This window comes from Suncus etruscus, chromosome 8 (genome assembly GCF_024139225.1).
Source record: "Suncus etruscus isolate mSunEtr1 chromosome 8, mSunEtr1.pri.cur, whole genome shotgun sequence".
NCBI classification, from domain to species: Eukaryota; Metazoa; Chordata; class Mammalia; order Eulipotyphla; family Soricidae; genus Suncus; species Suncus etruscus.
This window is the reverse complement of record NC_064855.1, coordinates 35,530,321-35,591,268: the sequence shown is the minus strand read 5'-3', so window position 1 is coordinate 35,591,268 and position 60,948 is coordinate 35,530,321. Positions and strand designations below refer to the sequence as shown.

Here is a 60,948-nt window from a genome sequence, read left to right as displayed (position 1 = left end):
AAACGCAATGCAAAGAGGCTTCTGCTCTCCTATGATTTTTTAGCACTGTCCATATTAACCAGAATCTGGAAACAACCCAAGTGTCCCAGAACAGATGAGTGGATAAAGAAACTATGGTGGATACATCTTGAGAATGAATACCATGCAGCTGTTAGGAAAAATGAATTAATAAATCTGTGTATAAATAGAGAGATGTGTAGCATCATACTAAGTGAAATGAGTCAGACGGAGACAGCAATATTAGAGTAATTATACTCCTATGGGATATAAAAAACTAATAGCATGAGAATAATAACAGATAATAGAAATGATAATAGATAATAGAAATAACAGAATAATAACAGATAATAGAAATGTTTAGAGACAGAGAAACAAACACTATGACAATAATATAGGAAAGGTTTATGGTCAACAAATGTTAATTGAAATAAAATAAAGAGATATGCATGACTATCTTCAGGAACAGTGCTGCAAACCATGATACTGAACAGGAAAACTGGGGTCAGATGAGAGGGAAAGCAATATGTATATAGAAAGAAAGAGAAAAATATTGTATCTTTCATAAAGGCAGAGTATGGTGGCTGGAAGGGGAGGACTAATGTGAGAAATTTTTGGTGGTAAATGAACACTTGTGACTAGAAAGTGGGAATCTTGTATGACTGACACACAACTATATTTTTAATCTTTATCTCATGAGGGTTTAATAAGAAAACATAAAAATAAAAAAATATTGAATCCAAAATATCAGCAACAAATTTCTGATAATAAAGCCCAAGGACTGAAGGTGCTGTGCTTGTCTGATGATTCTCTGAGAGTAGCATGGCTTGTCTTTCTAATATCCAGTGGATATTTCTCTACTGCAGAGTTAAGGGCAGGGTGTGGGCTCATGACCTCAAAATATTAGCGCTCACATTCTTGAGAGTTAAGCCAAAGAATATCATTTGCTTCTTCTATATATTGGACTAGGATTTAACTATGAGTATTCTTCCTTATGAATATACAAATACACTTCTGCTATTGAAATAAATACAGAAAAGTTTGTGTGTAAGGATATCACAAGTCTACAGCTCTACGCACTAACGTGTCTGTGTGAGCACAGCACTCAGCATGGAATGGATATGGAAAATCCTCTTCCTGTTCACAGTGGCCACAGGTAAGGGTCCCAGTCTCTGGACTGAGAAGGGAACCAGGCCCAGTCAGGGAAGTCCTTTCAATCCAATCTCTGCCCACAGGTGTGGACTCCCAGGAGCAGCTGGTGCAGTCTGGGCCTGAGTTGAGGAAACCTGGGACATCAGTGAAGATCTCCTGCAAGGCATCCGGATATACTTTCACCGACTACTTGATGAACTGGGTTCAGCAGCGCCCTGGAAAAGGGCTTGAGTGGATGGGAAGAATTTACACTAGTGACGGTGATACAAGATACGCACCGAAGTTCCAGGGCAGAGTCACCCTCACTGCAGACAAGTCCGCCAGCACAGCCTACATGGAAATGAGCAATCTGACGCCTGAGGACACAGGCACATATTTCTGTGCGAGAGGCACAGTGTGAGAACCCACATCCTGACTGTATCAGAAACCTGAGGAAGACAGCTGTGTTGAGTGAAGAGATTACAGGAATGCTTAGGCCTCTTAACTTCTTTCTGCAGAGTCAGTTTCTGAGATTTAGGAGGCTCCAGGCTCAGCATTCATTTGAAAGTCTCAATATATCTCTTTATCATTAAGCAATAATGAATAGAAACACAGTATTCTCCTAGACTCCTGTATTTTTACTATTTTTCTTCAGGACTGTCTGCTGGAGGTTTCCAGTTGCTAACAGAAGAATGACATGTAATTATGTCATGTGTGATTGCATGTTCTTGCACTGTAAGTCTTTCCTTAGCAAGCACCAACTTTTCATTGTTTACTCATTAGACAGTGTAGGAAAAGGGGTCCAGAACAATGTCCAGTACATGAGCAAGCCAGCTTTCTGTGGTAGGTGGATAAATTTTCCTACAATACTTGCTGTTTTAAAACTTAACTGAGCCATGCCATTAACACAGAGCATGCCATTTCAGATACTGTGATGATTTCCAACCTTACTTACACTATTGTCTTTTCTTTCTTTTTTTTTTTTTTTTTGGTTTTTGGGTCACACCCGGCAGTGTTCAGGGGTTACTTCTGGCTCTATGCTCAGAAATCGCTCCTGGCAGGCACGGGGACCATATGGGATGCCAGGATTCGAACCACCGTCCTTCTGCATCTAAGGCAAACACCTTACTGCTGTGCTATCTCTCCAGCCCCTTAAACAACTATTTTAAATAATGAATAATAATATAAAAGGATAAAGCTGTACTCTCAATATTTGCCAAAAACAAAGACAACTGAGGGCCTAGATAGAATGTCACATTTGCTATTACTAGCCACTTATGTTTAGTGCTCAACTGTTTTATTATACTGTGAGGTAACAGTGTGAGGATTAAGTTGGAGAATACAGGGAAGTTTTTGTTTCTATGGATATGAGCTGTAGGCAGTGATACTCTGAAATTACTCATGTTTCTGCTCAGAGTTCATACCTGACAAGCTCAGGAGACTGTATTGGAGCAGAGAATTGAATCTGAAAACAACTAACAAGGCTGATGCCCAAACTACTCTATCATCTCTCTGGGTCAATCATTGATAAATTTTAATATGCTAGAATGAAGACGCTGAAAGCTCTCAAAATTCTTTTTGAGATGAATTATTTTATTTGTATTTAAATTCTAGTAGCTCAAGAGCCACATAATGTTCATGTAACCTTGATAATTTGTTGTTGTGTTTGTTAGATTCTGTATTAATTAATTAGACCCATCATGTGGTTCATGATATTCCAACCTGAGACCATCTATGAGACTGTGAAGAAATGATTTCAGACAGTGGCCTTGTTTTCTGTCATTTGCTCTTATCTTTTTGAGGGAGTTGGATAAATTTCCTTCCAATACTTGCTGCTTTAAAAGTAAACTGAGCCATTGTTCCCACTTGTTCCTGCTCTCTGTGGTCACTCTGAGGCACCCCTCTTTTCTTCAGAGTTGACCCTGAGTCTTCAGGTGCTTCAGGTCTTCAGTCACACTGGCCAGATGTGGGGACCTAGAGATGCAGGATATCAGGCTTGAGGATGCTATGTTTCTTCCTCTGTGTTCACAGGAGCCACTGCAGAGCACCACAGGCTTAACAGATAGATCAGAGAGTTAAAGAAGCTCGTAATTTTCATGTGAGGGTTACTGTCTTATCCACTGAACTGTCTCTAACCCCTTTGATGTTCTGGTATGGAGGGTTTTCCCCTTTAACCTCTTTCTGAACATAACTAAAATAAACATGCATTTAGGATATCCTGACAGACTTGTGACATACGAAAAAAAACAGACAGACATCACATTTACCCTTACTTCAGGCAGCTATAATTTTGGCTTCTAGCTGAGAATTTTCTTTGTTCAAGGCTCAACTCAATACCATGCATGTTTCACAACACCATGCAGTGGTCATAGCTAATTAATAGGTGTGTGCTCAGCTGTAACTGCTAGAGGTCACTAACTATATCAGGACAATATTAGCTGTTTCATATGCCTGAACTTTATTGATTATGTCTCAGCCTACTTCCTGTGTTAAAAGGATATATTAGAATTTAAGTTTAGAACTAAATTTAGTTTAGAATTAATAATTGCTTATCTGCTTCTGTAACCATGCTTCTCACATAAATTTGGTTTTGAATTAACTGTTTTTTTTTTTAGCTCTGTAATAAACCTTGCTTTTCTGTAGACATAACCACAGCCATGACAGGCTTCAGATATATGACAGAAGGAACTAGGTCCAGAATGACAGAGCAGTTCCAGAAACTGGCTAGTAAGAAAACAGACTAGAAAACACCAAGATGACATGTAGATCCTGATCAGGATATGAAACAAAGAGGTATCATCAGCTGCTTCCTGAATCCAGTGGGTCTGGACAAGGTTGATTTCCTATAGATTGATGTTAGAAAATGTTGCTCAATTTTGAGAATTTTTCTGATGTGATATGTCCTAAAAACCTAAAGATTTAAAAGTCAACTAGACATAATTGACACAGCTTTTACTAATATGGTACATTTCTGCACCATCTCCTCTGTTCTTTTTCAGACAGATCTTGAATTCAGACCTAATACGTGTCCTTATATAATACCTGTCTTGACATTAGTCAGATTAGTATTTGCAAAGTCCCTCTGTGAAATGAAAAATATATTTCATACTGATTCACATTAGTTAATCTATTTGTATAAAATGTACTCAGACTCTTCATGTAACATGCTAATCTTATTATTTTACAAGACCTCAAACATCTTTTCTATGTATCAAATCATTTCTAGTAAGTGTGATAGAACTCACAATGTATGTCAAGTAATACAATTTTAATTATTTGTTGATGGCGGTGACATTATATCTCTTTTTTTTTTTTTATCATTTGGCTTTGTCTCCCTTGCAAAACTACAGACCAAAATTCGGCGTCAGTCAATATGCAGTCAGAGAAATTTCAGTATCAACAGCTGCTAAAGTTCCCTGCTGACTAAGTATATTTGCAACTCAAAGTCCAGCCAGCTACTGGTCTTTCTGTTTTCTTCTTTTAGGTAGTAAACAAACAACTCCTATATTTCTTGCATTTAACTATTCCGGCAGGCTACACAATTGTAGCAAATACCAGTTTCTCTTTCTTTGTTATAAGAAATTCCTTTCTAAACTAGAAACACCCCCTATCACTTCCTTACCTTTTAGCTGGGGATTCTTTTCACCTGTATGGGCTAGTTCCTTTATATGTATATACTAGGGCCTGCTATCATTGTCTCCTTTCTCTTAAGATTCCCTGCCCTTTGTTTTCTCGGAAATACTTTGCATACCAGAGTTGTGCTTAAAATGTCATCAGCTGAAAAGTAAATTTTGTCTCACATCTCTTGCAGACACAGGTCCCCATACAATGTATTTTGTGTGATCTCATTATTTCATATTTCATATTCAGCCACTCGTGCTCCCGCTTTTCTCCTGTGAAGGATTTTTATCCCCACTAGAAGATGCTGAGACGAAAGAAGCCTGCAGCACAGTCTGTCTGAGCACATGAAGTTTAAAATGAGTCCCCATGACAAATATTTATGGAGGGAGGTACCCCTGTATTATAAAATTTATGGGTTTTATTCTTAGTAGATAACAGGTTGCTCCTATACATAAAGTTTTTTTGTTTGATATTAATTTTTTATTCTTTTTTTTAATATTTTATTTAAAAACCTTGATTACATGCATGTCTGTGTTTGGGTTTCAGTCATGTAAAAGAACACTATTCATCACCAGTGCAACATTCCCAGCACCAGTGTCCCAAATATCCCTCCTCCCCTCTTCACCCCTGTCTGTACTCTAGACAGGCTTTCTACATTTCACCTCATACATTCTCATGTTAGGATAGTTTACAATGTAGTCATTTATCTAACTAAACTCGTCCCTCTTTTTGGTGAGCTTCATGAGGTGAGCTGTAACTTCTAGCCCTCCTCTCTTTGGTCTCTGGAAATTATTATTGCAAGAATGTCTTTTATTTTTCTTAAAACCCATAGATGAGTGAGACCATTCTGCGTCTTTCTCTATTTCTCTGACTTATTTCACTCAGCATAATAGATTCCATGTATATCCATGTATAGGAAAATTTCATGACTTCATCTCTCCTGACAGTTACATAATATTCCATTGTGTATATATACCACAGTTTCTCTAGCCATTCATCTGTTCAAGGGTATCTTGCTTGTTTCCAGAGTCTTGCTATGCTAAATAGTGCTGCAATGAATAGAGGTGTAAGGAAGGGATTTTTGTATTATATTTTTGTGTTCATAGGGTATATTCCTAGGAGTGGTATAGCTGGATTGTATGAGAGCTCAATTCCCAGTTTTTGGAGGAATCTCCATATCGATATCTAGAAAGGTTGGACTAGATAGCATTCCCACCAGAAGTGGATAAGAGTTCCTTTCTCTCCACATCCCCGCCAACACTGTTTATTCTCATTCTTTGTGATGTGTGCCATTCTCTGGGGTGTGAGGTGGTACCTCATAGTTTTTGATTTGCACCTCCCTGATGATTAGTGATGTGGAGCATTTTTTCATGTGCCTTTTGGCCATTTGTATTTCTTCTTTGTCAAAGTGTCTGTTCGTTTCTTCTCCCCATTTTGATGGGATTAGATGTTTTTTCCTTTTTTATATTTTTGTTATGTTTTTCTTTTTTTCTCTCTCTACTCTTAAATTGATATTTATAACATCTAGATGTACTCCTCTAGGTTTTGTTTGGTCCCCCCACTTTTTTCTTTCCTACAAACAGAACCACATAACTTGAATAATCTTATTCTGCCTCATAAATTCAGGGGGAAATAATGGATGGTATCATAACTAAACAGGCATAGAGCATTGAAAAAAATAAAAAAATGATCAGACTTAAACACCAAATCCAAAGCCAATGACAACAGAATCGAAACCCAATCTACAACAAGCTAGACACAGGAAGGGACCACTTATTCTAGCAGAATGGGGGGGGGGCAAATTAGGTGGATATGAGAAGCATGCTTGGAACAGGGATGGAGGGAGGAAAACACTGGTGGTGGGAATGCCCCTGATTCAATGTCACTATGTAAATTAAATAATACTGTGAATGATTTGTAATTCACTTTGGTCAAAATAAAAATTATTAAATAAAAAAATTAAACCTCCCTTCACAAAACTCAAAAATAAAGTGATATAAAGAAAAAATGCTTGAGTGACTAGGAATAGACTTGTAATGGTAATTAATACAGTCTAAGGACCAAAGTTCCAGCACAGAGTCACTCTCACTGCATACAAGTCCAGCAGCACAGCCCACATGGCAGTGAGTAAACTGAGCTCTGAGGACAAGGCCATGTATTACTGTGCAAGAGACACAATGTGACAAAAACATCCTGAGTGTTTCAGAAACCTGAGGCAGAGGCAGCTCTGCTGGGTGAGGAGATCACAGGGATACTAATGCTGCTTACTTTCTTCTCCAGAGTCAGGGTCTGAGACACAGCAGGGTTTCTCTGACTCAAGAATTTAAATTAAAATTTTGATATTTAGTTTTTATTTTTAGGTCACATCAGGGGACATTAGATTTACTCAGAAATAACTCCTTTCTGACTTGGGCATTTATATGGGATTCTGGATATGGATACTATCTTGGCAATGTTCAAGGCAAGTACTTTACCCACACACTGGACACCGCTCATCTTCCTTTGGATGAAAAAGTACAGTATATCTTTTAATCCTTCAGCAATATCTAAGAGAACAATAGCCTTTCCCTAGATCACATGTTTTCATTCATACTTTCTTATACTGTGAACTGGAACTTCCCATAACCACTCATAAATATGTGCTAGTTTTATTGCAGTTTTTTCCCCCTGTATTTTTCTTTACAAAACTCCAACTTTTGCACAGTTTTCAAAATTTACCTTGTATTATCTAAAAGTAAATAAAGTAAGATCAGTTTTAAATTTTATTTCCACTTATGGGAAAAGAACAGGACAAAGAAATAACTATGGGTTATCAGTGTGCAGAGTGTATGGGATCTAAGTCAGGACCTCTTCGTATAGTCCTCCCTAATCTGCTGGGTTTCGTTGTGTCACTTCACCAGGCCAGTCTCCATTAAGCATCCCTATCGTGGAATGATGTAGGGGGTTTCTGTCCTACAGCCATCAGTGAGATTTCAGTAAATTCACTGTAGGCAGAGTAGGTTGCATGGGAGACGAAAAATGAAATATGAAATAATGATACCACACACAGAATATGTGGGATCAACACATCTTCTGGCAGGAGTGCGACAAGTTTAATTTTTAGGCAAGGGGATTTATAGGGGTAAGACCAGCCATAGGTATATAGATGAATAATTACAATCACAAAGCAAAGTTTAACAGTAAATATGCTTAAGCTATGGGTATGAGCTATAAGGATTCTGAGTTACAAAGGAGAAGGCTATAACTCAAGGCAGCTCTTTGCAAGCTTACTTCAAATGCAAAATTAGGGATTATTAGGAAGTAGAAAATATCTAGGAACTAGATCTTCACTGAGCTGGGCTCTACTGTTATAGAGGTCAAGTAAAGGAAGGAGTCAAATCCCCTCAGGTGTGGTTAGAGGTGATTACTTTTTTCTAAGGAGAGTCTATAGTCCAGGGTTTGGTTTCCAGCTTTGCCCTTGATTACCAGAAACTGCAGCCAAAAGGACATCTTTGAAAAGAGAAAAAAATTGTGTTTGCTTTTGGGGTTCTCTTAGTAATCTTTGGTGCTGAATTTCTGAGCCAAATTATTTGATACAGGCCACAATTTTGCCTGAGATTTACAAAGGAGAGATAGCCAAATAATGACTGAAAATGTAATGCCAAGCATCTCTTCGGAAATTCCTCAACCATCACACGGGGAAAAGGCATCCACAGAGGGCCTTTTAAGGAATACCATGGGGGTTATTTCAGTTTTCCCCACCAGGATAATCTGAGGATACATCTGGTGGGCTGAGCTCCCCTAAAAGTTTATGTATGCCATTGCAATGGAACAGATCTGTCCTCACTTAACAGTGATCAGCATGTACTGAGGCTCTAATATTGGTTCTGAAATCTAGATTTAGTGACATCTCTGTGATCGTCAACATTTACATATATTTAAATTTATGTGTGAATCTATGCACTTCAAAATTATGTATATTAGAAAGAAAGCATATTTAAGATATGAAATCCATTTCTTGATAAGACAAACTACCAGATTTTTTTGGGGAATATAACTCCACATACATATTTTTTATCCCCAGTGGAGAGTGGAGTTTTTCAAAATGGTCATGGTCACATTTCCAGTCTTGTGTATTTAAAAATTGGTCAGTATCATGGTTTGTGAGATAAAAAAAAATGAGGACATCTGACCCCATGCTTAGTTCATTGCCCAGACTCAGGCACATTATGTGGAACATAACATAGAATGTACACAGAAGTGCTGGCACCAGCCTGAATCAACAGACAGACTCTTGGAAGATTTCTTGCTGATGAGTATGATTGTCTTTCAGGACTAGTGTTAATTGGTCCCTTTGATAAAATGGAATAGTGGCTATCTCAGTTTTGCAGTTTCACTCTGAAGTAATTAATCCCATGAAACAGAAATAAGTTTAAATGTAAAGTGCTAAAATGATAAGTGGGCAAGAAAGAGGTAGAAGTCAGGAGAGATTAAAAAAGATAAATACAGAGAAAAGAGAAAAATTTCTCCCATAGATGTAGTCTGGTGTGAAGTGTGGGAAGGCAACTTAGGGTATTGATGATGTGGGGTGTAAACTGGGTGGGATGAAGAAAGCTGAGATATTTCATTGTCTGGAAGATAAAATGATAATATTGGTGCCAGAAGTGTTCACTGATGAATAGATTTATGTTAAAACACTGTATGACTGAAAATCATCAACATGTCACTATCTCATTGTGAGTCAATTAAAAAAGTTTATATATGAAAAACCTTTCTTTAAAATTATTTTAAAATAAATACCATATGTAGTTTCCATCAGATACCATTTAAATATATAATTTGTAACTTTTAAGTTTATTTGCTACTAAACACAGATGATAAATGTTATATCAAAATTTTAAAGGTTTGAACATAAGCAAAGTAGGTGATGTGCTTTCATGTCACTCAGATGGATTTATCCCCTATAAAATCATATCAAAATTGAATGTAGGAAATAAATCTTATGGGCCAGAGCAATAGGACAGAAGGAACAGCATTTGCATTGCATACTTCTGGCCAAGAATCAATTCTTGGCATATTATATTGCCCCCCCTAGACTACCAGGAGTAATTTCTGAGTGTAAATCCAGGTGTAATATTTGAGTGCTGACAGATATAGGCCAAAGAAAAAAAAGAAGAAATAAATCTTCTGTGCCTTATATACTGATCAGTATTTAACTGTACTTTGTGTCAATGTCTACAAATATTATCATCTATAAAATTCACAAACACAATAGATATTAGGGCTAGAATGACCCTCACATGGTAAGAAGTTTGCTAAAAAAGAGTGCAGAGAAGGCAAATAAGGGATCATTATGACAGTGATCATTAAAATTGATCCACTGGAGAAGAACTAGATGCTGATAGGAGGCAATGTGATATTCATGATACCCTTTTGTTATTATATTCCAATCCTCAGTGACTAAAAGAAAAAAAAAGAGAGAAGGATAGAGACAGAAAGAGAAGATATATGTCTGCCATAGAGGCAGAATGGGGGAACTCAGGACTTTGTTGACAGAAAATGCATATTGGTGAATAAATTGTCATTGGCACTGTGCCTGAAACTCAATCATGAACAACTTGGTAACTGTGTATCTAACAGTGATCAACTAAAACTATCATATTTTTAATCAGAAATAAATGTTACCCACTAGTGCTCTACCAACCAGAATTTGAAAGTGTATACTGAACAAATTATATGCTTCATCTAATATCTGTGATCCTCATTAAGGCACAAAACTTCACAAAAGAGAAGAGTCTAGAAGATTAAGTCACAATAGATGACATAAATGTCCGCTGAGTTACCCACGTATTCCTACCTTGTGATCAGAACAAAATTCTGACCATCAACTTGAAGTCTCTGCTTGGATTCTTCTTATTTTTGTTGAAGCAGTAATTCATGGAGAATTGAGGAACTGAGTGGATGTGAGTGAAAAAAAACTTAATCTTTCTAGTTGCCAGACCACAGTGTCATTATACTTGTTTTTGCCCAGTGGGAGGTGAAGCTGGTGGAATTTTGGAGATATATAATGCACTGGATGAAACTCTCCTGGATAGAATTTGAATACAGAGCACTCAGTTCCAGTGGTTTTCCCAGGATTTGAGTCTCCAGACTTACTGAGTCACTGATGTTGTTGATGCTTGGAAAAGGTGTTAACTCATCATGTATCTCCCCTGTGTAGAGCCAAATAACCAACTTCAGATATAGTTTACAGATGTGTTGAACCTGGATATTAGAGATTTAGTGCCAACTACAGAAATATAATTGCAAATTGAACAAATCTTGAAATAATCATGATTTATATTTGTTTTTATTTTGGGCCACATCTGGCAGTGCTCAGGACTTAGTCCTAGTTCTGCACTCAGTGGTAACTCACAGTTTGTTTGGGCAAGTCATATGGGTTGTTATGGTTTGAGCCTATCTCAACCACATACAAGATAATGTCCCCATGCACCATATTATATCTCAGGCACCTCAAAGTTAATTAGGCAAAGGAGTCAGATAAAAGGTGAAATATCTGTGATTTCACTCAACATTTTATACAGTGTTTTAAGAACTTGATTTGCTTTTACTCAAGTGACACAGGCATGAATCTGTCCTATAAAGCAGGTGGCTAAAGGCAATACAGAACTTGAAGCCCCAATCACCTCTTCCCAAGTCCATGACTGCTCTTCCCAAAGGCTTGTGTGTATGGGAACTCTTCAGACTCTCCCAGGAATTTCACTTAAAGCAAAGAAGACATCGCATATATTGGTAAAGTGAAATTGTAATGAACTTATGATGAACAAAATATGCCTTTGTGGGAATTTTTTGAGAATTTCAGGAATAGGATATTGGAGGTGTGACCTTGGCATGGCAGTCAGACCCATCCACCTCAAGGCCTCTATGTGCAGAGAATATAGCAGATGAATATTGTCCTTTCCTTCACTTCTTCAGAGATAGGCAGATTTACGTGAGGACACATCATTATTCTTAGATTATAACACTGATATCACCACTTTTTCTAGTCCTACAGTCCAGAACCAGCCATCCATAAAAGAAAGCAACACTTTAAATAAGACCTTAATCAGATTGTCTGGATGAGCCTCTAAAACTGTTTGGTTGGACATTGATTTACATTTGGAGGAGACTGTTGGAAGGGCATTTGATTGAACTTTTTCTTTCCTGAGGCATTTCTCCCTGATTTGTACAGATCTTTAACTATTTTGGGCTGTGTCCTTTATACCTTAGCTAGCCCTCAATCTGATCTTATCCTGGTCTCAAACCCATCTCTCTCCCTTTGTCTATCTTCACCTAGGGATTTGTCATAAGTCCCCGGGCTTCTCTAATAAATAAGACTGTGCTATTTCTCAGTCTTGCCTTCAAGTTCTCTTGGATACCAGCAGTGTGGGCTCATGTCTGACAGCTGGGCTCTGACAAATTACCTTTAGGGATATCCAACTCAGTAGGACAATGAGATATCATTTTACATCAATGAGGATGGCACATATCAAAAATAGTGGAAACAATCAGTGTTGGGCGAGATGTGGTGGAAGAGGATCTCTCATCCCCTTTTGAGGGGAATGCTGTCTGCTTCAACACTGTGGAAAAATAGTGTGGAGGGTTCTCAGATCACTTAGAATTGAGTGACAATATGACTGAGTTGTACCACTTTTTGGAATATCTCCCTAGGCCAGACAATCATTCATTCCCACTGCTATTCATTGCAGCACTCAGTACAATAGCTAAGAGTAGGAATCAACCTAGATGTCCAACAACAGATGAATGGATCGCCTCCATGTGCTACATATATACAATGAAATTCTACATATTTATTAGGAAAAGTGCTATCATGTAACTTCCTAAAATTTGGATGGAACTGAAGATAAGTTAAATTAAGTAACCAAGAAGATGGATAAATGCAGGATCATATCACTTATATGTGGTATTTAGTATAATTGCATTAGGGAATGCAATTGTTCAAATGGTGGTAGTTTAGAAAATCCTTGCCCCAGAGTTTATTGAGAAGAAAAGAAAGAAAGTGGGGAGGGAGAAACGCAAGAAATACATATGTGTGATTATGGAGAACAAGGGTCTAAGGAGTTTAGCATCAGCAGGGGACGGTGTGGCCCTACCAATTCAGGCTATATTAGGTGTATATTTAGAGGCTTAGAAGAGTTTTTTTTTAAGTTCTGGTGTTTCCTGTTTTCAAAGAAAAAGAACTGATATAACCAACAGTGAGGAATTATTGATGGTCAGCAGAGTTGTTTTAAATATTTTATTTCGTTGGAGAAATTTACAACAAAATAAGTTCATGAACACCCTAACAATGTTTCTAGTATTTTTGTGTATCTGAAAAGAAACAGGAAAGATGAATTAAAAGGATATGAATTAACTTAAATTAAAAGAATAATGAATTAAAAGAATAAAATAAAAAAATTCAAATCCCTCTTCCACTGCTGGTGGGAATGTCGACAGAACCAATCATTTTGGAAATAGGCAAAATGGACTATGCTCAAAAATTACAAATTAACTTTTATTCAATCCAGATATAATGATCCTAGAAGTATTGGCTAAGGATCTAAAAACACAATGCAAAGAGGCATCTGCTTTCCTATGATTATTTTTTCCAGCACTATTCACATTAACCAGAGTTTGGAAACTCTGTGCCACATAACAGGTGAGTGGATAAAAAAAAACTATGGTAGACACACCTAGAGAATAAATACCATGCAGCTGTTAGGTAAAATGATTTAATAAAATTTGTGTATAAGTAGACAGATGTGTATCAGTATGTTAAGTGAATGAGTCAGATGGAGACAGCAGTATTAGAATGATTACACTCATATGGGCTATAAAAACTCGTAGCATGAGAATAATAGCAGATAATGTAAACGAAGGGGATACAGTTTAGACAGAGAAACGAACACTATGACAATGATATAGGAAAGGTTCACGGTCAACAAATTATAATTGAAAGTAAATAAAAGATATGCATGGTTACCTTCAGAAATAGTGTTGCAAACCATGATACTGAATAGGAAAAATGGGGTCAGATGAAAGGAAACGCTATATATAGAGAGAGAAGGAGAAAAAAAATGTGTCTGTCATAAAGGCAGGCTATGTATGCTAGGAGGGAAGGACTAATGGGAGAAAATTTGGGTGATAAATAAACAATTGTGAACAGAAAGTTGAAGGAACCTTGTATGACTGACACACAACTATATTTTTTAATCTTTATCTCGTGTGCATTTAATAAGAAAACACATAAAAATTAAAAAAGAGTTAAATAAAAATATCTGCATTAAATTTTTAATAGTAAAGCCCAAGGAAGTGAAGATGTAGGGCTTTTCTGATGGTTCTTTGATAGTAGCATGCCCTGTCTAATATTTCTCTACTGCAGTAGAGGATTTCTCTACTGCAGAGTTAAGGAAAGTTTGTAGGCTCATGACCTCAAAATATTAGTGTTCACACTCATGAGAATTAAGCTTAGTAAATCATTTGCTTCTTCTATATATTGGACTAGGATTTAACTATGATTATTGTTCCTTATGAATATGCAAATTCATTTTTGCTATTGAAATAAATACAGAAAAACTTGCGTGTAAGGATATCACAAGTTTACAACTCTACGCACTAACGTTTCTGTGTGAGCACAGCACTCAGCATGGAATGGCTATGGAAAATCCTCTTCCTACTCACAGTGGCCACAGGTAAGGGTCCCAGTCCCTGGACTGAGAAGGGAACCAGGCCCAGTCAGGGAAATCTTTCCAATCCAAACTTTGCCCACAGGTGTGGACTCCCAGGAGCAGCTGGTGCAGTCTGGGCCTGAGTAAGAAAACCTGGGACATCAGTGAAGATCTCCTGCCAGGCATCCGGATACAGCATCACAAGCTACTATATGCACTGGGTGCAGCAGCGCCCTGGAAAAGGGCTTGAGTGGATGGGAAGGATTGACCCTGAAGATGGTGAAACAAGATATGCACAAAAGTTCCAGGGCAGAGTCACCCTCACTGCAGACACGTCCACCAACACAGCCTACATGGAAATGAGCAATCTGAGGCCTGAGGACACAGGCACATATTTCTGTGCGATAGGCACGGTGTGAGAACCCACATCCTGACTATATCAGAAACCTGAGGAAGAGGCAGCTGTGTTGAGTGAAGAGATTACAGGAATGCTTAGGCCTCTTAACTTCTTTCTGCAGAGTCAAGTTTCTGAGATTTAGAAGGCAGCTCCTGGCTCAGCATTTATTTGAAAATCTGAGTATATCTCTTTATCATTATGCAATAACAAATAGAAACACAGTATAATCCGTGACTCCTGTATTCTTACTATTTTTCTTCAAGATTGTCTGCTGGAGGTTTCCAGTTGCTAACATTTTTTTTTTTTTTTTTTTGGTTACACTGGGAAGCGGTCAGGGGTTAATCCTGGCTCTACACTCAGAAATCACTCCTGGCATGCTCTAGGGACCATATGAGATGCCAGGATTCGAACCACCGACCTTCTCCATGCAAGGCTATCTCACTGGTCTTAGCACTTAGATCTTTCCTTAGCAAGCCCCAACTTATCACTCTTTATACAATGTTTATACAAACATTATTTAAACCTTGTTCTTGACGAAAAGATTTAAATGAAGACAATATTCCATTTTATTTCCACTTACGTAAAAAAACAAGGCAGCGTTGGCGAGGATGTGGAGAGAAAGGAACTCTTATCCACTGCTGGTGGGAATGCCGTCTAGTTCAACCTTTATGGAAAGCAATATGGAGATTCCTCCAAAACCTGAAAATCGAGCTTCCATACGACCCAGCTATACCACTCCTAGGAATATACCCTAGGAACACAAAAATACAATACAAAAATCCCTTCCTTACACCTCTATTCATTACAGCACTATTTACCATAGCAAGACTCTGGAAACAGCCAAGATACCCTTCAACAGATGAATGGCTAAAGAAACTGTGGTACATATACACAATGGAATATTATGCAGCTGTCAGGAGAGATGAAGTCATGAAATTTTCCTATACATGGATATACATGGAAAGCAACACTTTAAATAAGACCTTAATCAGATTGTCTGGGCGAGCCTCTAAAACTGTTTGGTTGGACATTGATTTACATTTGGAGGAGACTGTTGGAAGGGCATCTGCACTGAACTTTTTCTTTGCTAAGGCAGTTCTCCCTGATTTGTACAGATCTTTATCTATTTTGGGCTGTGTCCTTTTTACCTTAGCTAGCCCTCAATATGATCTTACCCTGGTCTCAAACCCATCTCTCTCCTTTGTCTATCTTCACCTAGGAATTTGTCATAAGTCCCCGGGCTTCTCTAATAAATAAGACTCTGCTATTTCTCAGTTTTGCCTTCAAGTTCTCTTGAATACCAGCAGTGTGGGCTCATGTCTGACAGCTGGGCTCTGACAAACAACCTTTAGGGATATCCAACTCAGTAGGACAATGAGATATCATTTTACATCAATGAGGATGGCACATATCAAAAAGAGTGGAAACAATCTGTGTTGGCGACATGTGGTGGAAGAGGATCTCTCATCCCCTTTTGAGGGGAATGCTGTCTGCTTCAACACTGTGGAAAAATAGTGTGGAGGGTTCTCAGATCACTTAGAATTGAGTGACAATATGACTGAGCTGTACCAGTTTTTGGAATCTCTTCCTAGGCCAGAAAATCATTCATTCCCACTGCTATTCATTGCAGCACTCAGTACAATAGCTAAGAGTAGGAATCAACCTAGATGTCCAACAACAAATGAATGGATCGCCTCCATATGCTACATATATACAATGAAATTCTACATATTTGGTGGCTGGGCGGTGGCGCTGGAGGTAAGGTGCCTGCCTTGCCTGCGCTAGCCTAGGACGGACCGCGGTTCGATCCCCCGGCGTCCCATATGGTCCCCCAAGAAGCCAGGAGCAACTTCTGAGCGCATAGCCAGGAGTAACCCCTGAGCCTCACAGGGTGTGGCCCAAAAACCAAAAACCAAAAACCAAAAAAAAAAAAAATAGAAATTCTACATATTTATTAGGAAAAGTGCTATCATGTAACTTCCTAGAATTTGGATGGAACTGAAGATAAATTAAGTAACCAAGAAGATGGATAAATGCAGGATCATATCACTTATATGTGGTATTTAGTATAACTGCATTAGGGAATGCAATTGTTCAAATGGTGGTAGTTTAGAAAATCCTTGCCCCAGAGTCTATGGAGAAGAAAAGAAAGAAAGTGGAGAGAGAGAAACGCAAGAAATACATATGTATGATCATGGAGAACAAGGGTCTAGGGAATTTAGCATCAGCAGGGGACGCTGTGGCCCTACCAATTCAGGCTATATTAGGTGTATATTTAGAGGCTTAGAAGAGCTTTTTTAAGTTCTGGTGTTTCCTGTTTTCAAAGAAAAAGAACTGATATAACCAACAGTGAGGAATTATTGATGGTCAGCAGAGTTGTTTCAAATATTTTATTTCGTTGGAGAAATTTACAACAAAATAAGTTCATGAACACCCTAACAATGTTTCTAGTATTATTGTGTATCTGAAAAGAAACAGGAAAGATGAATTAAAAGGATATGAATTAACTTAAATTAAAAGAATAATGAATCAAAGGAATAAAATAAAAAAATTCAAATCCCTCTTCCACTGCTGGTGGGAATGTCGACAGAACCAATCATTTTGGAAATAGGCAAAATGGACTATGCTCAAAAATTACAAATTAATTTTTATTCAATCCAGATATAATGATCCTAGAAGTATTGGCTAAGGATCTCAAAACACAATACAAAGAGGCATCTACTTTCCTATGATTATTTTTTCTAGCACTATTCACATTAACCAGAGTTTGGAAACTCTGTGCCACATGACAGGTGAGTGGATAAAAAAAAATATGGTAGACACACCTAGAGAATAAATACCATGCAGCTGTTAGGTAAATGAATACATAAAATTTGTGTAATAGACAGATGTGTATCAGCATGTTAAGTGAAATGAATCAGATGGAGACAGCAGTATTAGAATGATTACACTCATATGGGCTATAAAAACTCGTAGTATGAGAATAATAGCAGATAATGTAAACGAAGGGGATACAGTTTAGACAGAGAAATGAACACTATGACAATGATATAGGAAAGGCCCATGGTCAACAATTTATAATTGAAAGTAAATAAAAGATATGCATGGTTACCTTCAGAAACAGTGTTGCAAACCATGATACTGAAGAGGAAAAATGGGGTCAGATGAGAGGAAACGCTATATATAGAGAGAGAAGGAGAAAGAAAATGTGTCTGTCATAAAGGCAGGCTATGTATGCTAGGAGGGGAGGACTATTGGGAGAAAATTTGGGTGGTAAATAAACAATTGTGAACAGAAAGTTGAAGGAACCTTGTATGACTGACACACAACAATATTTTTTAATATTTATCTCATGAGCATTTAATAAGAAAACACATAAAAATTAAAAAAGAGTTAAATAAAAATATCTGCATTAAATTTCTAATAGTAAAGCCCAAGGAAGTGAAGATGTAGGGCTTTTCTGATGATTCTTTGATAGTAGCATGCCCTGTCTAATATTTTTCTACTGCAATAGAGGATTTCTATACTGCAGAGTTAAGGAAAGTTTGTAGGCTCATGACCTCAAAATATTAGTGTTCACACTCATGAGAATTAAGCCTAAGTAAATCATTTGCTTCTTCTATATATTGGACTAGGATTTAACTATGATTATTGTCCCTTATGAATATGCAAATACACTTTTGCTATTGAAATAAATACAGAAAAGCTTGCGTGTAAGGACATCACAAGTATACAACTCTACGCACTAACGTTTCTGTGTGAGCACAGCACTCAGCATGGAATGGCTATGGAAAATCTTCTTCCTGCTCACAGTGGCCACAGGTAAGGGTCCCAGTCCCTGGACTGAGAAGGGAACCAGGCCCAGTCAGGGAAATCTTTCCAATCCAAACTTTGCCCACAGGTGTGGACTCCCAGGAGCAGCTGGTGCAGTCTGGGCCTGAGTTGAGGAAACCTGGGACATCAGTGAAGATCTCCTGCCAGGCATCCGGATACAGCATCACAAGCTACTATATGCACTGGGTGCAGCAGCGCCCTGGAAAAGGGCTTGAGTGGATGGGAAGGATTGACCCTGAAGATGGTGAAACAAGATATGCACAAAAGTTCCAGGGCAGAGTCACCCTCACTGCAGACACGTCCACCAACACAGCCTACATGGAAATGAGCAATCTGAGGCCTGAGGACACAGGCACATATTTCTGTGCTAGAGGCACGGTGTGAGAACCCACATCCTGACTGTATCAGAAACCTGAGGAAGAGGCAGCTGTGTTGAGTGAAGAGATTACACGAATGCTTAGGCCTCTTAACTTCTTTCTGCAGAGTCAGGTTTCTGAGATTTAGAAGGCAGCTCCAGGCTCAGCATTTATTTGAAAATCTCAGTATATCTCTTTATCATTATGCAATAACAAATAGAAACACAGTATAATCCGTGACTCCTGTATTCTTACTATTTTTCTTCAAGATTGTCTGCTGGAGGTTTCCAGTTGCTAACATTTTTTTTTTTTGGTTACACTGGGAAGCGGTCAGGGGTTAATCCTGGCTCTACACTCAGAAATCGCTCCTGGCATGCTCGAGGGACCATATGAGATGCCGGGATTCGAACCACCGACCTTCTGCATGCAAGGCTATCTCACTGGCCTTAGCACTTAGATCTTTCCTTAGCAAGCCCCAACTTATCACTCTTTACACAATGTTTATACAAACATTATTCAAACCTTGTTCTTGAGGAAAAGATTTAAATGAAGACAGTATTCCATTTTATTTCCACTTACGTAAAAAAAAAAAACAAGGCAGCGTTGGCGAGGATGTGGAGAGAAAGGAACTCTTATCCACTGCTGGTGGAATGCCGTCTAGTTCAACCTTTATGGAAAGAAATATGGAGATTCCTCCAAAACCTGAAAATCGAGCTTCCATACGACCCAGCTATACCACTCCTAGGAATATACCCTAGGAACACAAAAATACAATAGAAAAATCCCTCCCTTACACCTCTATTCATTACAGCACTATTTACCATAGCAAGACTCTGGAAACAGCCAAGATACCCTTCAACAGATGAATGGCTAAAGAAACTGTGGTACATATACACAATGGAATATTATGCAGCTGTCAGGAGAGATGAAGTCATGAAATTTTCCTATACATGGATATACATGGAAAGCAACACTTTAAATAAGACCTTAATCAAATTGTCTGGACGAGCCTCTAAAACTGTTTAGTTGGACATTGATTTACATTTGGAGGAGACTGTTGGAAGGGCATTTGATTGAACTTTTTCTTTGCTGAGGCATTTCTCCCTGATTTGTACAGATCTTTATCTATTTTGGGCTGTGTCCTTTTTACCTTAGCTAGCCCTCAATCTGATCTTATCCTGGTCTCAAACCCATCTCTCTCCCTTTGTCTATCTTCACCTAGGGATTTGTCATAAGTCCCCGGGCTTCTCTAATAAATAAGACTGTGCTATTTCTCAGTCTTGCCTTCAAGTTCTCTTGGATACCAGCAGTGTGGGCTCAAGTCTGACAGCTGGGCTCTGACAAATTACCATTAGGGATATCCAAATCAGTAGGACAATGAGATATCATTTTACATCAAGGAGGATGGCACATATCAAAAAATAGTGGAAACAATCTGTGTTGGCGAGATGTGGTGGAAGAGGATCTCTCATCCCCTTTTGAGGGGAATGCTGTCTGCTTCAACACAGTGGAAAAATAGTGTGGAGGGTTCTCAGATCACTTAGAATTGAGTGACAATATTACTGAGCTGTACCACTTTTTGGAATCTCTCCTTAGGCCAGAAAATCATTCATTCTCACTGCTGTTCATTGCAGCACTCAGTACAATAGCTAACAGTAGAAATCAACCTAGATGCCCAACAACATATGAATGGATCGCCTCCATGTGCTACATATATACAATGAAATTCTACATATTTATTAGGATAAGTGTTATCATGTAACTTCCTAGAATTTGGATGGAACTGAAGAATAGTTAAATTAAGTAACCAAGAAGATGGATAAATGCAGGATCATATCACTTATATGTGGTATTTAGTATAACTGCTTTAGGGAATGCAATTGTTCAAATGGTGGTAGTCTAGAAAAACCCTTGCCCAGAGTCTATTGAGAAAAAAAGATAGTGGAGAGGGAGAAAGGCAAGAAACACATATGTATGATCATGGAGGACAAGGGTCTAGGGAATTTAGCATCAGCAGGGGACGCTGTTTCCCTACCAATTCAGGCTATATTAGGTGTATATTTAGAGGCTTAGAAGAGTTTTTTTTTTAAGTTCTGGTGTTTCCAGTTTTCAAAGGAAAAGAACTGATATAACCAACAGTGAGGAATTATTGATGGTCAGCAGAGTTGTTTCAAATACTTTATATAGTTGGAGAAATTTACAACAATATATGTTCATGAACACCCTAACAATGTTTCTAATATATTTGTGTATCTGAAAAGAAACAGAAAAGATGAATTAAAAGGATATGAATTAACGTAAATTAAAAGAATAATGAATTAAAGGAATAAAATGAAAAATTCAAAACCCTCTTCCACTGCTGGTGGGAATGTCGACATAACCAATCATTTTGGAAATAGACAAAATGAACTATGCTCAAAAATTACAAATTAACTTTTATTCAATCCAGATATACTGATCCTAGAAGTATTGGCTAAGGATATCAAAACACAATGCAAAGAGGCATCTGCTTTCCTATGATTATTTTTTCCAAAACTATTCACATTAACCAGAGTTTGGAAACTCTGTGCCACATAACAGGTGAGTGGATAAAAAAAAAATTATGGTAGACACACCTAGAGAATAAATACCATGCAGCAGTTAGGTAAAATGAATTAATAAAATTTGTGTATAAGTAGACAGATGTGTATCAGCATGTTAAGTGAAATGAGTCAGATGGAGAAAGGACAGCAGTATTAGAATGATTACATTCATATGGGCTATAAAAACTCGTAGCATGAGAATAATAGCAGATAATGTAAACGAAGGGGATACAGTTTAGACAGAGAAATGAACACTATGACAATGATATAGGAAAAGCTCATGGTCAACAAATTATAATTGAAAGTAAATAAAAGATATGCATGGTTACCTTCAGAAACAGTGTTGCAAACCATGATACTGAATAGGAAAAATGGGGTCAGATGAGAGGAAACGCTATATATATAGAGAGAAGGAGAAAGAAAATGTGTCTGTCATAAAGGCAGGCTATGTATGCTAGGAGGGAGCACTAATGGGAGAAAATTTGGGTGGTAAATAAACAATTGTGAACAGAAAGTTGAAGGAACTTTGTATGACTGACACACAACAATATTTTTTAATCTTTATCTCATGTGTATTTAATAAGAAAACACATAAAATTAAAAAAGAGTTAAATAAAAATATCTGCATTAAATTTCTAATAGTAAAGCCCAAGGAAGTGAAGATGTAGGGCTTTTCTGATGATTCTTTGATAGTAGCATGCCCTGTCTAATATTTTTCTACTGCAATAGAGGATTTCTATACTGCAGAGTTAAGGAAAGTTTGTGGGCTCATAATCTCAAAATATTAGTGTTCACACTCTTGAGAATTAAGCCTAAGTAAATCATTTGCTTCTTCTATATATTGGACTAGGATTTAACTATGATTATTGTCCCTTATGAATATGCAAATACACTTTTGCTATTGAAATAAATACAGAAAAGCTTGCGTGTAAGGACATCACAAGTATACAACTCTACGCACTAACGTTTCTGTGTGAGCACAGCACTCAGCATGGAATGGCTATGGAAAATCTTCTTCCTGCTCACAGTGGCCACAGGTAAGGGTCCCAGTCCCTGGACTGAGAAGGGAACCAGGCCCAGTCAGGGAAATCTTTCCAATCCAAACTTTGCCCACAGGTGTGGACTCCCAGGAGCAGCTGGTGCAGTCTGGGCCTGAGTTGAGGAAACCTGGGACATCAGTGAAGATCTCCTGCCAGGCATCCGGATACAGCATCACAAGCTACTATATGCACTGGGTGCAGCAGCGCCCTGGAAAAGGGCTTGAGTGGATGGGAAGGATTGACCCTGAAGATGGTGAAACAAGATATGCACAAAAGTTCCAGGGCAGAGTCACCCTCACTGCAGACACGTCCACCAACACAGCCTACATGGAAATGAGCAATCTGAGGCCTGAGGACACAGGCACATATTTCTGTGCTAGAGGCACGGTGTGAGAACCCACATCCTGACTGTATCAGAAACCTGAGGAAGAGGCAGCTGTGTTGAGTGAAGAGATTACACGAATGCTTAGGCCTCTTAACTTCTTTCTGCAGAGTCAGGTTTCTGAGATTTAGAAGGCAGCTCCAGGCTCAGCATTTATTTGAAAATCTCAGTATATCTCTTTATCATTATGCAATAACAAATAGAAACACAGTATAATCCGTGACTCCTGTATTCTTACTATTTTTCTTCAAGATTGTCTGCTGGAGGTTTCCAGTTGCTAACATTTTTTTTTTTTGGTTACACTGGGAAGCGGTCAGGGGTTAATCCTGGCTCTACACTCAGAAATCGCTCCTGGCATGCTCGAGGGACCATATGAGATGCCGGGATTCGAACCACCGACCTTCTGCATGCAAGGCTATCTCACTGGCCTTAGCACTTAGATCTTTCCTTAGCAAGCCCCAACTTATCACTCTTTACACAATGTTTATACAAACATTATTCAAACCTTGTTCTTGAGGAAAAGATTTAAATGAAGACAGTATTCCATTTTATTTCCACTTACGTAAAAAAAAAAAACAAGGCAGCGTTGGCGAGGATGTGGAGAGAAAGGAACTCTTATCCACTGCTGGTGGAATGCCGTCTAGTTCAACCTTTATGGAAAGAAATATGGAGATTCCTCCAAAACCTGAAAATCGAGCTTCCATACGACCCAGCTATACCACTCCTAGGAATATACCCTAGGAACACAAAAATACAATAGAAAAATCCCTCCCTTACACCTCTATTCATTACAGCACTATTTACCATAGCAAGACTCTGGAAACAGCCAAGATACCCTTCAACAGATGAATGGCTAAAGAAACTGTGGTACATATACACAATGGAATATTATGCAGCTGTCAGGAGAGATGAAGTCATGAAATTTTCCTATACATGGATATACATGGAAAGCAACACTTTAAATAAGACCTTAATCAAATTGTCTGGACGAGCCTCTAAAACTGTTTAGTTGGACATTGATTTACATTTGGAGGAGACTGTTGGAAGGGCATTTGATTGAACTTTTTCTTTGCTGAGGCATTTCTCCCTGATTTGTACAGATCTTTATCTATTTTGGGCTGTGTCCTTTTTACCTTAGCTAGCCCTCAATCTGATCTTATCCTGGTCTCAAACCCATCTCTCTCCCTTTGTCTATCTTCACCTAGGGATTTGTCATAAGTCCCCGGGCTTCTCTAATAAATAAGACTGTGCTATTTCTCAGTCTTGCCTTCAAGTTCTCTTGGATACCAGCAGTGTGGGCTCAAGTCTGACAGCTGGGCTCTGACAAATTACCATTAGGGATATCCAAATCAGTAGGACAATGAGATATCATTTTACATCAAGGAGGATGGCACATATCAAAAAATAGTGGAAACAATCTGTGTTGGCGAGATGTGGTGGAAGAGGATCTCTCATCCCCTTTTGAGGGGAATGCTGTCTGCTTCAACACAGTGGAAAAATAGTGTGGAGGGTTCTCAGATCACTTAGAATTGAGTGACAATATTACTGAGCTGTACCACTTTTTGGAATCTCTCCTTAGGCCAGAAAATCATTCATTCTCACTGCTGTTCATTGCAGCACTCAGTACAATAGCTAACAGTAGAAATCAACCTAGATGCCCAACAACATATGAATGGATCGCCTCCATGTGCTACATATATACAATGAAATTCTACATATTTATTAGGATAAGTGTTATCATGTAACTTCCTAGAATTTGGATGGAACTGAAGAATAGTTAAATTAAGTAACCAAGAAGATGGATAAATGCAGGATCATATCACTTATATGTGGTATTTAGTATAACTGCTTTAGGGAATGCAATTGTTCAAATGGTGGTAGTCTAGAAAAACCCTTGCCCAGAGTCTATTGAGAAAAAAAGATAGTGGAGAGGGAGAAAGGCAAGAAACACATATGTATGATCATGGAGGACAAGGGTCTAGGGAATTTAGCATCAGCAGGGGACGCTGTTTCCCTACCAATTCAGGCTATATTAGGTGTATATTTAGAGGCTTAGAAGAGTTTTTTTTTTAAGTTCTGGTGTTTCCAGTTTTCAAAGGAAAAGAACTGATATAACCAACAGTGAGGAATTATTGATGGTCAGCAGAGTTGTTTCAAATACTTTATATAGTTGGAGAAATTTACAACAATATATGTTCATGAACACCCTAACAATGTTTCTAATATATTTGTGTATCTGAAAAGAAACAGAAAAGATGAATTAAAAGGATATGAATTAACGTAAATTAAAAGAATAATGAATTAAAGGAATAAAATGAAAAATTCAAAACCCTCTTCCACTGCTGGTGGGAATGTCGACATAACCAATCATTTTGGAAATAGACAAAATGAACTATGCTCAAAAATTACAAATTAACTTTTATTCAATCCAGATATACTGATCCTAGAAGTATTGGCTAAGGATATCAAAACACAATGCAAAGAGGCATCTGCTTTCCTATGATTATTTTTTCCAAAACTATTCACATTAACCAGAGTTTGGAAACTCTGTGCCACATAACAGGTGAGTGGATAAAAAAAAAATTATGGTAGACACACCTAGAGAATAAATACCATGCAGCAGTTAGGTAAAATGAATTAATAAAATTTGTGTATAAGTAGACAGATGTGTATCAGCATGTTAAGTGAAATGAGTCAGATGGAGAAAGGACAGCAGTATTAGAATGATTACATTCATATGGGCTATAAAAACTCGTAGCATGAGAATAATAGCAGATAATGTAAACGAAGGGGATACAGTTTAGACAGAGAAATGAACACTATGACAATGATATAGGAAAAGCTCATGGTCAACAAATTATAATTGAAAGTAAATAAAAGATATGCATGGTTACCTTCAGAAACAGTGTTGCAAACCATGATACTGAATAGGAAAAATGGGGTCAGATGAGAGGAAACGCTATATATATAGAGAGAAGGAGAAAGAAAATGTGTCTGTCATAAAGGCAGGCTATGTATGCTAGGAGGGAGCACTAATGGGAGAAAATTTGGGTGGTAAATAAACAATTGTGAACAGAAAGTTGAAGGAACTTTGTATGACTGACACACAACAATATTTTTTAATCTTTATCTCATGTGTATTTAATAAGAAAACACATAAAATTAAAAAAGAGTTAAATAAAAATATCTGCATTAAATTTCTAATAGTAAAGCCCAAGGAAGTGAAGATGTAGGGCTTTTCTGATGATTCTTTGATAGTAGCATGCCCTGTCTAATATTTTTCTACTGCAATAGAGGATTTCTATACTGCAGAGTTAAGGAAAGTTTGTGGGCTCATAATCTCAAAATATTAGTGTTCACACTCTTGAGAATTAAGCCTAAGTAAATCATTTGCTTCTTCTATATATTGGACTAGGATTTAACTATGATTATTGTCCCTTATGAATATGCAAATACACTTTTGCTATTGAAATAAATACAGAAAAGCTTGCGTGTAAGGACATCACAAGTATACAACTCTACGCACTAACGTTTCTGTGTGAGCACAGCACTCAGCATGGAATGGCTATGGAAAATCTTCTTCCTGCTCACAGTGGCCACAGGTAAGGGTCCCAGTCCCTGGACTGAGAAGGGAACCAGGCCCAGTCAGGGAAATCTTTCCAATCCAAACTTTGCCCACAGGTGTGGACTCCCAGGAGCAGCTGGTGCAGTCTGGGCCTGAGTTGAGGAAACCTGGGACATCAGTGAAGATCTCCTGCCAGGCATCCGAATACAGCATCACAAGCTACTATATGCACTGGGTGCAGCAGCGCCCTGGAAAAGGGCTTGAGTGGATGGGAAGGATTGACCCTGAAGATGGTGAAACAAGATATGCACAAAAGTTCCAGGGCAGAGTCACCCTCACTGCAGACACGTCCACCAACACAGCCTACATGGAAATGAGCAATCTGAGGCCTGAGGACACAGGCACATATTTCTGTGCTAGAGGCACGGTGTGAGAACCCACATCCTGACTGTATCAGAAACCTGAGGAAGAGGCAGCTGTGTTGAGTGAAGAGATTACACGAATGCTTAGGCCTCTTAACTTCTTTCTGCAGAGTCAGGTTTCTGAGATTTAGAAGGCAGCTCCAGGCTCAGCATTTATTTGAAAATCTCAGTATATCTCTTTATCATTATGCAATAACAAATAGAAACACAGTATAATCCGTGACTCCTGTATTCTTACTATTTTTCTTCAAGATTGTCTGCTGGAGGTTTCCAGTTGCTAACATTTTTTTTTTTTTTTTTTTGGTTACACTGGGAAGCGGTCAGGGGTTAATCCTGGCTCTACACTCAGAAATCGCTCCTGGCATGCTCGAGGGACCATATGAGATGCCGGGATTCGAACCACCGACCTTCTGCATGCAAGGCTATCTCACTGGCCTTAGCACTTAGATCTTTCCTTAGCAAGCCCCAACTTATCACTCTTTACACAATGTTTATACAAACATTATTCAAACCTTGTTCTTGATGAAAAGATTTAAATGAAGACAATATTCCATTTTATTTCCACTTACATAAAAAAAAACAAGGCAGCGTTGGAGAGGATGTGGAGAGAAAGGAACTCTTATCCACTGCTGGTGAGAATGCCGTCTAGTTCAACCTTTATAAAAGCAATATGGAGATTCCTCCAAAACCTGAAAATTGAGCTTCCATACGACCCAGCTATACCACTCCTAGGAATATACCCTAGGAACACAAAAATACAATACAAAAATCCCTTCCTTACACCTTTATTCATTACAGCACTATTTACCATAGCAAGACTCTGGAAACAGCCAAGATACCCTTCAACAGAGGAATGGCTAAAGAAACTGTGGTACATATACACAATGGAATATTATGCAGTGGTCAGGAGAGATGAAGTCATGAAATTTTCCTATACATGGATATACATGGAAAGCAACACTTTAAATAAGACCTTAATCAGGTTGTCTGGAAGAGCCTCTAAAACTGTTTGGTTGGACATTGATTTACATTTGGAGGAGACTGTTGGAAGGGCATTTGCACTGAACTTTTCCTTTGCTGAGGCATTTCTCCCTGATTTGTACAGATCTTTATCTATTTTGGGCTGTGTCCTTTTTACCTTAGCTAGCCCTCAATCTGATCTTACCCTGGTCTCAAACCCATCTCTCTCCCTTTGTCTATCTTCACCTAGGGATTTGTCATAAGTCCCCGGGCTTCTCTAATAAATAGGACTGTGCTATTTCTCAGTCTTGCCTTCAAGTTCTTTTGAATACCAGCAGTGTGGGCTCATGTCTGACAGCTGGGCTCTGACAAATTACCATTAGGGATATCCAAATCAGTAGGACAATGAGATATCATTTTACATCAATGAGGATGGCACATATCAAAAATAGTGGAAACAATCTGTGTTGGCGAGATGTGGTGGAAGAGGATCTCTCATCCCCTTTTGAGGGGAATGCTGTCTGCTTCAACACTGTGGAAAAATAGTGTGGAGGGTTCTCAGATCACTTAGAATTGAGTGACAATATGACTGAGCTGTACCACTTTTTGGAATCTCTCGCTAGGCCAGACAATCATTCATTCCCACTGCTATTCATTGCAGCACTCAGTATAATAGCTAACAGTAGGAATCAACCTAGATGTCCAACAACAAATGAATGGATCGCCTCCATGTGCTTCATATATACAATGATATTCTACATATTTATTAGGAAAATTGCTATCATATAACTTCCTCGAATTTGGATGGAACTGAAGATAAGTTAAATTAAGTAACCAAGAAGATGGATAAATGCAGGATCATATCACTTATATGTGGTATTTAGTATAACTGCTTTAGGGAATGCAATTGTTCAAATGGTGGTAGTCTAGAAAATCCTTGCCCAGATTCTATTGAGAAAAAAAAGGTGGAGAGGGAGAAACGCAAGAAACACATATGTATGATCATGGAGAACAAGGGTCTAGGGAATTTAGCATCAGCAGAGGATGCTGTGCCCTACCAATTCAGGCTATATTAGGTGTATATTTAGAGGCTTAGAAGAGTTTTTTTTTTTTTTTTTTTTTTTTTAAGTTCTGGTGTTTCCTGTTTTCAAAGAAAAAGAGCTGATATAACCAACAGTGAGGAATTATTGATTATCAGCAGAGTTGTTTCAAATACTTTATATCGTTGGAGTAATTTACAACAAAATAAGTTCATGAACAGGCTAACAATGTTTCTAGTATATTTGTGTATCTGAAAAGAAACAGGAAAGATGAATTAAAAGGATATGAATTAACTTAAATTAAAAGAATAATGAATTAAAAGAATAAAATGAAAAATTCAAAACCCTCTTCCACTGCTGGTGGGAATGTCGACATAACCAATCATTTTGGAAATAGACAAAATGAACTATGCTCAAAAATTACAAATTAACTTTTATTCAATCCAGATATACTGATCCTAGAAGTATTGGCTAAGGATATCAAAACACAATGCAAAGAGGCATCTGCTTTCCTATGATTATTTTTTCCAAAACTATTCACATTAACCAGAGTTTGGAAACTCTGTGCCACATGACAGGTGAGTGTAAAAAAAAAAACTATTGTAGACACACCTAGAGAATGAATACTATGCAGCTGTTAGGTAAAATGAATTAATAAAATTTGTGTATAAGTAGACAGATGTGTATCAGCATGTTAAGTGAAATGAGTCAGATGGAGACAGTAGTATTAGGATGATTACACTCATATGGGCTATAAAAACTCGTAGTATGAGAATAATAGCAGATAATGTAAACGAAGGGGATACAGTTTAGACAGAGAAATGAACACTATGACAATGATATAGGAAAAGCTCATGGTCAACAAATTATAATTGAAAGTAAATAAAGAGATATGCATGGTTTCCTTCAGGAGCAGTGTTGCAAACATGATACTGAATAGAAAAAATGGGGTCAGATGAGAGGAAACGCTATATATAGAGAGAGAAGGAGAAAGAAAATGTGTCTGTCATAAAGGCAGGCTATGTATGCTAGAGGGGAGGGCTAATGGTAGAAAATTTGGGTGGTAAATAAACAAATGTGAACAGAAAGTTGAAGGAACCTTGTATGACTGACACACTACTGTATTTTTTAATCTTTATCTCATGAGCATTTAATAACAAAACACATAAAAATTAAAAAAGAGTTAAATAAAAATATCTGCATTAAATTTCTAATAGTAAAGCCCAAGGAAGTGAAGATGTAGGGCTTTTCTGATGATTCTTTGATAGTAGCATGCCCTGTCTAATATTTCTCTACTGCAGTAGAGGGTTTCTCTACTGCAGAGTTAAGGAAAGTTTGTGGGCTCATGACCTCAAAATATTAGTGTTCACACTCTTGAGAATTAAGCCTAAGTAAATCATTTGCTTCTTCTATATATTGGACTTGGATTTAACTATGATTATTGTCCCTTATGAAAATGCAAATACACTTTTGTTATTGAAATAAATACAGAAAAGCTTGCATGTAAGGATATCAAAAGTCCACAGCTCTACACACTAACGTTTCTGTGTGAGCACAGCACTCAGCATGGAATGGATATGGAAAATCTTCTTCCTGCTCACAGTGGCCACAGGTAAGGTTCCCAGTCCCTGGACTGAGAAGGGAACCAGGCCCAGTCAGGGAAGTCCTTCCAATCCAATCTCTGCCCACAGGTGTGGACTCCCAGAAGCTGGTGCAGTCTGGGCCTGAGTTGAGGAAACCTGGGACATCAGTGAAGATCTCCTGCCAGGCATCCGGAATCAGCTTCACAAGCTACTTGATGAACTGGGTTCAGCAGCGCCCTGGAAAAGGGCTTGAGTGGATGGGATGGATTGACCCTGAAGATGGTGAAACAAGATATGCACAAAAGTTCCAGGGCAGAGTCACCCTCACTGCAGACACGTCCGCCAGCACAGCCTACATGGAAATGAGCAATCTGACGCCTGAGGACACAGGCACATATTTCTGTGCTAGAGGCACGGTGTGAGAACCCACATCCTGAATGTATCAGAAACCTGCGGAAGAATCAGCTGTATTGAGTGAAGAGATTATAGGAATGCTTAGGCCTCTTAACTTCTTCCTGCAGAGTCAGGTTTCTGAAATTTAGAAGGCGGCTCCAGGCTCAGCATTTATTTGAAAATCTCAGTATATCTCTTTATCATTATGCAATAACAATAGAAACAGTATAATCCGTGACTCCTGTATTCTTACTATTTTTCTTCAAGATTGTCTGCTGGAGGTTTCCAGTTGCTAACACAAAAATCACATGCAATTATGTCATGTTTGATTGTATGTTCTTGCACCATAGATCCTGCTTTCTTTCTTTCTTTCTTTCTTTCTTTCTTTCTTTCTTTCTTTCTTTCTTTCTTTCTTTCTTTCTTTCTTTCTTTCTTTCTTTCTTTCTTTCTTTCTTTCTTTCTTTCTTTCTTTCTTTCTTTCTTTCTTTCTTTCTTTCTTTCTTTCTTTCTTTCTTTCTTTCTTTCTTTCTTTCTTTCTTTCTCTCTCTCTCTCTCTCTCTCTCTCTCTCTCTCTCTCTCTCTCTCTCTCTCTCTCTCTCTCTCTCTCTCTCTCTCTCTCTCTTTCTTTCTTTCTTTCTTTCTTTCTTTCTTTCTTTCTTTCTTTCTTTCTTTCTTTCTTTCTTTCTTTCTTTCTTTCTTTCTTTCTTTCTTTCTTTCTTTCTTTCTTTCTTTCTTTCTTTCTTTCTTTCTTTCTTTCTTTTCTTCTTTTCTTCACCGGGAAGCGGGCAGGGGTTAATCTTGGCTCTACACTCAGAAATCGCTCCTGCCATGCTCGAGGGACCATATGAGATGCCGGGATTGGAACCACCGACCTTCTGCATGCAAGGCAAATGCCTTACCTCCATGCTATCTCTCTGGCCTTAGCACTTAGATCTTTCCTTAGCAAGCACCAACTTATCACTGTTTACACAATGTTTATACAAACATTATTCAAACCTTGTTCTTGAGGAAAAGCAATTAAATGAAGACAATATTCCACTTTGTTTCCACTTATGTAAAAAAAACAAGGCAGTGTTGGCGGGGATGTGGAGAGAAAGGAACTCTTATCCACTGCTGGTAGGAATGCTGTCTAGTTCAACCTTTATGGAAAGAAATATGGATATTCCTCCAAAAACTGGAAATTGAGCTCCCATATGACCCAGCTATACCACTCCTAGGAATATACCTTAGGAACACAAAAATACAATACAATAATTCCTTCCTTACACCTATATTTATTGCAGCACTATTTACCATAGCAAGACTTTGGAAACAGCCAAGATACCCTTCAAAAGATGAATGGCTAAAGAAACTGTGGTACATATACACAATGGAACATTATGCAGCCGTCAGGAGAGATGAAGTCATGAAAATTTCCTGTACATGGATGTACATCTATTATGCTGAGTGAAATAAGTCAGAGAGAGAGAGAGAGAAAGACGCAGAATGGTCTCACTCATCTATGGGTTTTTAAAAAAATGAAAGGCATTCTTGCAATAAAAACTTTCAGACACGAAAGAGAAAAGAGCTGGAAGTTACAGCTCACCTCATGAAGCTCACCACAAACAGGGACGAGTTTAGTTAGAGAAATAACTACATTTTGAACTGTCCTAATAATGAGAATGTATGAGGGAAGTAGAAAGCCTGTCTAGAGTACAGGCGGGGGTTGGGTGGGGAGGAGGAAAATTTGGGACATTGGTGATGGGAATGTTGCACTGGTGATAGGTAGTGTTCTTTACATAACTGAAACCCAAACACAATCATGTATGTAATAAAGTTGTTTAAATAAAAAATAAAATAAACAAGGCAGGGAAAACCAGAAATGTGTGAAAAATAGGCAAATTAAAATTGGGACACATGTGAGGATGTCACTTTTTTTTAGTTCTTGTTATTGTGAGACTGGGAGAGTTACTTGCTCAGAACTGTTTTCTTTGAGCATCCCTATTTGTAAAGTGGAACTGATCCTTTCAATTCTGGGATCCATATAGCAAAGTCAGTATATTTGCAACTAAATTTGTATCGGTGATATTTCTATCACAGATGTGTCAAATACAGGCATATTTGAAGTTATATCTTTGAACTTTTTTTTAATAATTTTTGTGCAACAGCAAGATTATTTTCTCTAATATCAATTCCAGGTGTTGGCAAGATTATCTCTTGCAGTATTTGTGGAGCTCTGCTCTAAGAGCATATTTGTATCTAAATAATCTTTTTTGTTTTGTTTTGTTTTGTTTTTGTTTTTTTTTTGGGTCTCACCCGGCAGTGCTCAGGGGTTACTCCTGGCTCCACGCTCAGAAGTTGCTCCTGGCAGGCTTGGGGGGACCATATGGGACGCCGGGATTCGAACCGATGACCTTCTGCATGAGAGGCAAATGCCTTACCTCCATGCTATCTCTCCGGCCCCGTATCTAAATAATCTTGAGCTAGAATTCTGCATCAAATAAATGAAAGTGAAGATTTTATTTTTGAAAGTGGACACTGACAATTATAGTATCATATGGTATAATGGAATTGATAGAAATGTTCTCTGGAATCTTGATGTAGGTTCACAAAATCTGGGAAGTTTCCAGAAAGGCTGTCAACAACTTGGACCAGCTCAAAGAACTGTGAGCAAGATCAAGATTCTCCTCACACAATTCCCAGCACTTATGCATATGAACTGAATTTACCTAATTTCCTAGCAAATAAATGCCAGGGATTACATGACTAATTATGGGAGTGATTTGCTGTACCATCTTGTTATAAATAATCAATTCTTTTCACTTTCTATCCCTTCATAAAGGGTATAGCTACCAAGGGACAAATCAAGGTATAGAAAAGTGGACATAAAGACATGGATGACTTTTACTGTTCACTGGAAAATCCCAGGCCAACATATCAGAGATCACAGGATGGGCTACTCACTGCACACAAAACACTGTAATTACTGGAATGAGGTTATATCACCAATTGGGCATGCACTTTTCTTCTTTTCTTGCCCCAAATGCCTATTTTGTCTTTGAACAAAGGTGAAAAATACAGTAAAATGGTCATTCTACAAGTGGTGAAAGAATACCTTTCCCCATGACAGGGAGAATTCTCACATCTGATTGAAGTGTTCCCTCCCTCAGTGAACACTGATCATTCATAGAACAAAAATACTGTAAGGCCAATTCTTATTGGCTCAATACATTTGTTATGGGAAAACATTACAAATAAGGTAAATGTAAAACACAGAAACATACTGGAAAGCCAGCATGGGGAGCTGATGTTCATAAAGCAGAAAGGTGTGGACAGAAAATAGTGGATAGAAAGGTCAATGAGTAAATAACTCCTCAAGAATGATTTGAAATGTACTTTTCTTGCCTCTGCTCAAGGAAAGTCTTATATATGAGTCCTGTTCCTAACTAAACTGCTACCTTCAATTCTGGAATGGTCAGATTTGGTCCTTTGTCTGACCACTGTAAGTGACATTAATTCCAATTGATACCCAAGAATGCCAAATTTATCCTAAAGCTAAGTACTGAAAAAGTGTTACAGATTAAAAAATGAATCCTGAATGAGAATACTTTTATCTGATAGACATTTCCCTCATATAACCGAATGGTTTTCTGCAATTTGATATTTGTTTGGAGTCTCCATATACCATTCAATGGATCTTAGTAAGCTCAGGTAAGAGATACTAAGCACAAGACAAAAGGAAAACAGGAAACTATTCATTAGACAGTGTGAGGAAAAGAGGCCCAGAGCAATATCTAGCATGTGACAAAACCAGCTTTCTGTGGGAGTTGAGTAAGTATTCCTCCAATACTTGCTGTTTTAAAAGTGAATTGAGCCATGCCATCACCATGCAGCATGCCCTTTCAGATACTGTGATGGGTCCACCCTTACTTACTCAAACAACTCTTTTATAAAGGACAGTAATAAGAAAGGATGAAGCTAAACTCTCAGTCTTTGGCAAGAACAAACACAACTGAAAGGTAAATAGAATGTATGTTTTGCTATTACTCAGTCAAACTATGTTTAATGCTCACACTATTTTTGTTATGATGTGAGGTTACAGTGTGATGATTGAATTGGAGAACAGGGAAGGTTTTGTTCCTATGGATATGAGCTGTAGCAAGAGATACTCTGAAATTATTCCTGTCTCTGTGCTCAGGGTTTGTACCTGGTAGTCTCAGGAGACCATATCAGAGCAGAGAATTGAATATGACAATTAGCAAGGCAATGCCCAAACTACTCTATTATCTTTCTGAGCCAATCACTGAGAAATTTTGATATGCTAGAATGAAGACACTGACAGCTCTTAAAATTCTTTTTCAGATGAATTATTTGATTTGTATTTGAACTCTAGTAGGTCAAGAGCCACATAATATTCATGTAACCTTGATACTTCGTTGTTGTGATTATTAGATTATTTATTAATTAATTAGACACATCATGTCATTCATGATATTCCAACCTGGGACCAACTATAAGATTGTGAAGAAATGGTTTCAGACCTTGGCCTTGTTTTCTGTCATTTGCCATCATCTTTTTTTGGGAGTTGGACAAATTTCCTTCCAATACTTGCTGCTTTAAAAATAAACGGAGCCATTGTTCCTACTTGTTCCTGCTCTCTGTTGTCACTCTGAGGCACCCCTCTTTTCTTCCAAGTTGACCCTGAATCTTCAGGTGCTTCAGGTCTTCTGTCACACTGGCCTTGAGGCTGCTATGTCTCCTCCTTCGTGTTCACAGGAGCCACTGCAGAGCACCACAGGCTTAACAGATAGATCAGAGAGTCATGGAGAAGCTCATACTCCTCATCTGCTGCCCTGTATCTACTCTGGTGTCTGGCTAGCTCCTGGGAGCTCAACAACTGGCTCCTGGTCCTCAAAAGGGACCCAGACTCAAAGGTGCAGGAACATAGCACTGTAAAAACTAATATGCACTTCCTGGTCAGCCCTCAGCCAACAGCAATCTGCTTGTTCTCAAGGAAAAAGTTTCAATGCAGCTAAGTGGATCAAATCGAATGGTCTGTATAGGTTTTTTTTTTTTTTTTTGCTTGTTTTTGATTTTGCACTTTTCAGACAAAATATATTTTCTTACTTTGTCTAATATCTCTGAAATTTATTTTTGATTATTTACAATATTTTAAGTACTATATTAAAGGGGCCTAGATTTATGTTTCTCAATTTAGGTGCATTTTTATCCTCACCAAAAGTACTTGTTTTCCAGTTCCAACTTTGTCATCACTTGGTTCATAAATTTTGTTGTATATTTTGTCCATATCCTTTTGTTCTTGGGACTTCATGCTGACTCTTAACTTGAATGGGAGAGCATCACTCTGGGACTGCTTTGGGCTTTGTATACTCCATGGGATGTGAGGTATCAGTTAGGGTTGACAAGTCAAATGTTCAACCTGCTTGATCATAGCTCTGATCCCAGGCTACAAACCTATCATCTCACACATGCCAATGTCTCCAAATAAGAAATTAAAAGTCGTAAGATACAGGAGAGCACTACCAAATATTTTAAGATGAATTTCTTTAGGCATTTCTTTAGGCATTGAGGCAATGCTCAAAGTCACATTTTCAGTGAACAATCCAGAGTCAACATTCTGAATATCCTTAGCTACACTTCCATTTTGTTTTGTTTGTGCTTTTTGTAGGGCCATACCTGGCTGTGCACAGGGGATATTCCTGGCTCTACACTCAGAGATTATTCCTAGTGCTGCTCAGGGGACCAGATGGAGTGCCAGGTATGAAATCTGGACTGGTAATGTGAGGGTAACTGTCTTATCCACTAAACTGTCTCTCTAACCCTTTTGAGGTTCTGGTATAGAGTGATTTTCCTCTTTCAGCTGTTTATGAATATGCCTAAAAGAAACATGGCATTTAGGATATCCTGACAGAATCGTGACATACAGACAGATATAACATTTTCCCTTTCTTTAGGCAGCTCTAATTTTGGCTTCTATTTGGGAATTATCTTTGTTCAAGTGGACACAGCTAATTACTATATCTGTGCTAAGCTGTAACTCCTAGGTCACTAATTGATTCAGGATGATGTCAAATTTTTCATGTGTCTAAACTTCTGTATTATGTCTCAGCCTACTTCCTATGTTAGAACTAAATATTAGAATGCAAATTTAGAACCAAGTTTAGTTTAGAATCAATTATTACTGATATGCTTCTCTAACCCTGCTTCTCACATACGTTTGGATTTGAATTAACTGTTTGTTTAGCTTCTGTAACCTTGCTTTTCTACAGACATAACCACAGCCATGACAGGCTGTAAACATGTGACAGAAAGCACTAGGCCCAGAATGACAGAACAGTTCCAGGAACTGGCATGTAAGGAAACATACTCGGAACCACCAAGATGATATATGAATCCTGATAAAGATGAAACAGAGGGGTGTCATCAGGTGCTTCCTGAATCTGGTAGGTGTGGACATGTTTGATTTTTTTATAGACTAATGTTACAAATTTGTCCAATCATAAGAATTGAGCTGATGCAGTATGTCCTAAGAACCTAAATATTTAAGTTAACTAGACCTAGCTGACACAACTTGCACTAAGAATGTATAATTTTACCCTTACATTGAAGCCCCAGTGACCCTATAAAATGGCTTTTAAGCCTAGTGAGGGGTCAACACTGTGAGAAGTGTGGCCCCACCTATGATAACTAAATAAATTTCCTTTTACTTTTGTATTTCTACACCATGTCCTCCATTCATTTTTAGACAGATTTTGAGTCCAGAGCTAATATCTGTCCTTATATAACACCTGTGTTGACATTAGTCAGATTACAATTTGCAAAATCCCTCTGTGCAATGGGAAATGTATTTCATACTGATACACATTAGAGAATCTATTTGTATAAAGTATACTCAGACTCTCCATGTAACATGCTAATCATATTATTTACAAAGACCTCGAACATCTTTTCCAACTAACAAATCATTTCTGTTGAGTGTGATAGAACTCATAATGTATGTCAAGTAATAAAACTTTAATTATTTGGTGATGGCATGAGAAGACACTAAATATGGTACCTAAGGATTAACTCCAAGGTTGAACATGTACTCTTATTGAAGAGAGAGGAATACTATTTCTGGATATATTTATGTTGTAATTCCACAATCAATTCAATTTTTTATAAGAATTGAACTATTGTTAGACCCCCAGACCCCTAGTTTATTAAGTCATCATAATGAACAATAAGTCTAAAGCACCGGTGAAGGGGAATGTTCTTTTTTTATTATGACCAATGTGGAGTACAAGTTTTTCAGTTATATTCAAGGTACTAAGTGCCAGTGATTTAGGGCCATTCACACCACCAATGTTGTCCTTCCTACATTCCTGTTCCCAGCATGCACCCCAGACCACCTCTCTTTGCTCCCTGAACTGCTAGTGTAGCCCATGCCTTTTTTATATATCATGAAGTAGATTGGGTATCTTGAGTCTGTTGTTGATGACTTTGGGTTTGAAGTTTGGGTCTGATCATTTTTTATTTTCACTCATTGTTTATACAATTTTTTTCTGGTACCATCCACATTTTTTCTTCCTTTTCCATTAATGAGATAAAACAAAATGATTCAAGCACTGTGGTTCTGCTAGAAAAAAGGAATAAATAAAAATAAATATGAAAAATAATGATACGGGGAGGGGTATGTTTAGGAGCTATCAATATCAATTTAAAAGGAGAATATGGAAAAAGAGAGTAAAAGAAATAACAGAAAGAAAAGAATAAAAAAAAGAAAACAACCAGAAACCAACAAGGAAAATGACAATAAAACTAAACACCAGCTAAAATGCCTACAATGTAAGAAAGGAAAAAAAAAAAAAAAAGAAAAAGTGGGGAGGAAGGAGGGTGTGTCAAGGTTTTGAATTTTATTTTTTACTCTTTTACATAAGCACAATAAGTGGGGAAATTAGAATGGGAATTCCCTTGATATAAAAGCTACCTTTAAATATATTGTCATGGAAATGACTACATGCTCTGGACAGGCTCATTGGTGAACTCAAAGGTCCTTTTCTGATGCCAGGAAAAGTTCTCCTTAGTTGTGGCAGACAAAATTGGTCCTCTCTAATTGGAGATCTTAATATTTGCACAGCTTATAGGAAAAAGTCTAGGATTGAGACTTTCTTTATGGCTCTAGGAGATCTGCTCCTTCACAGTTGTTTTAGGCAGTCTTCTGTAATTAGTGATCTTGGTTTTTGCACAGATCCTAGGTCAAAGACTAGGTATTGTCTTTCCTTGTGGATCTGGATGTTCTGCTCTGTCATGGTTGTCAAAGTCAGACCTCTGGAATTAGAAATCTTGTTTTTTGTATAAATCCTAGGCTGAAGTTTAGGCTAGGGTCTTTCTTATTGGTCCCAGGAAAAGTTCTGCTAGGTCTTGGTTGTTAAAATCAGTCTTCTGTAATTAGTGAGCTTGGTTTTTGTGCATATCAAGGATGGAGTGTCTTCTGATTTCATCTTGCCATTATTTGATGAGGAGAGCAGTCTGCTCTTAGATCGAGTTGATGCTGTTTCTTCTTCATCAGTATGTAGTATCAACTTGGTGTGGGTTGGTGCTGTAGCTGTATTAGGAACTCCTGGGAAATGTTTTATTTCTGGTACTGTTGCAGGGAACTGTGTTGGTTTTGGGGTTAGGATCTAAGACTCAGGGTAGGATGGTCACTGTCCAATAACGTGGAGTCTAAGTTCAGTCCCCAGGACAAACGTTTATGGTGGGAGGTACCCTGGTATTATAAAATGTATAGGTTCTTACCCTAGTAGATAAGAGCTTGTTTCTATAGTTAAAAAATTCTCCCTTTTTTATTGTGTCTATGCAAAAGGGAATGTTGTCATATATTGCTGGTGCATTTGGAGGTAAAAATGTCTACTTTTTAATTATTCTTATAAAATTTTTTATTTTGACCAAAGTGGATTACAAATCGTTCACAGTAATACTCTGGGTACATAGTGACATTGAATCAGGGGCATTCCCACCACCAATGTTGTCCTCCAAGCACCCCTTGTTCCCAGCATGCATCCCATACCCACCTCCTCAGCCCCCCAGGCCTGCTAGTATATAGTATATAGTATATAGTATGGTCCCCTTTGTGTCTAGACTCTAACTTGTTGTAAATTGGGTATCAATTCTGTTTTAGTTGTTTTCGATTTGGTGTTTAATGCTGATAATTTTTTATTTCCACTCAATGTTCATATGACTGTTTCGGCTTGGTGCATGTACTCACATGTATTTTCACATGGAGTCAAAGTTGGGACCACATGACATATGTTCAAGGTGGGAGGTGCCCCTGTATTGTCAAATGTATGAGTTCTTATCCCTAGTAGATAAGAGCATGTTTCTATACGTAAAATTTCCCCCTTTTTATTATGCCTTTGCAAAAAGAAATGGTGCTATATTATTTGCTCTTGAGCAATATAATTATATAATATATAATTTTAATACACAATATTATATATTAACATTAACTAATATTACCATTTTAATATTAATATAATTATTAACAACATTAATATTAATATATATCAATATTATATCATATTGTATTATATAATTATATACACATATCATATTATTATATTATATATTATTGTATTTATATTTATATATTAAAATATATAATATAATTAAATATAATATAATATATTTATATATTAAATATAATATATAATACAATATAATTATATTATATAATTTTATAATACTTATGTTATTATATATAATAATATATAATATAATTATTTGTGGGATATAAGAAATCTATTATGATAATATCCACAGACCAAAGAGACGAGGGCTTGGAAAACAAGTCCATGGTATAAACCTTGTCAAAAGTGGTGGGGAATGTATTTAAGGCCAAGGGACAACTATGACAATGATATTTGGAAGTGACTTTTCTGGTCAAGAACTAGGTGATAAAAAGAGATAAAATGATAGGCATGGAAGCACTTCATCAACAATGTTACAAACTATAGTGTCTAAAATGAAATAAAGCAAGAGATCCACAAAGATCAAATCCATAAAGATTCGAATCACCGTTCATTCTAGGTTGGCTGAGCGCAAGGCAAATGCCCTACCTCCTGAGCCATCTCTCTGGCCCCTTATTTGGTAATTTTATTTGAGGGGAAATACAGTATCTCTCTTTTATTGAATAATAGTCAAGAGACAAAGATTATTATGAAGAACATCTGTCTGAATACTTATCTTATGTCATAATATGCCCTGGAGCATTCCTGTTGTTAGAAGAGGCATGCGTAAGTATTTGCTGATGACATTGTAGGTTTTTGCCCTGTCGACCTATTCTTTCTAAAATCTGATCATATTTTTTAAATTTCTACTCAATGTTCATACGACTATTTGGTCTTGGTAGCATCTATTTTTTTCCCTCAGTTTATGAGGCAGAATAAGATGATTCAGGTTATGTGGTTCTGTTTGAAAAGAAAAAAGAAATAAAACGACTTCTGCCGGCACTTCCGGCCCGGCATCCTCGTGGGCCCCGAGCTCTGGTCAGGCTGTCAACGAGGCTCATTGTGCGGCTGCGGAGCGTCTCGGGAGCAGCGAGAGAATTTTATACACACCCTAGTTTTGAGAAAAAGAATTTGGGATCTCAATAAATGTTCTGTTCACCTTGAATCACATCACTTTATGAAGCATAAAAGGGAAGCACCCTATGAGTAGGAATCCGTCCTGGAATCTGACCCTGTAACTGCGCCTTGTGCTACCATGTCAGAGCACAAACAGAAGATCACAGACAGGGGAGATCCTGATGTGGAATGACCCAGAAATTGCTGAGGCTTCTGCCCAAGCTAAAGCCAAAGCCTTAGACATGAGATTCTAAGACCTGGGAACCAGCCATGCCAGTTTTTTTCTCAATGTCTTCCTCACCTCTACTTCCAAAGTCTACAAAATTTCTAAGATAACCTTGAAAACACCTCTGGTGCCAGCTGTTAGGCATGGAACAGTAGTCGAGGCAGCAAGAGACAGCAGGAGCTGAGAGTCTGCTAATCAGTAGGGGCCCTTGGGTTAAGTCTTTGGAACAAGCCAGGCCCAGTTCTTCTCCACTTACTTCTCCCAGTTTCATTTCCAGAGTCCCCTGTTTCTAAGAGCAAAGACAATGAATATATCTTTGAGTTTTCCACCTACAATATCTTGTCTTGTTAATTTGACTTAAGCTCTCATCAACCAATATTTGGCCGAATTCCTCTATACCTTGAACCTCATTTTCGGATTTATGGATGGATGCATGGATTCTGGCTAAGAATGAAGAACTTGAAAAATCTTTTTCTTCCTCCGTGACAAAAACCCCAGGATCTTCATAATCTACCAGATCCATGATCTCTGAATTCCAGCTTTGTCATTCGATCTGCAAAGGAAGACTTTTTGAGAACTTTTCAGAATGTACTTTGGGGATTGTGAAATAGTCTGGAGCCTGTGGTTGGTTCCGTGACTCATGTTTATGGGGGCTGGTGGCTTTTGATGATGTGGTTGTAGCCTTCACCTGGGAAGGGTGACAGCACCTAGATGATGGGCAGAGGAGCCTCTACAGGGATGTGATGCTGGAAACCTACAGTCACCTGGAGTCACTGGGACATTCATTCACCAAATCTGAAATGATCATCAAGTTGGAGCAAAGAACAGAGCCATGGATGGTGGATCTTCCAAAACAGAGACTTTCAGATACTCAACCTAAGCATGACTTGATTGAGCATATTCAGAGAAATCAGTATAGATAACTTTGTCAAGATAAAATCACCAAGCAAAAAGAAACAATAGATGAGAGAAATAATTTCAACATTACTTTAAATTTTAGATCTATCGATGTATCAGAAGTGATGATAACTAGCGAAAACTGTTCATTCATGATACCAGCAAAGTATGATGTATATACAAAGTTTCTGACCATTGATCCTGATGAGATCCACCTTATAAAGAAAGTTGAGGCCCACAAGACATTCTATAAAATCACTAATATCACGAAATGTACAGATATGCATTCTGGTGTAAAACCTTATGAATATCAGAGAGAAAGCCAATTTTCAGTCCTCGGTCTACACCAAAGATTGCACATTATAGAGAAAATATATGAATGCAGTGAATGGGAAAAAAGCTCCCAAATACAGAAATTTATTGAACATCAAGGATTTCACACGAGAGAGAAACTGTATGAAAGTAATGAATGTAGGAAAATATTCTCAAGGAATATCACTCAACATGAGAATATTCACACAGGAGTGAAATCCTATGAATGTAAAGAATGTAAGAAAATATTCTCAAGAAAGTCACACTTCACTCAACATAAGAGAATTCACACAGGAGAGAAACCATATGAATGTAAAGAATGTAAGAGACTATTCTCAAGGAAGTCACACTTCACTCAACATGAGAGTATTCACACAGGAGTGAAACCCTATGTATGTAAAAAATGTAGGAAAATGTTTTCGAGGAAGTCACATCTCATTCAACATGAGAAAATTCACATAGGAGAGAAACTGTATGAGTGTATTGATTGTAGGGAAATATTCTCAAGAAAGTCACACCTCACTCAACATAAAAGAATTCACATAGGAGAGAAGACCTTTGAATATAATGAATGTGGGAAACCTTTCTCAAGGAAATCAGACCTTACTAAACATGAGAGAAATCACCCAGAAGAGAAACTCTATATATGTAAAGAATGTAGAAAAACTTTCTCACGGAAGTCAAGCCTCACTGAACATGAAAGAATTCACACAGGAGAGAAACTATACGAATGTAAAGAATGTAGCAAAACATTCCCATGGAAGTCGAGTCTCACTCAACATGAGAGAATTCACACAGGAGAGAAGCCCTATGAATGTAAACAATGTGGGAAAATTTTCTCAAAGACGTCACTCCTCACTCAGCATGAGAGAATTCACACAGGAGAGAAGCCCTACGAATGTAAAGAATGTGGGAAAACCTTCTACAGAAAGAATGGTCTCGTTCGTTCTACATCGCAGTTTTCACCCGGTAGAGAAACCTTTTGAGTGCAAACAATGTAGGAAGACTTTTGCATGTAAGTCACGACTCACTGATCCTGAGAGAATGCACACAAGAAAGAGACCGTTTGAATGTAAAGATTGTAGGAAAAGTTTCCCATGGAAGTCATGCCTCACTCAACATGAGAGAATTCACACAGGAGAGAAACCATTTGAATATAAAGAATTTGTCTACTGAGTTTTTCAGACCTGTTATTTGGTCTATTATTTCAGTTTGGAGTTTTCTGATTTCTGTCTTCATATCTTCTTGGTTCTTATGATTCATGGTTTCTTTGAGTTCTATGAGCATCTTCCATATTTCTTCTCAAACTCCTTATCTGAGACACTGAGTAGTTGGTTGACTTTTTTCAGTTCGTCAGAGTTGTCATCTTCATTCTCTATGCCTGGTGCTGGCTTGTATTTTTGCCCCATTGTCACACTTATATTGTGGGTTTTTCTACTTGTTGTGGTATTCATAAATGATGTGTGCGGCCACATGCCTCTGGCTCCACCCTTTCTGGGCAGGTCGACTTGCCTCCGCAGAAGGAGAGCCCTTCTCCACACACATGGTCAAATCTCAGGTCTGAGCACGCAGCAGGGAAGACAGTCTGGAGAGATACGCTGTACTTCAGAGATCCAGCACAATTCCTAGTGTGATATTTTCTTTGTGTTACAGTGGCGTTCTTTCATTAGAATGAGCACACGGCCACAAACAGGACAGTAGAAAAACACGCACAGGTAATACAGTTTCTACAGTCGAGAACCATTGGGCAGGTTTAGATTTTTCCAGCCTGACTTCACAAACAGGGGACCTGCCTTTCTGCAAATTTCTGCTGATAGCTGGTTTCCATGTTTGTACGCAGTTCCTTGGCATTCTAGCCCATCCTGAATGAGCCTCTGGGAAAGCAGTTTTGCTGGGCCCTTTTTAGCCCACTCCCGAGAGGTTCAGGAGACAGGACAGTAGAAAAACACACACAGGCAACACTCACAGTTTCTCACAGTCGGGAACCACTGGGCAGGCGTCCACTTTTTCTAGTCTTACACTCGAGAACCAGTCATCCATAAAAGGAAAGCACCACTTTAAGTAAGACCTTAATCAGATTGTCTGGATGAACCTCTAAAACTGTGTTGTTGGAGAGTTGATTTACAGTTGAAGAAGACTGTTGGAAGGGCATTTGCATTGAACTTTTTCTTTGCTGAGGCATTTCTCTCTGATTTGTATAAACCTTTATCTATTTTGGGCTGTATCCTTTTACTTTACCTAGCCCTCAATCTGATCTTACCCTGGTCTCAAACCCATCTCTCTTCCTTTGTCTATATTTTCACCTAGGGATTTGTCATAAGTCCCCGGGCTTCTCTAATAAATAAGACTGTGCTATTTCTCAGTCTTGCCTTCAAGTTCTCTTGGATACCAGCAGTGTTGGCTCATTTCTGATAGCTGGGCTCTGACAAATTACCATTAGGGAAATCCAAATCAGTAGGACAATGAGATACCATCTTATACCAATGAGGAATGCACATATCAAAAATAGTGGAAACAATCAGTGTTGGATAGGATGTGGTGAAAAAGTATCTCATCCCCTTTTGAAGGGAATGCTGTCTGCTTCAACACTGTGGAAAAGTAGTGTGGAGGGTTCTCAGATCACTTAGAATTGAGTGACAACATGACTGAGCTACCGCTTTTTGGTGTCTCTCCATAGGACAGAAAATTATTTATTCCCACTGCTATTTATTGCAGCACTCAGTACAATATCTAAGCATAGGAATGAACCTAGATGTCCAACAACAGATGAATGGATCACCTCCACATGTTACATATATACAGTAACATTCTGTTTATTAAGAAAAGTTCTATCATGTAACTTCCCAGAATTTGGATGGAACTGGAAGATAAGTTAAATGAAGTAACTCAGAAGATGGATAAATGTAGGATCATATCACCTATATGTGGTATTTAGAATAACTGCATTACGGAATGCAATTGTTCAAATGGTGGTAGTCTAGAAAATCCTTGCTCAAAGTCTATTGAGAAGAAAAGAAAGTGGAGAGGGAGAAATGCAAGAAACACATATGTGTGATCATGGAGAACAAGGGTCTAAGGAATTTAGGATCATTGGTGGTGTTAAGGAAGAAGAGAACTAATTATTCAAAGAATGCTTTTGACACTGAAATCCAAAATGTTAAGAATCAAACTTTGAAGGATGTTTGTTAAGATGGTGCACTGTAATGGGGGAGGTATGGTATGGACTCTCAAAATATTGGTGAAGAAAGGGTGATGACAGTGAGGTTGAAATTAGTGCTAAACCTCAAAGAAAATAGTGCCCAGGATACAAGAGCCACCCACTGAGAGGGAGAAACTATTCACCCAATACCCATCAGGTAAGGGGCTAATCTCCAAAATATACAAGCACTGACAGAACTTTACAAGAAAAAAACATTTAATCCCATCAAAAAATGGGGAGAAGAATTGAACAGACACTCTGACAAAGAAGAAATACAAATGGCCAAAAGACACATGAAAAAATTCTCCACATCACTAATCATCAGGGAGATGCGAATCAAAACAACAATGAGATACCACCTCACATCATAGAGAATGGCACACATCACAAAGAATGAGAATAAACAGTGTTGGCAGGTATGTGGAGAGAAAGGAACTCTTATCCACTGCTGGTGGGAATGCTGTCTAGTTCAACCTTTATGAAAAGCAATATGGAGATTCCTCCAAAAACTGGAAATCGAGCTCTCATATGATCCAGCTATACCACTCCTAGGAATATACCCTAGGAACACAAAAATACAGTACAAAAACCCCTTCCTTACACCTATATTCATCGCAGCACTATTTACCATAGCAAGACTCTGGAAACAACTAAGATGCCCTTCAACAGACAAATGGCTTAAGAAACTGTGGTACATATACACAATGGAATATTATGCAGCTATCAGGAGAGATGAAGTCATGAAATTTTCCTATATATGGATGTACACGGAATCTATTATGCTGAGTGAAATAAGTCAGAGAGAGAGAGAGAGAGAGAGACAGAGAGAGAGAGAAACGCAGAATGGTCTCACTCATCTATGGGTTTTAAGAAAAATGAAAGACATTCTTGCAAAAATAATTTTCAGACACAAAAGAGAAAAGAGCTGGAAGTTCCAGCTCACCTCAGGAAGCTCACACAAAGAGTGATGAGTTTAGTTAGAGAAATAACTACATTTTGAACTGTCCTAACCATGAGAATGTATGAGGGAAATGAAAGCCTGTTTAGAGTACAGGCGGGGTCGGGTGGGGAGGAGGGAGATTTGGGACATTGGTGATGAGAATGTTGCACTGGTGATGGGTGGTGTTCTTTACATGACTGAAACCCAAACAAAATTATGTATGTAATCAAGGTTTTTAAATAAAATAAAAAAAGAAATTGGTGCTAAAACATTGTATCTCAAAATTAACAATAAATAGCTTTGAAATCACAATGCTACAAATAAAGAAATAAATTGAAAATAGAATAATGAAAAACAGTTATTACCAAGTAATAGAGAGAAAGCAGTAGAATTGATTGTTGTATTAATAGTTGCATAAGGAAATGTTAAAATATTAGGCATATTGGGATGGAGGTGGATTGTAAATTAAAATTCATGAGTTGTGAATTTTACCCCAAGAAATATATTTCTTTTTTTTTTTTTTTTTTTTTTTTTTGGGTTTTTGGGCCACATCCGGTAACGCTCAGGGGTTACTCCTGGCCATGTGCTCAGAAGTTGCTCCTGGCTTGGGGAACCATATGGGACACCGGGGGATCGAACCGCGGTCCGTCCAAGGCTAGCGCAGGCAAGGCAGGCACCTTACCTTTAGCGCCACCGCCCGGCCCCAAGAACTATATTTCTAACTCCTATACAGATGGTTTGAAGAAGCATGGTAGTGGTGAAGGATTAATAAAGAAAAAAGCACAAATAATTCTTTTATCCACTTATATAATTATTAATTGATTTTTGACTTCTTTATTTTAGTGTAGATATTGAAGTTGATGTCTCCAGTTTTATTTTATTTTCTTTTTTCTTTCTCTTTCTTTTGCACCCCAACGTGTTTTGATTTCAGGACCAAGACTATTGTGTGGTGCTTGTCTTTATTGCTGTAGTGCTCAATGGATATTTTATTTGTTATTTCTTTCTGTATTGTTGCAGTGTTTCAATTACCTTTTTCCTGTCCTCTCTCAAACTGAGGTTGAAAGCCTCTAAAAGGACTCTGCCCATTTTCAGTTATTTGATTTTTTAAATTTATTTTTATTTTTTTCTTATTTTTTACCCCATTCTATTGCTTTTCTTTCCTTCCAACAAAACCACATTACTCGAACTATCTAGCTCAGCTCTTAAAAGAGGGGGCAACAAGGGAGGGTACCAGGACCAAACAGATATATGATCATTAGTAGCAAGCTAGACACAGGGGGCACCACTTACTCAAGCAGCTCAGGGGGTGATGGTGGGGGATATAGGTTTCAGGAAGAGAATGAGGGTGGAAGAAAGACAAATTTGGTGATGGGGATTCCCCCGATTCAATGTTAATATGTACATAAAATGCTGCTATGAAAAATATGTAAGCCAATATGATCAAAATAAAAATTAAAAAAAAATTCATGAAAGAATCATGTAGTCAGTGGCTTCTTTTTGTGGTGTTTCTGAGAGAGCTCCTAGTCAGAACTGCTATTTCTTGATTAAACTAGTACAAAATGCACCAGGAGCAGGAAGGTGGAGAGAGAGAAAATTATCTATTCAGGTGGGCTTTCACATATCAAAAGAGATTTATGGGAAAGAGAAAGATCAGGGAACACATTTATTTTGGGCTATAATTTGGGTGTCATCTAACAGTGCATGTATATAAACATAATGTTAACATCATGGGAATACTGTTAGTTAAATATAATTTAAATAAGAGCAGTGTATGCAGGTGCATTCCGAATTCAGGTCCTTATGCGATTCAGCTCTCAGAGACTGACAGCATGTCAGACCTAAGAGGAGTTGTGAGTATGGCAGTCCTGGGAACCAAACAAGAGCCTCAATGCTGGGAGTTCTGGGCAGCAGGGGACGCTGTGGCCATACCAATCCAGGCTATTAGGTGTATATGTAGAGACCTAGGAGAGTTTTTCTTATGCTCTGATGTTTCCTGTTTTCAAAGAAAAACAACTAATATAACCACCAGTGAAGGAGTTATTGATAGCAGAGTTGTTTCAAAATACTTCATTTCGTTGGAGAAATTTACAACAAAAGAAGTTCATGAACACCTGAAAAATGTTTCTAGGATATTTTATTTCATAACTGAAAAGTAAGAAACAGGAAAAAAGTTTAATGAATTAAAAGGATAAAATAAAAAATTCAAAACCCTCTTCCACTGCTGGTGGGAATGTCGACAAAACCAATCATTTTGGAAATAGACAAAATGGACTATGCTCAAAAATTTCAAATTAATTTTTATTCAATCCACATATACTGATCGTAAAAATATTGGCTAAACATCGCAAAACACAATGAGGCATCTGCTCTCTTATGATTTTTTTTTATCACTATTCACATTAACCATAGTCTGGAAACAAACTAAGTGCCACAGAACAGATGAGTGGATAAAGAAACTATGGTAGATACACCTAGAGAATAAATACCATGCAGCTGCTTGGTAAAATGAATTAATAAAATTTGTGTATAAATAGAGAGATGTGTAGCATCATGCTAAGTGATACGAAGCAGAAGGGAGACAGCAGTATTAGAATGATTACACTCATGGGCTATAAGAAACTCATAGTATGAGAATAATAGCAGTTAATAGAAATGAAGGGGGTACAGTTTAGACAGTTTGAACACTATGTCAATAATATAGGAAAAGCTCATGGTCAACAAATTATAACTGAAAGGAAATAAAGAGATATGCATTGTTACCTTCAGGAACAGTGTTGCAAACCATGATACTGAAGAGGAAAAATGGGGTCAGATGAGAGGAAATGCTATATATAGAGACAGAGAAGAAAGAAAATGTGTCTGTCAGAAAAGGAGGCTATGGATGCTAAAAGGGGAGGACTAATGAGAGAAATTTTGGGTGGTAAATGAACAATTGTGAACAGAAAAGTTGTGGGAACTTTGTATGATTGACACACAATTATATTTTTTAATCTTTATCTCATGAGGATTTAATAGAAAAACACATAAAAATTAAAAAAAGAGTTATTTAAACATATCTGCATCAATTTCTATTAGCAAAGCCCAAGGAAGTGAAGATATGGGGCTTCTCTGAAGGTTTTTTGATAGTAGCATGCCATGTCTGTCTAATATCCAGTAGGAATTCTCTACAGCAGAATTAAGGACAGTGTGTGGGCTCATGACCTCAAAATAGTAGTTTTCACACCTTAAGTAAATCATTTCCTTCTTCTATATATTGGACTAGGATTTATCTATGAATATTGTCTCTTATGAATATGCAAATATACTTCTGCTATTGAAATAAATACAGAAAAGTTTGCATGTAAGGATATCACAAGTATACAGCTCTTCACACTAACGCGGCTGTGTGAGCATAGTCCTCAGCATGGAATGGGTATTGAAAATCCTCTTCCTGCTCACCGTGGCCACAGGTAAGAGTCCCAGTCCCTGGAATGAGAAGGGAACCAGGACAAGTCAGGGAAGTCCTTCCAATCCAATCTCTGCCCACAGGTGTGGACTCCCAGAAGCTGGTGCAGTCTGGGCCCGAGTTGAAGAAACCTGGGACATCAGTGAAGATCTCCTGCCAGGCATCTGGATACAGCTTCACAAGCTACACTATGCACTGGGTGCAGCAGCGCCCTGGACAAGGGCTTGAGTGGATGGGATGGATTTACCCTGATAATGGTCGTACAAGCTATTCAAAGAAGTTTCAGGGCAGACTCACCCTCACTGCAGACAAGTCCACCAGCACAGCCTACATGGAAATGAGAAATCTGAGCCCTGAGGACACAGGCACATATTTCTGTGCGAGAGACACAGTGTGACAACCCACATCCTGACTGTGTCAGAAACCTGAGGAAGAGGCAGCTGTGCTGATTGAAGAGATTAGAGGAATGCTTAGGCCTCTTAACTTCTTCCTGCAGAATCACGTTTCTGAGATTTAGAAGGAGGTTTCAGACTCAGCATTCATTTGAACGTCTCAGTATAACCCTTTATCATTAAGCAATAACCAAAAGAAAGACAATTCTCCTAGACTCCTGTATTCTTAGTATTTTTCTTCAAGACCGTCTGCTGGAGGTTTCCAGTTGCTAACAGAAGAATCACATGTACTTATGTCATGTGTGATTGCATGCTCTTGCACCATAGATTCTTTTTTTCTTTTCTTTTTTTTTGGGTCACACCTGGCAGTGCTCAGGGTTTACTCCTGGCTCTACATTCAGAAATCGCTCCTGGCTGGCTCCAGGGACCACATGGGATCCTGGGATTCGAACCACTGACTTTCTGTATGCAAAGGAAATGCCTTACCTCCATGCTATCTCTCTGGCCTTGTCATTTTAGATCATTTTTTAGCAAGCACCGACTTATTTCCATTTACACATGATTATACAAACATTTTTTAAAACTTGGTCTTGAAGAAAAGCAATTAAATAAAGACAATATTCCATTTTATTTTTTCTTATGTAAAAAACAAGGCAGGATAAACCAGAAATGTGAGAAAATAGGTAAATTAAACTTGGGATACATGTGAGGATGTCACTTTATTTAGTTCTTCCTGTTATTGTGACATTGGAGAGTTACTTGCTCAGAACTGTTTTCGTTGAGCATCCCTATTTGTAACATGGAATTGAACCTTTCAATTCTGGGATCCATAAAGCAAAGTCAGTGTATCTGCAACTAAATTTGAATCAGTGATATTTCTATCACAGATGTGTGAAATACAGGCATATTTGAAGTTATATCTTTGAACATATTTTTTATATTTTATTTAAACACCTTGATTATATACATTATTGTGTTTGGGTTTCAGTCATGTAAAGAACACCACCCATCACTATGGTCTTCCAAAGACCCCGACCAGCGGGTAAAGCTGGGGACCACGTCAGTAATTCGCAATTCTCGAAGAAGAATTCGGCCTGAAATAGAAGAGGGACTGGGAAATAATGAGACTCGAGAAGAGGATCCAATCAGGAGTCCGTTTAATAAAAGAAAAATTAGACCTTTTATAGACAATGCAAAACAGAGAGAGTAGGGGTGGGGAACAGTAGGAATTGCTGTAATTTTCCACGGGAACATCTTGATTTTCCAAGGTTAATAAGATTATCATCAGTCAAGAGATTTACATTATTTTTGAGCAACAAAGTACAAAATCTAATCTCAGCTTGGGCCTTCTGACCCCTGTCTTTACAAGGACATCTTGGAGCCTAGTAACTCCCTAGCTCTAGGCTATTTCTATTTCTTTGGGTCCAAGGGCAAGGAAGGCCACATGCAGCTTGTGAGCACTTTGGCTAAGACTTTCAGAAACTTCATTTTGTTTAGTGAGAGTGCTTTTTAATCATTCCAAACAGTCTCCAACACATCACTGTGCAACATTACCATCACCAATGTCCCAAATCTCCCTCCTTCCCACCTGACCCACATCTGTACTCTAAACAGGCTTTCCATTTTCCTCATACATTCTCATTATTAGGACAGTTCAAAATGTAGTTATTTCTCTAACTAAACTCATAACTCTTTGTGGTGAGCTTCCTGAGGTGAGCTGTAACTTCCAGCTCTTTTCTCTTTTGTGTCTGAAAATTATAATTGCAAGAATGTCTTTCATTTTTCTTAAAACCCATAGATGAGTGAGACCATTCTGTGTTTTTCTCTCTCTCTTACATATTTCACTCAGCAAAATAGATTCTGTGTACATCCATGTATAGGAAAAGTTCATGACTTCATCTCTCCTGACAGCTGCATAATATTTCATTGTGTACATGTACCACAGTTTCTTAAGCCATTTGTTTGTTGAAGGGCATCTTGGTTGTTTCCAGAGTCTTGCTATGGTAAATAGTGCTGCAATGAATATAGGTGTAACGAAGGGGATTTTTGTATTGTATTTTTGTGTTCCTAGGGTATATTCCTAGGAGTGGTATAGCTGGATCCTATGGGAGCTCAATTTCTAGTTTTTGGAGGAATCTCCATATCGCTTTCCATAAAGGTTGAACTAGACGGCATTCCCACCAGCAGTGGATAAGAGTTCCTTTCTCTCCACAGCCTCGCCAACACTGTTTATTCTCATTCTTTGTGATGTGTGCCATTCTCTGTGGTGGTATCTCATCGTTGTTTTGATTTGCATCTTCCTGATGATTAGTGATGTGGAGCATTTTTTTCATGTGTCTTTTGGCCATTTGTATTTCTTCTTTGTCAAAGTTTCTGTCCATTTCTTCTCCCCATTTTTTGATGGGATTAGATGTTTTTTTCCTTTTTTGTATTTTTGTTATGTTTTTCTTTCTATTTTCTCTCTCTGCTCTTAAATTGATATTTATAACCTCTAGATGGACTCCTCTAGGTTTTGTTTGTTTGATTCCCCCACCCCTTTTTTTCTTCCCTTCAAACAGAACCACATAACTTGAATAATCTTATTCTGCCTCATATATTGAGGGGGAAATAATGGATGGTACCAAAACTAAACAGGCATAGAGCATAGAGTAAAAATAAAAAAAATGATCAGACTTAAACACCAAGTCCAAATCCAATGACAACAGAATCGAATCGCAATCTACAACAAGCTAGACACAGAAGGGACCACTTATTCTAGCAGAACGGGGGGGGGGGGCAAATTAGGTGGATATGAGAAGCATGTTTGGAACAGGGATGGAGGGAGGAAAACATTGGTGGTGGGAATGCCCCTGATTCAATGTCACTATGTAAATTAAATAATACTGTGAATGATTTGTAATTCACTTTGGTCAAAATAAAAATTATTAAATAAAAAAATTAAACCCCCCTTCACAAAACTCAAAAATAAAGTGATATAAAGATGCAAAATCTAGCTGGTTTTCACATTATGGAGTCCTGCCCTGGAATTGGCGTCTGGGAGAGTCAGTTTTCTGGAGCCTCTTTTAGGCCACTCCCAAGAGTTTCACTCAACAGGACAGTAGACAGACACACACAGGCAGCACTCACAGTTTTTCACAGTTGGGCCCCTCTGGGCAGGCGTCTTTTTTTAACATTTTCTAATTGTAGTGTACCTCGTGATTTTTTTTCATAAAAAGATTGTGCCTTTGCAAAAAAAATATTGGTTGAAAAACACTGGTCTAGAAGATCCTTGCCCCAGAGTCTATTGAGAAGAAAAGAAAGGGGAGAAGGAGAACCACAAGAAACACATATGTATGGGGCTGTAGTGATAGCATGGAGGTAGGGAATTTGCCTTTCATGCAGAAGGACAGTGGTTTGAATCCCAGAATCCCATATGGTCCACCATACCTGCCAGGATCGATTTCAGGTGTATCCCCTGAGTGCTGCTGGGTATGAATGAAAAAAAAAAAACCAAAAACAAACAAATAAACAAACAAAAACAACATATGTGAGATTATGGAGAACAAGGTTCTAAGGGATTTTGGATCACAGGTGGTGTTAAGGAAGAACAGAACTAATTATCTAAACCATGAATTTGACATTGAGATCCAAAATGTTAACAACCAAACTTTGAAAGATGTTTCTTAAGATGCTACATTGTAATGGGGGAGGAATGGTATGGACTTTTAGAATATTGGTGGAGGAAGGTGTGCATGGGCTTGGTGCTGAAACATTGTACTCAAAAGAAACAATGAATAGTTTTGTGATTACAGTGCTATAAAGAATTCAATGAATTGAACACAATAATGGAAAAAATGGATATTACCAAGTCATAGAGAGAAAGCAGTAGGATTGATTGCTGTGTTAATAGATGCATAAGGAAAGTGACAGAATGTCTTAGGTACAATGGGATGGAGGTGTATTGTAAAATAAAATCTACAAATTGTGAGATTCACCCCAAGAACTGTATTTCTAACCCCTCAAGAGATGACCTGAATAAGCATGGTAGTGGTGAAGGATTAATAAACCAAGTCATTCAGGAAAGAATCTCCTTGTGGTGTTTCTGAAAGAGCCCCCAAGTCAGAACTGCTATTTCTTGATTAAACTAGTACAAAATTCACGAGGTGCAGAAAGGTGAAGAGAGAGAAAAGTTTCTATCCAGGTTGGCCAGGGAACACCTTTATTTTGGGGTATAAATTGGCTGTATTCTGACAGTGCATGTATATAAACCCAATAATGTTAACACCATGGGAACACTATAGTTAAATATAATTTAAAAGAAGAGCAGTGTGTGAAATGCATTCTGAATTCAGGTCCTTATGGTACACAGCTCTCAGAGACTGAAAGCAGGTCAAGACCCAACAGGAGGTATGAGTGTGGCAGTGCTGGGAACCCAAACAAAAGCCTCATAGCTGGGAGTTCTGGGCAGCAGGGGGTGCTGTAGTCATACCAATCCAAGCTATATTAGGTGTATATTTAGAGACCTACGAGTTTTTCTTAAGTTTTGGTTTTTCCTACTTTCAAAAGAAAATAACTGATAAAATCACCAGTGAAGGAATTATTGATTGTCATCAGAGTTTTTTCAAAATACATTATTCTGTTAAAGAATTTAACAACAAAATAAATTTATGAATACTCTGAAAATGTTTCTAGGCTATTTGCATATCTGAAAAGTAAAAAAACAGGAAATAAATTTAATGAATTAAAAGGATAAAATCAAAATTAAAACCCCTCTTTCACTGCTAGTGGGAATGTCGACCAAACTAATGATTTTGGAACTAGACAAAATGGACTATGCCCCAAAATTAAGAAATTAACTCCTATTCAATCCAGATATACTGCTCCTAGAAGTATTGTCTAAGGATTCCAAAATACAACACAAAGAGGCATTTGCTCTAGTATGATTTTTTATAGCATATCCACATTGACCAGAACTTGAAACAACCCAAGTGCCCCAGAACAGATGAGTGGATAACGAAACTATGGTAGATACATAGAGAATGAATAATATGTAGCTGTTAGAAAAAATGAATTAATAAAATTTATGTATAAATAGATAGATGTGTAGCATCATGCTAAGTGAAATGAGTCAGAAGGAGACAGCAGTATTAGAAATTACATTCATAAGGGATATAAAAACTCATAATATGATAATAACAGATAATAGAAACAATAGATAATATAAATAATAGAATAATAACAACAAATAATAAAATATGTTTAGACAGAGAAAGGAACACTATGACAATAATATAGGAAAGGTTTATGGTCAACAAATGATAATTGAAAGTAAATAAAGAGATATGCATGATTAATCTCAGGAAGAGTTGCAAATCATTGTACTGAACATGGAAAATGGGGAGATGAGAGGGAAAGCAATATATATATATATATATACATACATACACAGAGAGAGAGAGAGAAGGAGAAAGAGAACGTGTCTGCCATAAGGCAGTCTATGGAGGCTGGTATGGGAGGACTAATGAGGAAATTTTTGTTGGTAAATGAGCACTTGTGAAGAGAAAGTTGTGGGAACCTTGAATCTTCATATCTCCTGAAGATTTAACATAAAAATAAAAAGAGTGAATCCAAAATATCTATATCAAATTACTGATAATAAAGCCCGAGGAAGTGAAGATGCAGGGCTTGTCTGATGGTTGTTTGAGAGTAGCATGCCCTGTCTCTCTAATATCCAGTAGGAATTTCTCTACTGCAGAGTGAATGACAGGCTGTGGGCTTATGACCTCTAAATATTAGTCTTCACACCCTTGAGAGTTAAGCCTAAGAGAGAAGAAGCCCTTTGCTTTTTCTATATATTGGACTAGGATTTAATTATGATTATTCTACCTTATGAATATGCAAATACACTCTTGCCTATTGAAATAAATACAGAAAAGTTTGTGTGTAAGGATATCACAAGTATACAGTTTTATTCACTAACTTGGATGTGTGAGCACAGCCCTCAGCATGGATTGGATATGGAATATTTTTCCTGTTCACAGTGGCCACAGGTAAAGGTCCCAGTCCCTGGACTGAGATGGGAACTAGGCAGTTTCAGGGAAGTCCTTCCAATCCAATCTCTGCCCACAGGTGTGGACTCCCAGAAGCTGGTGCAGTCTGGGTCTGAGTTGAGGAAACCTGCGACATCAGTGAAGATCTCCTGCCAGGCATCCGGATACAGCTTCACAAGCTACACTATGCACTGGGTGCAGCAGCGCCCTGGACAAGGGCTTGAGTGGATGGGATGGATTTACCCTGGTAATAGTGATACAGGATATGCACAGAAATTCCAGGGCAGAGTCACCCTCACTGCAGATAAGTCCACCAGCACAGCCTACATGGAAATGAGGAATTTGACGCCTGAGGACACAAGCACTTATTTCTGTGTGAGACACATCGCATGACAATACACATCCTGACTGTGTCAGAAACCTGAGGAAGAGGAAGCTGTGCTGGGTGAAGAGATTACAGGAAAGCTTAGGCTCTTAACTTCTGCCTGCAGAGTCAGGTTTCTGAGATTTAGAAGGAGACTCCAGGCTCAGAATTCATTTGAAAATATCAGTTTATCCCTTTATCATTAAGCAATGACCAATAGAACAAGCACAGTATTCTCCTAGACTCCTGTATTTTTACTATTTTTCCTCAGGATTATCAGCTGGAGATTTCCAGTTGCTACAGAAGAACCACATGTAATTATATCATGTGTGATTCATGTTCTAGCACTATAGGTCTTTCCTTAGTGGCACCAACTTTTCATTGTTTACTCAATGTTTATACAAATATTATTGTAACCTTGTTCTTGAGAAAAAGCAATTAAATGAAGAACGATGTTTAAATTTTTTAGTTTTATTTCCACTTATGTCAAAAAATGAGGCAGGAAATCCCAGAAATGTGTGAAATATAGGCTAATTACAATTGGGGCACATGTGAAGATGTGAGTTTTTTAGTTCTTCCTGTTATTGTGAATTTGGGAGAGATACTTGCTCTGAAATATCTTCTTTGAGCACCGCTATTTGTAAAATGGAGCTGATCCTTTTAGTTCTGGCATCCACATAGCAAAGTCAGTGTATTTGCAACTTAAATTTGGATCAGTGATATTTCTATCACAGTTTTGTGAAATTTGGGCATATTTGGGGTTATATCTTTGCACATTCTTATAAATTCTGTGTAATAGCAAGAAGTTCTTTTCTCTGATATCAGTTCTCAGTGTTGGCAAGATCATCTCCTGCTGTATTTGTGGAGCACTGCTCAATGAGCATATCTGCATCTCTATAATCTTGAGCTGGAATTTTGCATTAAGTGAAGTTTTTTATGTTATTTTTTTTTGAAGGTGGACACAGTGTTATTTACTGCTGTGGACTTTGGATACACCATGGGGAGTGAGGTGTCAACCAGGTTTGATAAGTTAAATGCTCAATCTGCTTGACATAGCTCTGACTCCATGCTGGAAACCTATCATCTCAAACATGATGTCTTCAAATAAGAAATTAAAAATGGTGAGATACAAGAGAACACTATCAAACTTTTTTATCACCAGAAAAATTTTTTTTGTTTTTTTTTTGTGCCACACCTGTTTGATGCTCAGGGGTTACTCCTGGCTAAGCACTCAGAAATTGCCCCTGTTAAAAAAAAGAAATTTCCCCTGTTGTGGGGGGACCATATGAGACGCTGGGGGATCGAACTGCGTTCCTTCTTGGCTAGCGCTTGCAGGCAGACACCTTACCTTTAGCGTCACCTCACCGGCCCCAGCAGAAAATGTTTTAAGATACATTTTTTTTTTACTAAATATAACAAATGGTGGATTTCTTGAATAGAAGACCTTTCTTCTGGTTTAGGAAGATGTCAATTAAATGAGGCCAAAATATCAAACTGTACAATGTGACTGTTTAGCAAGTATTTTTAGGTGATAATCAGCAGGTCTAAGCACACTAATGATTGGCATTTTGTGGGTCAAGGAGGAACCCTCAATGAAAATACTTGTTTTTAAACACCAATGACAGACCCCATAAAGACAACACTCACACAATTCCCAACACCACCTTTTTTGGTGTTTAAAGGATTGTAGCAGAGGCTTACTTGTACCGTTGGAGGCTGAACACTCTTTGACCCCATGACTAGGGTCATTCAATGTTTGTATGACAAGTGCTTTGTTTTCCTTCAACATAGGCAGCAGAGAGGGATTATGTGATGAAAAGGACAATTCAAGAACACTTTAAACCTGTATTAGAAGCAAGTGGAACATCCTCTTTCCAACCCTTACAGCTAAAGCTGACCTCATGACACAAGGTTCCAGGAGCATTCTGGGGAAAGGAGTTTACATTGTAGTCAGTCCTGTACCTCAGCAAGTGATGAACTCAAAAACAAGCCTCAGGTAGATGACTGAGTAGTTGGTAGTTCAACTGAAAAGGTCAGAAAACTCACCTATCTCCAAACTCCTCCTTACTTCTGGGGAGAGGGAGAAGATCTTAGCTCTTAGCTCCCAGCCTGCTGTGCCAGAACTCTGCCTTCTGTTTTGTCACCAGGACTATATTGGGCTGCAAGACATCTGTGTGCTCCTAGTTCACTGATTATTCTGCTAAATACTGACAGATACTCTGCCCAGTTTTTCCCCTTGTATTTTTCTAGACCTTAGGCATTCAAGCAATGCTAAAAGTCACATATTCAGTGGACAATCCCTGAGAGAGGCTGATTGGGGGCAAGAGTCAACATTCTGAATATCCTTATCTACACTCCCATTTCTTTTTGTTTGTATTTTTTGGAGGGCCACAATTGGCTGTGCTCAGGGCATATTCTTAGCTCTTCATTTAGGGATTATTCCTGGTGCTGCTCTTGGGACCAGATGAGGTTCCAGGGATGGATTCTGGACTAGTAATATTAGGGTAACTGTCTTATTCACTGAAATGTCTCTCTAAGTCCTTTGAGTTTTGAGGGTTTTCCACTTTTAGCTATTTCTGAACATACGTAAAATAAACACGGAATTTATGATTGTTGTGTATGTAAATATTTTAGGGGATTACTATGTTAGTCACCCTAAACTGATTGGTGATTGTGCCCTACCCTAGGGTGTGACCTGGCATTCTGCCCCCACCCTAGGGTAGTACCTGATTCTGCTTCCACCATTGGTTGGTATCTGATCCCACCATTGGGTGGTACCTAATTCTGGTGGATAAAAACAAGAGTCTGTGGAAGGCCAGGGCTTTTTTGGCTGGAACTGAAGCTGAGTCTTGGGACTTCAGTTTTGTCCACTGAATAAAGTTAATATTTCCATGAGCCTGACTGTCTGCGAGTTGTTTACCCACCGTTTCACCTCAGAAACGTGGGCTAGACAGGGTGGCAGACACGTGCTTTGAGCTGAAAGAAAAAGGCCTCATCCTCCATCCCACCATCAGTCAACCTCTTCAGGGGCTAATTTGCTACATAATGACGCCCGAACAGGCTGAACCTGGACCCTCAATAACTGTAAGTGAATTTCATTGGAAATTTCCTCTGCTGACCATTAAATGGTTTCTGTGGTTAGTCATGTGGATTTTGCCACCCTTTGTCTTACGTATTGGTGCTCTAGTATACAAGTGGATTATTCCATTTTGTTTAAAACTAATTGGTTTTGATCTAAGGACAATCACTGCAGTTGGATGGTTGTGGTCTATATTTCAAATGAAAACTGCATTGTCTCCAGCCATCATAGTTTGTGGAATTTCTGTGTTGACTAACGTTATTATTGTGAGCATAGTTATTGGCTGGTATTTAGGAAATAGAAAGTGTAGAAATGGTGAGGCTAAAACCAGTATAGATAATAAGGAAATCTATCTGACGAAAACTCAGACCAAGGTGCGGGCTGACGAATCCAGCCCCACCATCAACAATATAAAAATTTTTGCTGGAAGAAAAACAACTCGGAATGTTAAGCCTGATTCTAGTGAATCGCT

The 60,948-nt window shown here is 38.0% G+C and overlaps 2 pseudogenes and 6 gene segments (V, D, J or C); all 8 read left to right on the top strand.

The window, feature by feature from the left end:
* The first annotated feature begins 1,100 nt into the window (after nt 1-1,100).
* Nucleotides 1,101-1,549, top strand: LOC126015900 (immunoglobulin heavy variable 1-3-like). The segment is given in 2 exon segments: nt 1,101-1,153; nt 1,233-1,549. Coding segments are annotated over 2 exon segments (363 nt in total).
* A 12,864-nt stretch (nt 1,550-14,413) lies between these two features.
* LOC126015731 (immunoglobulin heavy variable 1-69-2-like) lies at nt 14,414-14,854 on the top strand (annotated as a pseudogene).
* Nucleotides 14,855-18,608: 3,754 nt separating this feature from the next.
* On the top strand, nt 18,609-19,050 carry LOC126015728 (immunoglobulin heavy variable 1-46-like). The segment is given in 2 exon segments: nt 18,609-18,654; nt 18,734-19,050. Coding segments are annotated over 2 exon segments (363 nt in total).
* A 3,545-nt stretch (nt 19,051-22,595) lies between these two features.
* Nucleotides 22,596-23,037, top strand: LOC126015725 (immunoglobulin heavy variable 1-46-like). The segment is given in 2 exon segments: nt 22,596-22,641; nt 22,721-23,037. Coding segments are annotated over 2 exon segments (363 nt in total).
* A 3,545-nt stretch (nt 23,038-26,582) lies between these two features.
* LOC126015730 (immunoglobulin heavy variable 1-46-like) lies at nt 26,583-27,024 on the top strand. The segment is given in 2 exon segments: nt 26,583-26,628; nt 26,708-27,024. Coding segments are annotated over 2 exon segments (363 nt in total).
* A 3,555-nt stretch (nt 27,025-30,579) lies between these two features.
* LOC126015735 (immunoglobulin heavy variable 1-3-like) lies at nt 30,580-31,018 on the top strand. The segment is given in 2 exon segments: nt 30,580-30,625; nt 30,705-31,018. Coding segments are annotated over 2 exon segments (360 nt in total).
* A 19,552-nt stretch (nt 31,019-50,570) lies between these two features.
* Nucleotides 50,571-51,009, top strand: LOC126015734 (immunoglobulin heavy variable 1-3-like). The segment is given in 2 exon segments: nt 50,571-50,616; nt 50,696-51,009. Coding segments are annotated over 2 exon segments (360 nt in total).
* Nucleotides 51,010-56,989: 5,980 nt separating this feature from the next.
* LOC126015899 (immunoglobulin heavy variable 1-3-like) lies at nt 56,990-58,448 on the top strand (annotated as a pseudogene).
* Nucleotides 58,449-60,948: the final 2,500 nt, after the last annotated feature.